The sequence below is a fragment of the Musa acuminata genome, chromosome BXJ3-1 (assembly GCF_036884655.1).
Source record: "Musa acuminata AAA Group cultivar baxijiao chromosome BXJ3-1, Cavendish_Baxijiao_AAA, whole genome shotgun sequence".
Lineage (NCBI taxonomy): Eukaryota > Viridiplantae > Streptophyta > Magnoliopsida > Zingiberales > Musaceae > Musa > Musa acuminata.
The window spans coordinates 11,771,789-11,843,877 of NC_088349.1; the positions used below are offsets into that span (position 1 = coordinate 11,771,789).

Consider the following 72,089-nt stretch of genomic DNA (forward strand, 5'->3'; position numbering starts at 1 on the left):
ATTCCTTTTAGATTTTGCGTCGATAGAGACATGTTGGGTCGATAGTGACCAACTTCTTTAACATGTTACATAAAAACTCGGATATATGTGTATGCACTAATCATAAATTTAAAGAAATATATACAAAACACAATAACTCACGGTCCCATTTGATATTGGGAATTACTATGGGCTCTATTCCCTTAAGCCTAACTTCAGAACAGAACAGTTTGATATACTCTGTAATCAATAACGATATGATCAAGTTGTAATTGTCAAGAAAATAATGCGATCCCGTAAGCGGGGACAACCAATCCGCCGCTTGCGGCCTCTGTTTCATGGAGAAAGCGATCGTCCGTCGTCGCCCTGAACAGCGAATGCAGGCAGATGATCACTGTTCCGATCATGATGGCTCCGAAGACGGTCGGTCCGACATTGGAGAAGATGAGAGCGAAGATCATGGCCACGGAGAGCACGCCGAGGATGGTCCCGTCGGTGATCGGGCGGCCGCAGAGGACGACCGGCCGGTCGCGGGTGAAGTAGAGGAAGAACCAGGCGGCGGTGAGGGCGATGAAGGCGAACAGGGAGGCAGGGTGCCAGAGGAGGGAGACGGCGAGGACGGAGAGGCAGAAGAGGGTGTAGTTGGTGCGGAAGTAGGCTCTGTTATGGCGGAGGCGGAAGCCAGCGTCGCCGGCGCTGGAGGGGCGAGCGAGGGCGGTGACGTCGAGAAGCTGCAGCCACGGGCGCTGGGCGGAGATCAGGGCCCTGCCGTGCTCCTTAAAGCTGGAGACCAGGTCGGCGGCCCCGGCGGCGGGAGAGGACGCGTTAGGCGGCGCGGGGGCCGGAGAAGGGTGAGCCTCCGAGACGGAAGGCCGCGATGGGGGCACGGGCGCTGGATCGGGGTAGGCGGAGATGGGAACGTAGGCGGGCGGCGATGTATTGTGCATCTCGGCAGCTCCTCCAACCACTGATTCCTTCTTCTGCCACCACGGTGGCAGGAGAGAGAGGGGAGATGCAGGAAGAACCCAGAGAGAGTGGCAGATGACAAATAAGCGGCCAAATAGGCAACGTGTGGTAAACGCATTCTCGCCCGATTTGGTCGAGTCACCCCGAAAAGTTGGCCAGCTGATATGGTGTCTCTCATGCGTTAGTCGGTCCCGAGGATTTTACTTTCTCAGTTGTGTTTACCAAAATTGCATGTAGTCAGTTGTTTCTGTTTTTACACCTACCAATTTAATTATTTATAAAAAGCCATTGATTGTCTCTTTTTTTTTTACTTAAGAGCCCCTATTTTCATATTTTAACTGGGTCTAGGAGTGCCCTTCTTTATTTTTATTTTGATTCATGTCTCATGCGTTAGTAACCTTATTTATTGGCAATTCAAATCAATGAGCTCCGATTTCCTAATAGGAATCATTCGTTCAACATTATTGTGAGTGGTTTAAGTCGGTAAGCCCTAATACCTTATGTATTTCATAATTCCAAAACTATCTAGTTAGGCAATTTCGTGATGTTAGAACCTTATGTATTTTATGTTTTCGATAATTTTTAGATGGATAGTTCAAGTCAACAAGCTTAAATGCCCTCATGCGCCTTATGTATCAAATGCCGTCGGACATCTTATATCCCTTATGTGACTGGCTCAAGTTGACATGTCTTGACCCTCATATGTCTCATGCGTCCAATATACCCGATGCGAGTCATTCAACTCATCAAATTTCACTATCCTCGTGTGTCTCATATGATCAACAAAACCAAAATGGGTGATTCAAATTAGTATACTTCTAATGCTCTCATGCCTCTCATACATTCAACACTCCCTATGCATGTTATTCAAGTCAACACGCTCTGATCCTAAAAGCATCACATGCATGTGACACCCACTATGGCAGTGACTCAAGATAACATACCCATATGCCATTATGTGTTTCATGTATATGACATTCCTATGTGAGCGATTCAAGTCAGCATGCTCTAATGCCTAATGTCTCATGCGTCTAGTATCCCCTATGTAAGTAGTTTGATTAGCATGTTGTAATGCCCATACGTGTCTCATGCATCTCACAAGCTCTACAATGGCTGACAAGTTGTGATGCTATCACATGTCTATGTGTCTCATGCATCTAATACCTTTTGCGAGAGCAGTTCAAGTTAGGAAGCCTTGATGCCCATGCATGATTTATGCATTTGACACCCTCTATATAGGTGATTTAAGTCATCAAGCTGTGATACCCTCATGCATCCAACATCGTCTATGTGGCAGGTCTACGTCGACATATTACAATGTCGATGCATGATTCATGTGTTTGACACCACCAACACAAGTGGTTCAGGTCAAGTCCCAACTCATATATCTAAACACTACTTATGTAGGCAATTTAAGTCAACACGCCTTGATGTCCTCATTTGTTATATAGTTAACACCCTTAGATATTTGACAACCCCTATGCGAGCAGTTCAAATCATCACACCTTGACATTCCTGTGTCTCATGTGTTCAACACCGCCAATGAGAGCGGTTTAAGTCAACAAGCCTCGTTACCCTCATGTGTTTCATGCATTCAACACCTTTACATGGGTCATTCAAGTTGGCACACTCAAATACATCAAACACCCTTTATGTGGGTTATTCAAGTCTATACATTCAACACTCTTGCATGTCTTGTGCTTTTGACACCTACTATGCAAGTGGTTAAGTAGACACACTCCAATGTCGTCATGCGTCTTGTGCATCCTATTTTACCCTTATGTGAGTGTTTTAAGTCATGCCCTATTGTTGCCGCACTCTTGTGTATCTAACCCCTTGTGTCCTCGCACATCTCATATGTTTGACACCTCATATGAGAGATATTCAAGTGGGTATGCCTAGATGCCCTTGTGTGTGTCTTATATCTTACAACCCTACTTTGGTGGTTCAAGTTAGCAAGCCTAGATACCCTCACACATCTAATCCATCTGATACACCATATATGAGCGGTTCAATTCAATAGCCACAATACCCTCATATGTCTAATTCATTTAATAACCCTCATATGAGTGATTCAAGCAGGCACATCGGTGCCCTCGCATGTTTGATATGATCGACACTTCTATGTGAGAAATTCAAGTGAGTATACTCAAATGCCCTCACAAGTATCTTGATTCCAATACCCTTATTTGGGTGCTTAAAGTTAGTAAATGTAGATGTCCTCGTGCATTCGTTTGGCATCTCCTATATGGACAGTTTAAGTCGGTAGCCATGATACTCTCACATGTCTAATCCATCTGATGCCTCATATGTGAGTGATTCAAATAAGCATGCATCGATACCCTCACATGTCTTATGTGATTGACACCTCTATGTAGGTAGTTCAAGTCAATCTGCCATCACACACTCACATGTTTTATACATCCAATACCCCTCTGCATTTAGTTCAATTGGGAATACCTCAAAACCCTTGAGTGTCTCATGCATCTAACACCACCTCTATGCAGGTGGTCGAAGTCAGCATGCCCAAAGCTCTTGCATTTCTCATATGTCTAATGCTTCTATGCAAGCGATTCAAGTCGATGCATCCAGATGCCTTCATATGTCTTATGTATTTGACACCCCATAAAGAGGATGTTCAAGTCAATATGCTACAACACCCCTCTACATCTCATTTGTCTCACACCCCCTAAATAAGTAGTTTATGACAATAAGCCCTAATGCCTTTGTATGTCTTATGTATTCGACAATCCCTATGTTAGCAATATTGGCATGCCCTCGCATGCTCATACATCTCTTGCATTTGCGCCCTATGTGGGTAGTTTAAGTCAACACATTCTAATGCCCTCATGCTTCTAATATATCTAACACTTCCTACATAAATAGTTCAATGCATGCCTTAGTGCCCTTGTGCATCTTATGTGACTAACACCCCTTTATATGGGCAGTTCAAATGGCATGCCTTGATACTCTTGTGCATCTCATGTTTATGACACCCTTATGTGAGTGATCAAAGATTGGCAAGCCCCGATGGCCTTATGTATCTTATGTATCCAAGACCCCCATATGGGCACTTTAAGTTGGTATTCATGACTCCCTCACACATCTAACGCATTTGACACCCCCTTAGGTTATTCAAGTAGCCATGCTCCTAAGGCCCTTATGTCTCTTATGTGTTTAAAACCCACTATGCAGGATATTCAAGTCTATGCTACACAATGCCCTCATGTGTCTCATGCATTCAACACCCCCTATGTTGATGATTTGAGTTCAGACATCATGATAGCCTCTCATGTCTTATGTGTCTCTAGCCCCTATACTAACAATTCAGCATACTCTGATGACCTCGTGTATCTCATGCGTCTAACACCATCTTTGTAGCCAATTTAGGTCCACATGCTTGATGCCCTTACGCCTCTCGTGTCCAACACCACCTACACGTGTGGTTCAAGTTGCACACCCCAATCTCTCGTGCATCTCATGTGATTGAGACACTCTATATACAATATTTAAGTCGACACACCAAAATGAGCTACTAGATCTAGTGCATCTAACTCCTTTGAACATTTGATGACCCTACATGAACAGTTAGAGTCAACACACCTAAATGCTCTTATGCATCTCATTTGTCTGACACCCCTAATGTAATTAATCAACTCCACACACCATAATGCCCTCGTGTATCTCTTGCATTTGACACCTACTACATAAGTGGCTTGTGTCACTTGTCATGATACCCTTACTTGTCTTATGTATCTAACAACCCCGTACACAAGCAGTTCAAGTCTACATGCAATGATACCCTCATACGTCTTATGCGTTTGAAACCTATGTAGATATAGTTCACCTTGGCATTCTAATATACTCTTGTATGTCTTATATGTTTAACACCTTCTTTGCAAGTGGTCCAAGTCACACATCATAACACCCTCAAATATTTCATATGTCTGATAGCTACTAGTAGATAGTTAAAGTCAGTATGCCTCAACAACAACATGCCTCTTATGCATTCGATACCCACTAACATCTTCATATGTCTAATGCGTCTACACATGCTACATGGGTGATTGAAGTTAGCTCGCTCTCATACTCTTGTGCATCTAACACCCTCATATGTTTGACAATCCTATACGAGTGGTTCAAGTTGGAATGCCTCAACTTTGAAGCATCTCATGCATCCAACAAACCTAACGTAGGTAGTTAATGTCAACAAGCCTCAATTCCCTCACACATCTCATGAGTTTGACACTCTTCTATGGGCAACCAAAGCGTTGTCTCCTCATTCCATAAAATGCATCCATTAGAGATTTAAAAATATATATATGTCTCATTTAATTGTTTTCTAAAATAGACAACAATAATTATGGTATTAGAGATGAATATTGTGCTATGGAATAGGATGTTTTCTTCTAATTTTGTATCAAAATGATTGCACACCTCTTATGATTTATCACGTGAGTTAATCATTTGACCATTTGATCGCTGCTATCAGACATATTTCATTCACAATTAAGTTCTAATTAGACAACCTCATAATATAGCCTTTGCTACAATGATATCTACGCAATATTGCTTTTATCATGAATAAACCATAGTATAATATAAAATTTTTTTCCTTCTAATACTAATGCAATAATTAAGATGAAATTCATGAGCATTCCCATCCTCTAAGTTAATAAAGTCTGATAGAAAATATTTTGGTAACCAATCCCCGTCGACCAACTAATCATTCTAAAAGCGCTAACATTGAAGAAAAATGTCGAATCACCCACTAGGAAATAACGTGGTGGGTGGTTATGGTTTGTTTTCTATGGATAATAATCCACGGGAGGTCATTTGGATTGGCCCTATCAACTTCTGTGGCCAATAGTTCATGAAGGTTGTTCGGGCCTGTTTATCCCTCTATCGGCCCCCATGGACAATAGTTCATAAGAGGTTGTTCGAACATATCACCTCTACAGACAAAACACCAAGGAAGATGTTGGGGCTATTATGGAGGATCTCCTTAGTTGGTCAAGTATAAAAGCCGACCCCTGGTGTCGGCCTAAGAGTCAGACCTATTTCCAAAAACCTCTCACACCCTATGTAATTTTTAGAACTAACTTGTGCGTTGGAGGAGTCGGGTCAGAAAATTCCTCCCGACGCTAACCTTTGCGCAATAACCCACCAAAAAGCCCACCTCGGCTTGACCTCAAGACCATCTCAGATAGGTCAAGGTTATGCGAAGACCACCTTAGTCGCACTAGGACCATCACAAGGGTTCCTCGGATGTCTCTACACCTTTTGGACAAGACCAAGCTGGGCTGACTCGACCGTCCATGATGCGTCCCCTCAATAATTTGGCACTAGAAGGAGGGCATTGAATATCGTAGGAATGCCCGCCTATGTGTTGGAAAATCTAGGGGTGATATCACATGCACAGTAGAAGAATATTAAAAATAAAATCCATAATTTCTCAAAATATGTGTTCATCATCGTGCGAAGATTGGTGCACAAAATTTGAGAAACTTAAAATTGTGTATATGAAATATTGTATTACCTAGGGAGATCGTATATCCTTGAATCATTGCAAATCTCTAGAAGAGGGTGAAGGAGGTCAAGTGTCGTTCTCTCTAGTAGTGATCCACACAACATGGTTGCGACGATGCTCCTTAAAACTCCAAACCTGTTATCTGAGGAGGAGAAGGTGAGGACAATAGGAGAGGCAATCAAAAAAGCCCTAGCCTATGAACCATTAGTTCCTGTCTACTTAACTCTAATGGATCCAGCTCTATTGAGTATTGGATCTCCATCTAACTATCTAAGCCTCGTAGATTAGTAGATTTCTATCCAATAATCTCTTATTGACTCTTATTGGATTTCATCCATAGGATCCAATAATTCATGAGCTTATTGGATATCCAATAAGATAGGAGCTCAAGCCGATATCTCATATCCGAACCATTACATATCGCAACACCTACCATATGTGTGTGATCCTTTAGGCCCAATATCGATCTGGTCGTGAGTCATAATTGTCAGAACTCATTTTGGCTCATTGAATTATTATCTCCATAATAATTCACTCGACTTATCGATTACGGACGTACTAGGCCACTACGTCGCAGTCCCTATATGATATAGGAGAATCCAATCCTTTGGATCTATCTATCCTTAGTTACCATGTACCTATAGTCTCTCAACCATCTACTATTCCAAAGACCATATATCGAGCATGGTACTATCATGCCCATACGGTTTCTTATCGAGTCTTGCTCTAATCGGATTCTCCCGGAGAACTCTTTCTCTCTCAATCCGAATCACCTTGGCCAAGTATTTGTTTGAGCAAGAAAATAGAATATTTCTCTCATGATACCGAGAGTGGATGATCCTCTATCGATACTCAATAACCCTTATAAGGTTGGCTGCCACTCTCAATAACCAATTATACTAGATTTGAAAATTTCAAATCTATAAGTCTAGTATCAAAGAATGGAATACTCATACGGGACATCCTTGATGTCTCAAGTCTAAGGACCATATACACTATTGGGACTACGGAATTACTGTTTGTTAAGAAGGCATCATCAACCATCCAGTATTCCGTGAGCAGATCAATTAGTGAACTCATTCTCCAATGAGCACCTGTATTGTATCCTTAATGTCCCCACATAAGTAGCTATGAGACCAGCTGACTCCATCATATGGACAAGTATACAACGCACTAGTTTGTCCGGTTATCTCAATGTCCTTCTCGAGTAACCTATGACCGGGATTATTTAGGGTCTGTTTAAAGGTGAATTAGTCTCATTATTGTAATCCTATCAGGATCTGATTCCCATTGTACAGATCCATAGAGATCATAACGTATATATGCAATAAGCAATATAAAGTAAGAAATTACCATAATAATAATAGTAAAAAAGATTGCGTGTTATGTCACACATGTCATCACTCACGTGAATGACTTGCAGGGCACCCATGACTAACACCTAGGCCACTTGTGTCCAACACCACCTATATGTGTGGTTCAAGTTGCACACCCCAATCTCTCGTGTATCTCATGTAATTGATACACCCTACATAGACTATGTAAGTCAACACACTCTAATGCGCTACTAGATCTAGTGCATCTAACTTCCGTGAACATTTGATGGCTATACATGAGCAGTTAGAGTTAACACACCTAAATGCCCTTGTGCATCTCATTTGTCTGAGATCCCTCATGTAAGCAATTAACTCTACACGCTATAATGCCCTCATATATCTCTTGCATTTGACACCCACTACATAGTTAGCTTATGTCACCTATCACGACACCCTTACTTGTCTTATGCATCAAACAACCCCATACACAAGCAGTTCAAGTCCACATGCAATGATACCCTCATAAGTCTTATGTGTTTGAAACCTTTGTAGAGGTGGTTCACCTTGGCATTCCAAGATACTCTTGTATGTCTTATATGTTTAACACTTCCTTTACAAGTGGTCCATGTCCACACATCATGACACCCTCAAATATTTCACATGTCTGATAGCTACTAGTAGATTCTTAAAGTCAATATGCCTCAACACTAACATGCCTCTCATGCATTCGACACCGATTAACACTTTCATGTCCAATGCGTCTACACATGCTACATGGGTGGTTGAAGTTAGCTCGCTCTCACATCCTTGTGCATCTAACACCCTCTCATATGTTTGACAATCCTATACGAGTGGTTCAAGTTGGAATGCCTCAACTTTGAAGCATCTCATGCATCCAACAAACCTAATGCAGGTATTTAATGTCAACAAGCCTCAATTCCCTCACATATCTCATGAGTTTGACACTCTTATTTGGGCAACCAAAGCGTTGTCTCCTCATTCCATAAAATGCATCCATTTGAGATTAAAAAAAAAAATGTCTCATTTAATTGTTTTCTAAAATAGACAACAATAATTATGGTATTAGAGATGAATATTGTGCTATGGAATAGGATGTTTTCTTCTAATTTTGTATCAAAATTATTGCACACCTCTTATGATTTATCACATGGGTTAATCATTTGACCATTTGATCGCTGCTATCAGACATATTTCATTCACAATTAAGTTCTAATATTAGACAACCTTATAATATAACCTTTGCTACATTGATATCTATGTAATATTGCTTTTATCATGAATAAACCACAGTATAAGAAATAATTTTTTCCTTCCAATACTAATGCAATAATTAAGATGAAATTCATGAGCATTCCCATCTTCTAAGTTAATAAAGTTTGATAGAACATATTTTAGTAACCAATCACCATCCACCAACTAATCATTCTAAAAGCGCTAACATTGAAGAAAAAAGTCGAATCACCCACAAGGAAATAACGTGGTGGGTGGTTATGGTTTGTCGATTTCTATGCATAATAATCCACGAGAGGCCATTTGGACTGGCCCTATCGACTTCCGTGGCCAACAATTCATGGAGGTTGTTCGGGCCTATTTATCTCTCTATCGGCCCCCATGGACAATAGTTCATAGGAGGTCGTTTGAACATATCACCCCTACAGACAAAACAAGGGAGACGTTGGGGCTATTATGGAGGATCTCCTTAGTTGGTCAGGTATAAAAGCCGACCCCTAGTGTCGGCCCAGGAGTCGGACCTTTTTCCAAAAACCTCTCACACCCTATGTAATTTTCGGAACTAACTTATGCGTTGGAGGAGTCGGGTTAGAAAATTCCTCCTGACGCTAACCTTTACATAATAACCCACCAAAAAGCCCACCTCGGCCTGACCTAAAGACCACCTCGGATAGGTCAAGGTTATGCGAAGACCACCTTAGTCGCGCTAGGACTGCCACAAGGGTTCCTCGGATGTCTCTACGCCTTTGGGACAAGACCAAGCTGGGCTGACTCGACCGTCGATGATGCATCCCCTCAATAATTTGGCACTAGATGGAGGGCATTGAATATCATAGGAATGCCCGCCTATGTGTTGGAAAATCTAGGGGCGATGTCACATGCGCAGCGAAAGAATATTAAAAACAAAATCCCTAATTTCTCAAAAGATGTGTTCATTGTCGTGCGAAGATTGATGCACAAAAATCGAGAAACTTAAAACTGTGTATATGAAAGATTATATTACCTAGGGAGATCATATATCTTTGAATCCTTGAATCCTTGAATCCTTAACAATTTGGAACTAGAAGGAGGACCTTGAATATAATAGGAATATCCGCCCATGAACCCTTTACACAAATGGGAAGCTACTTTAATAGTGCAAAGATTGAGTGCTCCAGTGAAGAAACTCTACCCCCAATCTATAGCACCTTTACACAAATGGGCAGCTACCCTCCTTTCCCCAATTGGATGCAACCACCTCCACTCAGACACTAGGGTATTACTGGCCTCTATTCAATGACTTAGAACTCTCACCTCCGAGGATGAATATGAGGCACTTGGTTGTCCCTGCAAAGGCATTATTGAACATCATGAACCAAGTGTAGGCGCTCACAAGCATAATGCAGGCAATCGCTCCGCTCTTGTCCCAACTAAGTCAACAGACTATCTTGTCATCGCAACCACGACCGATATCTCAACCATCACTAGCACCCGCACCTATCGGGGTCATAGATGCCCTACAAATCGATGACACGGTATCGACGCGCAGCGGTGCACATATCTAGTATGCATGAAGCTCTTCTGCCAACTCTACAGCTCCAAGTATGTTACGTTTCATGGACTCTACGACGTGGCATTTGTGATAAAGATGATCACCCGAGCCCCACTGCCCAACACATTGAACGACTTCTCTAATTTGGTGAGGACCATCTTTGGCCAGATTTATGATCTCAAATATATATCTCGATTTTGTGGAGGACTTCCTCAGGGAGAGATTGGTTTGGTGGGACTATCAAGGTTATTGAACTTTGAACCCGTAGGGATCCGTCACCAAGCAGCATATGACAGTCTACTAATTGGGGCACTCTTCAACAAAATGAAGCAACGAAGGCATGACATAGAGGACAACAGATCTGCATCAGTCCTCTATGGTATAGATAATAGAAGCATTGAGAACAGGACTCGAAGGATTGACTGCAGAGGTTGGCCTTACCCAAGACGGCAGCAACACCCCTTGGCTGCCATGGGGTTGGCGGTTTAATTTAGAGGGAACATGTTAATGTATTGAAGCATTTTTCATTTCTTCAATAAAGCTTCTTCACTTCTTCAATAAAGCTTCTTCAAGTTTCGCTCTTGCCTTTGGCCAACGACCAATGTCGTTGAGAAAAGACTAACGCCGCTGCAGCCACATTCCTAAGAGGCTCCACAACCAATCCTCATCTTCCTCACCGCGGTAGCCTTCGCTGTCTTCGCTGATCTGCCAACAGTCAGTGGACTTAAGGAGAACGAAGGGCGGATTTATGGAGAATGAAGGGAACGCCTGTGCCCTCACAGCAACAGCAATCGCAACAGTAGCAGTGATCTGCTCTTGCCCTACTCACGAAGTCTCTCACTTGTAAATCATTCTTTGCATCGATCCAAGATTGGTATCCTTATCAGGAGCACCATCTTGTGGGGTCATGATAGAAGATAAGATTTCCACAACTATATGAGGAAATCTCTCTATTCTGTTGAGGAAAATCCTCTATTCTGTTGAGGGAAATCCTTTCTCCTAATTTGTATGAGAGAGAACATGTTAATGTATTGAAGCATTTTCATTTCTTCAATAAAGCTAAAGCTTCTTCTCTTCTTCAATAAAGCTTCTTCAATAATTGTTCTTATCTTCTATTATTTCCATCATGGTATCAGAGCAGTGAGAAAAGTGAAGTTTCGCTCTTGCCTTTGGCCAGCGACCAACGTTGTTGAGAAAAGCGAAGCTTCGCCCTTGTTTTCGGCCAGTGACCAACGCCGCTGCAGTCACATTCCCAAGAGGCTCCACGGCCAATCCTCATCTTCCTCATCGCGGTGGCCTTTGCTATCTTCGCTGATCTGCCAACAGTCGATGGACTTAAGGGGAACGAAGGGCGGATTTAAGGAGAATGAAGGGAACGCCTGTGCCCTCACAACAACAGCAATCGCAACAGTAGCAGCGATCTGCTCTTGCCCTACTCACGAAGTCTCTCGCAAATCATTCTTTGCATCGATCCAGGGCATGATAGAAGATAAGATTTCCCCAACTATATGAGGAAATCTCTCTATTCTATTAAGGAAAATCCTTTATTCTGTTGAGGGAAATCCTTTCTTCTAATTTGTATGAGAGATAACATGTTAATGTATTGAAGCATTTTCATTTCTTCAATAAAGCTAAAGCTTTTTCTCTTTTTCAATAAAGCTTCTTCAATAATTGTTTTATCTTCTATTCTTTCCATCATGGTATCAGAGCAGTGAGAAAAGCGAAGTTTCGCTCTTGCCTTTAGTCAGCGACCAACGTTGCTGAGAAAAGCGAAGCTTCGCCCTTGTCTTCGGCCAGCGACCAACGCCACTGCAGAACGAAGGGAACGCCTGTGCCCTCATAGCAACAGCAATCGCAATAATAGCACCATCTTGCAGGGGCATGATAGAAGATAAGATTTCCCCAACTATATGAGGAAATCTCTCTATTCTGTTGAGGAAAATTCTTTCTCCTAATCTGTATAAATAGAAGAGAAAACATGTTAATGTATTGAAGCATTTTTTATTTCTTCAATAAAGCTTCTTCACTTCTTCAAAAAAGTTTCTTCAGTAATTGTTCTTATCTTCTATTCTTTTCATCAAATATATAATCATGAGTGTCAAGAAAATGTCCCTCGAAATGGACGATGGAGTCCACTTGACATTTTCTGATAGAGATCTGCAGCAATTTTCATTTGCATCCATGCCAAATCGAAGACTTAATCCACGACAAGACTCGTTCTTTTACAGTATTCAGAAAATTAAAATGAAATTGATATTCTTTTTTTAGATACTAAACGTGTGCAGTTGATGATCTTTTTTTGTGTTCATTATTTACTGAGAAAAATAAGAAAAAGTTCCTCTCTGTTTTGACTGCCCATCTGCTTGACACTTGAGCTATTTCCCCACGGATACAAGCTAGTGAATCCTATGGTTCATGATATATGTAACAAAACTTTCATACCGATTAAAACTTTCTACAAAATTTGAAATTGAAGAGAACTATTATAAAAAAAAAAATTGATACCGAGAAGAAATTAGTTTGGTAAGTCGTGAAAGTATTATATTTTGAAGATATTATACACCTAAAATGTATTACATCTGTAAGGATAAAATTTATTCAATTTGTATTTTTTATATACATTATGGCTGAATAATATCGTTACTTCTTTTTTTTCATATGATATATGATTTTCTACTATTAATTTCAGTTTAAATTGGATGTTCTATTTTTTTTTCTAAAATTTCAAACTGCAGCGTGCTAGATGATGTTGGGATTTTACTTTTTCGAATTAGCATAGATTAACACCAATGGTTTTTCTGCTACCATATGATCAAGGTTTATCAGGAAGTTTGAATCATGAGGATCTTACCCAAGTTTGAATCATTTTGAAAAATCATGAGGAGCTTCTATCATCGGAAAGAGTAAATGCAAGTAACTTGCCCAAATTAAATAGACATGAATCTATATAGACGCAACAAGTATTAAGAGTTGTATGATACAGAAACATATTTCTCAACTGTAATAGGTCAAACAAATGTGTTTTTTTGAACATATTTGACAGAATTAGGTACTACAATTGCATTTTAATTCCATAGGCTGTTCGTGTACCTGTTGCAAATACGTACAAAAAAATGTCATGTATCCTTGATCGTTCTTGTGGGCAACTTTGTTGCATGCTTCACCTCGATGAAGATTGCCCTGAGCAGTAGACCTGTAGGGCTCGTTGGTGCGTCGTCGAGTACTGTTTGTTTCCCATGCTTGCATACATCGGATACGCACGAGCACCGGTGCGCATGCATCGTTGTCGTCTCATCGACTTCTGGTGGCCGCAGCAGTAGTACGTGCTGCTGAGCACATTCTTTTAGGACATGCAGATCGTACATGTACTAAATTAAACCGCCAACCCCATGGCAGCCAAGCGGTGGTAAGGCCAACCTCTGCGGTCAATCCTTCGAGTCCTCCTGTTCTCGACGCATCTATTCTCTATACCATAGAGGACCGATGCAGATCTGTCGTCCTCTACGTTATGCCTTCGTTGCTTCATTTCGTTGAAGAGTGCCCCAATTAGTAGACTGTCATATGCTGCTTGGTGACGGATCCCTACGGGTTCAAAGTTCAATAACTTTGATAGTCCCACCAAACCAATCTCTCCCCGACGCAGTCCTCCACAAAATCGAGATATATATTTGAGATCATAAATCTGGCCGAAGATGGTCCTCACCAAATCAGAGAACTCGTTCAAGGTGTTGGGCAGTGGGGCTCGGGTGATCATCTTTATCACAAAAGCCACGTCGTAGAGTCCGTGAAATGTAACATACCTGGAGCTGTAGGGTTGGCAGAAGAGCTTCACGCATACCAGATAGGCGCACCGCCGCGCGTCGATGCCGTGTCGTCGGTATTGCTGGAAGTCGTGCCCGCTCTGTGTCAACAACTCGATGGAGTCGGGAGAGGAAGCATCCACATCGGGATCGAAATCCGAAAAATTGAACTGCCAACAGCACCCCGGCCATGGGGTGTTGCCGCCTTCGTCGAACAAGGCGACGCCCAGCTGGATCAGGTGCATGTTATCCACGTTGTGCTTCACGTCATTGTATCTTTCTTCTTCGGTGGCATTGCGAGGGGTGTCGCGAATGAACCCCGGGAACTCCGTATCGATTGCCACTATCGGGTAGGAGCCACGGAGACTGAGGATGAGCTCCAAGTGCTCCACAAGGTTTGCCTTCCCCACGTTGATGGCCATGGCAAGCTGCACCACTCTCTCTGTCGCTTTCTCTTTCTCCTTCGCTTTCTCTTTCGCTTTCGCGCTCTCTCTCTTCACTAGCAGTAGTGTATGTACTTTGGGGTCACCCTCTTTGGTGTTTATATAGACGATTTCCCGACGCATAACACAGATTTCTAACATTATTCATTGTATTCGGACGATGTTATAATTATTACTTTTTCTATTCATTTTGTATTGCCTACATTGCTAGCTCCCTTTCATCACCAAAAATTGTTTGCCTAGCAATTGGTTCTACGTTCCATATTAACCTTGCTACTTCATTAATTCCCTTCCCTTCTCTACCAAAAATATGTGTGATTCACCAACTTTCTCAGCTTATCCCTCATTTTATTCCTCACCTACCACAATGGATTAATTTTACTGCTCATCATCGTCATTAATCCTAGACCGATCAATATTAAGTTGTGCCTCCCACAATGGTTTAATTAGGGCTTTCCTATTCCACATGTATTTGACTGACATCCTTTTCCCTTCCATTCGTTCCGTGTTTTGGTTTCCTTGATGATCGAGGACAAAGGCCGCAACTTTGTCTCTCACTAGACCACATCATATTAACCCATTGCTTCAAATCCTTCCCTTCCTCGTGCAATTGCCTGCCCCTTTAACCAATTAGGGAAATACTTCTAATTCTTTGTTCACATATATTCCATATAATTTTGAAAAACATGCCATGTGGGAAAATATGATTAATAATTCCTTTTTTTTTTTCTTCAAACACAAAAAGCAGTTGCTAGTATTTTCAATACCCATATTGGTCGATCTATCTAAGATTAGGAGCAACGCTGCGATTAACTTTCAACAAAAGACCTTCACCCTTAGCATAGTAGGAAGATGTCAAACCTTTCAAGCTTATATATAAATAAATCTATTGGCTGACTTGGTAGATGCAACCCCATTCTAATCATACTTCCATTTCATGCCTAAGTATCATCACTTGGAATAAGAAAGATATCATAATTGATATAAAAAATTCACTTGAATCTAAAATTGCATTGACCAATTTCTTTAACATGTTAGAGACATGTTGGGTCGATAGTGACCAACTTCTTTAACATGTTACATAAAAACTCGGATATATGTGTATGCACTAATCATAAATTTAAAGAAATATATACAAAACACAATAACTCACGGTCCCATTTGATATTGGGAATTACTATGGGCTCTATTCCCTTAAGCCTAACTTCAGAACAGAACAGTTTGATATACTCTGTAATCAATAACGATATGATCAAGTTGTAATTGTCAAGAAAATAATGCGATCCCGTAAGCGGGGACAACCAATCCGCCGCTTGCGGCCTCTGTTTCATGGAGAAAGCGATCGTCCGTCGTCGCCCTGAACAGCGAATGCAGGCAGATGATCACTGTTCCGATCATGATGGCTCCGAAGACGGTCGGTCCGACATTGGAGAAGATGAGAGCGAAGATCGTGGCCACGGAGAGCACGCCGAGGATGGTCCCGTCGGTGATCGGGCGGTCGCAGAGGACGACCGGCCGGTCGCGGGTGAAGTAGAGGAAGAACCAGGCGGCGGTGAGGGCGATGAAGGCGAACAGGGAGGCAGGGTGCCAGAGGAGGGAGACGGCGAGGACGGAGAGGCAGAAGAGGGTGTAGTTGGTGCGGAAGTAGGCTCTGTTATGGCGGAGGCGGAAGCCAGCGTCGCCGGCGCTGGAGGGGCGAGCGAGGGCGGTGACGTCGAGAAGCTGCAGCCACGGGCGCTGGGCGGAGATCAGGGCCCTGCCGTGCTCCTTAAAGCTGGAGACCAGGTCGGCGGCCCCGGCGGCGGGAGAGGACTTGTTAGGCGGCGCGGGGGCCGGAGAAGGGTGAGCCTCCGAGACGGAAGGCCGCGATGGGGGCACGGGCGCTGGATCGGGGTAGGCGGAGATGGGAACGTAGGCGGGCGGCGATGTATTGTGCATCTCGGCAGCTCCTCCAACCACTGATTCCTTCTTCTGCCACCACGGTGGCAGGAGAGAGAGGGGAGATGCAGGAAGAACCCAGAGAGAGTGGCAGATGACAAATAAGCGGCCAAATAGGCAACGTGTGGTAAACGCATTCTCGCCCGATTTGGTCGAGTCACCCCGAAAAGTTGGCCAGCTGATATGGTGTCTCTCATGCGTTAGTCGGTCCCGAGGATTTTACTTTCTCAGTTGTGTTTACCAAAATTGCATGTAGTCAGTTGTTTCTGTTTTTACACCTACCAATTTAATTATTTATAAAAAGCCATTGATTGTCTCTCTTTTTTTTTTTTTTTACTTAAGAGCCCCTATTTTCATATTTTAACTGGGTCTAGGAGTGCCCTTCTTTATTTTTATTTTGATTCATGTCTCATGAGTTAGTAACCTTATTTATTGGTAATTCAAATCAATGAGCTCCGATTTCCTAATAGGAATAATTCGTTCAACTTTGTGAGTAGTTTAAGTCGGTAAGCTCTAATACCTTATGTATTTCATAATTCCAAAACTATCTAGGCAATTTCGTGACGTTAGAACCTTATGTGATTTATGTTTTCGATAATTTTTAGATGGATAGTTCAAGTGAACAAGCTTAAATACCCTCATGCGCCTTATGTATCAAATGTCGTCGGACATCTTATATCCCTTATGTGACTGGCTCAAGTTGACATGTCTTGACCCTCATATGTCTCATGCGTCCAATATACCCGATGCGAGTCATTCAACTCATCAAATTTCACTATCCTCGTGTGTCTCATATGATCAACAAAACGAAAATGGGTGATTCAAATTAGTATACTTCTAATGCTCTCATGCCTCTCATACATTCAACACTCCCTATGCATGTTATTCAAGTCAACACGCTCTGATCCTATAAGCATCACATGCATGTGACACCCACTATGGCAGTGACTCAAGATAATATACCCATATGCCATTATGTGTTTCATGTATCTGACATTCCTATGTGAGCGATTCAAGTCAGCATGCTCTAATGCCTAATGTCTCATGTGTCTAGTATCCCCTATGTAGGTAGTTTGATTAGCATGTTGTAATGCCCATACGTGTCTCATGCATCTCACAAGCTCTACAATGGCTGACAAGTTGTGATGCTATCACATGTCTATGTGTCTCATGCATCTAATACCTTTTGCGAGAGCAGTTCAAGTTAGGAAGCCTTGATGCCCATGCATGATTTATGCATTTGACACCCTCTATATAAGTGATTTAAGTCATCAAGCTGTGATACCCTCATGCATTCAACATTGTTTATGTGGCGGATCTACGTCGACATATTACAATGTCGATGCATGATTCATGTGTTTGACACCACCAACACAAGTGATTCAGGTCAAGTCCCAAATCATATATCTAAACACTATTTATATAGGCAATTTAAGTCAACACGCCTTGATTTCCTCATGTGTTATATAGTTAACACCCTTAGATATTTGACAACCCCTATGAGAGCAGTTCAAATCATCACACCTTGACATTCCTGTGTCTCATGTGTTCAACACCGCCAATGAGAGCGGTTTAAGTCAACAAGCCTCGTTACCCTCATGTGTCTCATGCATTCAACAACTTTACATGGGTCATTCAAGTTGGCACACTCAAATATATCCAACACCCTTTATGTGGGTTGTTCAAGTCTATACATCCAACACTCTTGCATGTCTATTGCTTTTGACACCTACTATGCAAGTGGTTAAGTAGACACACTCCAATGTCGTCATATGTCTTGTGCATCCTATTACCCCTATATGAGTATTTTAAGTCATGCCCTAGTGTTGCCGCACTCTTGTGTATCTAACCCCTTGGGCCCTCGCACATCTCATATGTTTGATACCTCATATGAGAGATATTCAAGTGGGTATGCCTAGATGCCCTTGTGTGTGTCTTATATCTTACAACCCTACTTTGGTGGTTCAGGTTGGCAAGCCTAGATACCCTCACACATCTAATCCATCTGATGCACCATATATGAGTGGTTCAATTCAATAGCCACAATACCCTCATATGTCTAATTCATTTAATAACCCTCATACGAGTGATTCAAGCAGGCACATCGGTGCCCTCGCATGTTTGATACGATCGACACTTCTATGTGAGAAATTCAAGTGAGTATACTCAAATGCTCTCACAAGTATCTTACATCTAAAACCCTTATTTGGGTGCTTAAAGTTAGTAAATGTAGATGTCCTCATGCATTTAATTCGTTTGGCATCTCCTATATGGACAGTTTAAGTCGGTAGCCATGATACTCTCACATGCCTAATCCATCTGATACCTCATATGTGAGTGATTCAAATAAGCATGCATCGATACCCTCGCATGTCTTATGTGATTGACACCTCTATGTAGGTAGTTCAAGTCAATCTGCCATCACACACTTACATGTTTTATACATCCAAAACCCCTATGCATTTAGTTCAATTGGGAATACCTCAAAACCCTTGAGTGTCTCATGCATCTAATACCACCTCTATGCAGGTGGTCGAAGTCAGCATGCCCAAAGCTCTTGCATTTCTCATATGTCTACTGCTTCTATACAAGCGATTCAAGTCGGTGCATCCATATGCCTTCATATGTCTTATGTATTCGACACCCCATAAAGAGGATGTTCAAGTCAACATGCTACAACACCCCTCTACATCTCATTTGTCTCACACCCCCTAAATAAGTAGTTTATGACAATAAGCCCTAATGCCTTTGTATGTCTTATGTATTCGACAATCCCTATGTTAGCAATGTTGGCATGCCCTCGCATGCTCATACATCTCTTGCATTTGCGCCCTACGTGGGTAGTTCAAGTCAACACATTCTAATGCCCTCATGCTTCTAATATATCTAACACTTCTTACATAAATAGTTCAATGCATGCCTTAGTGCCCTTGTGCATCTTACGTGACTAACACCCCTTTATATGGGCAATTCAAATGGCATGCCTTGATACTCTTGTGCATCTCATGTTTATGACACCTTTATGTGAGTGATCAAAGATTGGCAAGCCTCGATGGCCTTATGTATCTTATGTATCCAAGACCCCCATATGGGCACTTTAAGTTGGCATTCATGACTCCCTCACAAATCTAACGCATTTGACACACCCTTAGGTTATTCAAGTAGCCATGCTCCTAAGGCCCTTATGTCTCTTATGTGTTTAAAACCCACTATGCAGGATATTCAAGTCTATGCTACACAATGCCCTCATGTGTCTCATGCATTCAACACCCCCTATGTTGATGATTTGAGTTCAGACATCATGATAGTCTCTCATGTCTTATGTGTCTCTAGCCCCTATACTAACAATTCAGCATACTCTGAAGACCTCGTGTATCTCATGCGTCTAACACCATCTTTGTAGCCAATTTAGGTCCACATGCTTGATGCCCTTATGCCTCTCGTGTCCAACACCACCTACATGTGTGGTTCAAGTTGCACACCCCAATCTCTCGTGCATCTCATGTGATTGAGACACTCTATATACATTATTTAAGTCAACACACTCTAATGAGCTACTAGATCTAGTGCATCTAACTCCTTTGAACATTTGATGGCCCTACATGAACAGTTAGAGTCAACACACCTAAATGTTCTTGTGCATCTCATTTGTCTAACACCCCTAATGTAATTAATCAACTCCACACACCATAATGCCCTCGTGTATCTCTTGCATTTGACACCTACTACATAGGTGGCTTGTGTCACTTGTCACGATACCCTTACTTGTCTTATGTATCTAACAACCCCGTACACAAGCAGTTCAAGTCTACATGCAATGATAACCTCATGCGTCTTATGCGTTTGAAACCTATGTAGAGATAGTTCACCTTGGCATTCTAAGATATTCTTGTGTGTCTTATATGTTTAACACCTTCTTTGCAAGTGGTCCAAGTTACACATCATAACACCCTCAAATATTTCATATGTCTGATAGCTACTATTCGATAGTTAAAGTCAGTATGCCTCAACAACAACATGCCTCTTATGCATTCGACACCCACTAACACCTTCATATGTCTAATGCGTCTACACATGCTACATGGGTTGGGTGATTGAAGTTAGCTCACTCTCACACTCTTGTGCATCTAACACCCTCATATGTTTGACAATCCTATACGAGTGGTTCAAGTTGGAATGCCTCAACTTTGAAGCACCTCATGCATCCAACAAACCTAACGTAGGCAGTTAATGTCAACAAGCCTCAATTCCATCACACAGCTCATGAGTTTGACACTTTTATATGGTTAACCAAAGTGTTGTTTCCTCATTCCATAAAATGCATCCATTCGAGATTTAAAAAAATATATATGTCTCATTTAATTGTTTCCTAAAATAGACAACAATAATTAAGGTATTAGAGATGAATATTGTGCTATGGAATAGGACATTTTCTTCTAATTTTGTATCAAAATGATTGAACACCTCTTATGATTTATCACGTGAGTTAATCATTTGACCATTTGATCGCTGCTATCAGACATATTTCATTCACAATTAAGTTCTAATTAGACAACCTCATAATATAGCCTTTGCTACATTGATATCTACGTAATACCGCTTTTATCATGAATAAACCATAGTATAATATAATAATTTTTTTCTTCTAATACTAATGCAATAATTAAGATGAAATTTATGAACATTCCCATCCTCTAAGTTAATAAAGTCTAATAGAAAATATTTTGGTAACCAATCCCCGTCCACCAACTAATCATTCTAAAAGCGCTAACATTAAAGAAAAAAGTCGAATCACCCACTAGGAAATAACGTGGTGGGTGGTTATGGTTTGTTTTCTATGGATAATAATCCACGGGAGGTCATTTGGACTAGCCCTATCAACTTCTGTGGCAAATAGTTCATGAAGGTTGTTCGGGCCTATTTATCCCTCTATCGGCCCCCATGGACAATAGTTCATAGGAGGTCGTTCGAACATATCACCTCTATAGACAAAACACCAAGGGAGACATTGGGCCTATTCTGGAGGATCTCCTTAGTTGGTCAGGTATAAAAGCCGACCCCTGGTGTCAGCCTAAGAGTCAGACCTCTTTCCAAAAACATGTCACACCTTATGTAATTTTCAGAACTAACTTGTGCGTTAGAGGAGTCGGGTCAGAAAATTCCTCCCGACGCTAACCTTTGCGGAATAACGCACCAAAAATCTCACCTCGGCTTGACCTCAAGACCACCTCAGATAGGTCAAGGTTATGCGAAGACCACCTTAGTCGGACTAGGACCGCCACAAGAGTTCCTCAGATATCTCTACACCTTTGGGACAAAACCAAGCTGGGATGACTCGACCATCCATGATGCATCCCCTCAATAATTTGGCCCTAGAAGGAGGGCATTGAATATCGTAGGAATACCCGCCTCTATGTTGAAAAATCTAGGGGCGATATCACATGCGCAGCAGAAGAATATTAAAAATAAAATCCCTAATTTCTCAAAATATGTGTTCATCATCGTGTGAAGATTGGTGCATAAAAATTGAGAAACTTAAAATTGTGTATATGAAAGATTGTATTACCTAGGGAGATTGTATATCCTTGAATCCTTGCAAATCTCTAGAAGAGGGTGAAGAAGGTCAAGTGTCATTCTCTCTAACGGTGATCCACACAACATGGTTGCGATGATGCTCCTTAAAACTCCAAACCTGTTCTCTGAGGAGGAGAAGGGGAGGACAATAGGAGAGGCAATAAAAAAAGCTTTAGCCTATGAACCATTGGTTCCTTGTCTACTTAACTCTAATGGATCCAGCTCTATTGAGTATTGGATCTCCATCTAACTATCTAAGCCTCGTAAATTAGTATATCTCTATCCAATAATCTCTTATTGACTCTTATTGGATTTCATCCATAGGATCCAATAATTCATGAGCTTATTGGATATCCAATAAGATAGGAGCTCCAACCAATATCTCATATACGAACCATTACATATCGCAACACCTACCATATGTGTATGACCCTTTAGGCCCAATATCGAGCTGGTCGTGAGTCATAATTGTCAGAACTCATTCTGGCTCATTGAATTATTATCTCCATAATAATTCACTCGACTCATCGACTGCGGACGTACTAGGCCACTACGTCGCAGTCCCTAGATGGTATAGGAGAATCTAATCCTTTGGATCTATCTATCCTCAGTTACCATGTACTTATAGTCCCTCAACCATCTAATATTCTAAAGATCGTATATCGAGCATGGTACTATCATGCCCATACGGTTTCTTATCGAGTCTTACTCTAATCGGATTCTCTCAGAGGACTCTTTCTCTCTAAATCCGAATGACCTTGGCCAAGTATTTGTTTGAGCAAGAAAATAGAATATTCCTCTCATGATACCAAGAGTGGATGATCCTCTATCGACACTCAATAACCCTCATAAGGTTGGCTGCCACTCTCAATAACCGGTTGTACTAGATTTGAAAATTTTAAATCTATAAGTCTGGTATCAAAGAATGGAATATCATACAAGACATCCTTGATGTCTCAAGTCTAAGGACCATATACACTATTGGGACTACGGAATTACTGTTTGTTAATAAGGCATCATCAACCATCCCGTATTCCGTGAGCAGATCAATTAGTGAACTCATTCTCCAATGCGTACCTGTATTGTATCCTTAATGTCCCCGCACAAGTAACTATGAGACCAGCTAACTCCATCATATGGACAAGTATACAACGCACCAGTTTGTCCGGTTATCTCAATGTCCTTCTCGAGTAACCTATGACCGGGATTATTTAAGGTCTATGTTTAAAGGTGAATTAGTCTCATTATTGTAATCCTATCATGATCTGATTCCCATTGTACAGATCCATAGAGATCACAATGTATATATGCAATAAGCAATATAAAGTAAGAAATTATCATAATAATAATAGTAAAAAAGATTGCGTGTCATATCACACATGTCATCACTCACGTGAATGACTTGCAGGTCACCCATGACTAGCACCTAGGCTACTTGTGTCCAACACCACCTATATGTGTGGTTCAAGTTGCACACCCCAATCTCTCGTGTATCTCATGTGATTGATACACCCTACATAGACTATGTAAGTCAACACACTCTAATGCGCTACTAGATCTAGTGCATCTAACTTCCTTGAACATTTGATGGCTATACATGAGCAGTTAGAGTTAACACACGTAAATGCCCTTGTGCATCTCATTTGTCTGAGATCCCTCATGTAAGCAATTAACTCTACATGCCATAACGCCCTCATATATCTCTTGCATTTGACACCCACTACATAGTTAGCTTATGTCACCTATCACGACACCCTTACTTGTCTTATGCATCAAACAACCCCATACACAAGCAGTTCAAGTCCACATGCAATGATACCCTCATACGTCTTATGTGTTTGAAACCTTTGTAGAGGTAGTTCACCTTGGCATTCCAAGATACTCTTGTATGTCTTATATGTTTAACACTTCCTTTACAAGTGGTCCAAGTCCACACATCATAACACCCTCAAATATTTCACATATCCGATAGCTACTAGTAGATTCTTAAAGTCAATATGCCTCAACGCTAACATGCCTCTCATGCATTCGACACCGATTAACACTTTCATGTCTAATGCGTCTACACATGCTACATGGGTGGTTGAAGTTAGCTCACTCTCACATCCCTATGCATCTAACACCCTCTCATATGTTTGACAATCCTATATGAGTGGTTCAAGTTGGAATGCCTTAACTTTGAAGCATCTCATGCATCCAACAAACCTAATACAGGTAGTTAATTTCAACAAGCCTCAATTCCCTCACACATCTCATGAGTTTGATACTCTTATAGGGGCAACCATAGCGTTGTCTCCTTATTCCATAAAATGCATCCATTCGAAATTTAAAAAAAATATTTTGTCTCATTTAATTGTTTTCTAAAATAGACAACAATAAATAAGGTATTAGAGACGAATATTGTGCTATGGAATATGACGTTTTCTTCTAAATTTGTATCAAAATGATTGCACACCTCTTATGATTTATCATGTGAGTTAATCATTTGACCATTTTATCATTGCTATCAGACATATTTCATTCACCATTAAGTTCTAAAATTAGACAACCTTATAATCTAGCTTTTGCTACATTGATATCTATGTAATACTGCTTTTATCATGAATAAACCATAGTATAATATAATAATTTTTTCATTCTAATACTAATGCAATAATTAAGATGAAATTTGTGAGCATTCCCATCCTCAAGTTAATAACGTCCGACAGAAAATATTTTGGCAACCAATCCCCGTCCACCAACTAATCACTCTAAAAGCATTAACATTGAAGAAAAAAGTCGAATCACCCATTGGGCAAAAATGTGGTGGGTGGTTATGGTTTGTCGATCTCTATGTATAATAATCCATAGGAGATCATTTGGATTGGCCCTATCGACTTCTATGGCCAATAGTTCATAGAGGTCATTCAGACCTATCTGTCCCTCTATCGGTCCCCATGGACAATAGTCCACAGGAGGTCATTCGAGCATATCGCCCATGTAGACAAAACACTAGAGGAGATGTTGAGGCTATTACGGAGGATCACCTCACTGGTCAGGTATAAAATCCAACCCCTGGTGTCGACCTAGGAGTCGGACCTCTTTCCAAAAACCTCTCAAACCCTATGTAATTTCTAGAACTAACCTTCATGCAATAACCCACCAAAAAGCCCACCTCGGCCTTACCTCAAGACCACCTCGGATAGGTCGAGGTTATACAAAGACCACCTTAGTCGCACTAGGATTGCCATAAGGGTTCCTTAGATGTCTCTATGCCTTTGGGACAAGACCAAGCTAGGCTGACTCGACCGTCGATGATGCATCCCCTCAATAATTTGGCACTAGAAGGAGGGCATTGAATATCGTAGGAATGCCCGCCTATGTGTTGGAAAATCTAGGAACGATATCATATGCGCAGCGAAAGAATATTAAAAATAATATCCCTAATTTTTCAACAGATGTGTTCATTGTCGTGCGAAGATTGATGCACAAAAATCAAGAAATTTAAAACTGTGTATATGAAAGATTATATTACCTAGGGAGATCGTATATCTTTGAATCCTTGAATCCTTAACAATTTGGCACTAGAAGGAGGACCTTTGTCACGCCCCCCGAATTTAATTCTCATTTAGGAGGTGTGAACCTAACTCAAGATTGATAAAATTATAATTCAACAAACAATCCAGGATCCAATCACACATTTGAGGTCACTAAGAAAAATATTCAAGTCATTCACCTCTACAATCCACAATTCACAAAACCTGTGCAGTTTATAATCATACATCATGTCACTAGATGATTCTTTAAAATCCAAAAGCAACTTAACTAATCCATAACTATATCATAAATCCATAAGCGCGGCAATTAATGCAATCACAAAACCAACATGTACTACATGTTTATATCAGTACACAGTTTAAACTTAACATTTTCAAAATCCTGACGTAAGAGATACTTTTCAAATATTTACAAGATACATCAATCTAGATTTGTCATTGATATTTCATTACACCCAAAAAGAACTTATACAACATCAACCTATCAAGTACAAAATATTTGCCCCAAAATCTTCTAGTCTTCCACTGCCTCAACCCAATTTACATATTTTAGCGAGCGATAAGCTATCCTGAAAAATTTATATAGCAACGGGGTTAGCATATAAAGCTCAGCAAATGACTAACATATCCATAGCAAAGAGGACAGGTTTCAAACAAATAAGGTATCAAAATACAAAGCAGAGATACAAGATGAAACAGTAGCATGTTTTGTTTGAATGCAGAATTACAATGTCGTATCGTTCGAAGCACGTTTTATTCATACAATCGAGGAAAGATAATTGGAGTATATCATTGGCATAAGGAGCATATCAATGACATATGGTAATTTCAAGGCATAACAAAGACGTAAGGAGCATTTTGGATATCAATGGGATATGAAACAGTTTGAAATATATCAATGGTGAATGAAATGCTTCAGAACGTATCAATGGCATATGAAAATATTTCGGAAGCATAAGAAGCATTTCAGAACATATCAAAGAACAAATACGAAATATAAGCTCAAACGTCGTACTCTAGCATAGTGCATGTGAGGTTTAACTCAGTGGTGGCTCCACGCCGTGTGAGTTCTCGACTCCATCCACGGGTAGCCCTTTCCTACTCGAGCCCTCTCACCCTGCCCAAGTGCTAGGTCGGCTCTGAATTTCATATCAAATGGATAGAAGGTGAAGTGGGATCATAACATAATATGGTCCATCCATTTCTGAATGACCACCAAATATAAGTCTCCCACGTTTGGGAGCTCAATCCACCCATGTCTGAGTGAAATCATAGGGAGCCGGCAGAGCATCACAGGCTCTAAGCATAACTCCATTTACCATTTCTAGCAAAGGTTTACATTTATTCCACAAACACCGGAGTACAAAGGGACAGTATGAATAATGAAATTAGCATATATTGGAAGCACATGCGGAACAACGAAATGTACATATGCCTTTCGAGTCAATACAATACAAACATAATCTTTCACAAATGTATTCAGATTTGAAAGGAAACAAAAGCAAGAGCATACAAGGATTTCAAGAAATCATATATAGCTCAATTGAAATAAGAAAGTTAGATAAATTCAATGTCCAAAGAAATAAAACTAGAAGAGGCACATATCGAAAGCAAATGCGGAACAATGGGATGCATGTGTCGAATCATTACGATGCAAACATGATCTTTAGATGATAGCTGCAGATATACAAATAAATAAAGGACAAAAGTATACAAGAATTTAAGGTAATAATGTAAAGTTTAACTGAAGTAAGAGTTTTTTTTGCCGAAATTGATTTCCAAAGAGAAGAAACAAGGAAAGCCGAAATCGACCAAAGCTCGATTTTGGCAGAATTTGATAGGAACATTGTATGAACTATTTCAATAACCAATTATACTCCAATTTATATAAAATAGGTGTCATTAGAAAGCTTTGTCAATCTAGTTTTAGGCAAATCAAGTTTAACAAGAATTATAATTTACAACAGGGAGTTACAGATAATTTCGTAGTGAAAGGTCTGAAAATATTAGCTCTGTTTTACTAAATCCATAGCGTTGATGAAAGCAGATGTTTCAATTAGCAATTGTACTCCAAAAATTTCAAATCAGGAATACACATAAAGCATTTTGAGTCTAGCTTTGAATAAATTATACTTTGTATGAATCTGAATTCACAGCAGAAAGTTATAAGTAGTTAAGCAATAAGAGGTCAGAAATTTTAGTCCCTATTTTGCAGAATCTGTAAGGTTAATTTAAACAAAAGTCTTAGTAGGCATTTAAACTCCAAATCATTCGATCTTAGTATCAAAATAAAGATTTTTTGTCTACTTTCAAATGAAATAGGTTTTGTCTAAATCATAGTTTATTACAAAATGTTATGACCGAAACATTGCATAGAGGTCAGATTACCGAAAAATTACAGATGCATAGCTTTATATCAAAACGAAAGAAGGTCTGGTTCTCAGTTGAAATCTTTCAAATTTTGCAGAATAAAAATGGAAACAGAGATTAAGGTTACTGTGGGATGGGGTTATAACACTTACCTTAAAATTATTTGAATCCCAAATGTGGGAAAATTGATAAAAAAACCTCAAGCTCTTCTTCTTCTTCTTCTTCTTTTCTCGAACTCACGTTGGCTGCAACTCTTCAGGTTTGTTTTCTTTAACCTTTCATCTAATTATTTGGGTTTTGGCTAATGCAAAAGTTGTAAGGTGTCATGCATGCATGAAAGGGGCTAGGTGTCATCTTTAGAGCAAAGATAAGTGGTACCAACCTTAGGTTAGTTAGTGACACATGTCCTCTATATTTTTTTTTTAACTTAAATCTGAATCTTTCATAAATTATATCAAACTTATAATATTTACTCTTAGGTCCCTAGCCATAAACTTTTAATATAATATTATTTAATATAAAATAATTATTAAATAATCCTTATTTTTACAAACAAACCTTTTACTAAATTTTTAAAAATGTGGGATGTTACAACCTTGAATATAGTAGGAATATCCGCCCATGAACCCTTTACACAAATGGGAAGCTACTTTAATAGTGCAAAGATTGAGTGCTCTAGTGAAGAAACTCTACCCCAAATCTATAGCACCTTTACACAAATGGGCAGCTACCCTCCTTTCCCCAGTTGGATGCAACTACCTCCACTCAGACACTAGGGTATTACCGGCCTCTATTCAATGACTTAGAACTCTCACCTCCGAGGATGAATATGAGGAACTTGGTTGTCCCTGCAAAGGCATTATTGAACCTCATGAACCAAGTGTAGGCGCTCACAAGCATAATGCAGGCAATCGCTCCGCTTTTGTCCCAACTAAGTCAACAGACTATCTTGTCATCGCAACCACGATCGATATCTCAACCACCGCTAGCACCCGCACCTATCGAAGTCATAGATGTCCTACAAACCGATGACACGGTATCGACACGCAGCGGAGCACATATCTGGTATGCATGAAGCTCTTCTGCCAACCCTACAGCTCCAAGTATGTTACGTTTCATGGACTCTACGACGTGGCATTTGTGATAAAGATGATCACCCGAGCCCCACCGCCCAACACATCGAACGACTTCTCTGATTTGGTGAGGACCATCTTTGGCCAGATTTATGATCTCAAATATATATCTCGATTTTGTGGAGGACTTCCTCAGGGAGAGATTGGTTTGGTGGGACTATCAAGGTTATTGAACTTTGAACCCGTAGGGATCCGTCACCAAGCAGCATATGACAGTCTACTAATTGGGGCACTCTTCAACAAAATGAAGCAACGAAGGCATGACATAGAGGACGACAGATCTGCATCGGTCCTCTATGGTATAGAGAATAGAAGCGTCGAGAACAGGACTCAAAGGATTGACCGCAGAGGTTGGCCTTACCCAAGACGACAGCAACACCCCTTGGCTGCCATGGGGTTGGCGGTTTAATTTAGTACATGTACGATCTGCATGTACTAAAAGAATGTGCTCAAAGATAAGATTTCCCCAACTATATGATAGAAGAAATCTCTCTATTCTGTTGAGGGAAATCCTTTCTCCTAATCTGTATAAATAGAAGAGGGAACATGTTAATGTATTGAAGCATTTTTCATTTCTTGAATAAAGCTTCTTCACTTCTTCAATAAAGCTTCTTTAAGATTTGCTCTTGCCTTTGGCCAACGACCAACGTCATTGAGAAAAGCGAAGCTTCGCCCTTATCTAACGTCGCTGCAGCCACATTCCTAAGAGGCTCCACAACCAATCCTCATCTTCCTCACCGCGGTAGCCTTTGCTGTCTTCGCTGATCTGCCAACAGTCGATGGACTTAAGGAGAACGAAGGGCGGATTTAAGGAGAATAAAGGGAACGCCTGTGCCCTCATAGCAACAGCAATCACAACAGTAGCAGTGATCTGCTCTTGCCCTACTCATGAAGTCTCTTGCTTGTAAATCATTCTTTGCATCGATCCAAAATTGGTATCCTTATCAGGAGCACTATCTTGCGGGGGCATGATAGAATATAAGATTTTCTCAACTATATGAGGAAATCTCTCTATTCTGTTGAGGAAAATCCTCTATTCTATTGAGGGAAATCTTTTCTCCTAATTTGTATGAGAGAGAACATATAAATGTATTGAAGCATTTTCATTTCTTCAATAAAGCTAAAGCTTCTTCTCTTCTTCAATAAAGCTTCTTCAATAATTGTTCTTATCTTCTATTCTTTCCATCATGGTATCAGAGCAATGAGAAAAGCGAAGTTTCGCTCTTGCCATCTTCCTCAATAATTGTTCTCATCTTCCTCAATAATTGTTCTCATCTTCCTCACCGCGGTAGCCTTTGCTATCTTCGCTGATCTGCCAACAATCGGTGGACTTAAGGAGAACGAAGGGCGGATTTAAGGAGAATGAAGGGAACGCCTGTGCCCTCACAGCAACAGTAATCGCAATAGTAGCAGCGATCTGCTCTTGCCCTACTCAAAGTCTCTCGTTTGTAAATCATTCTTTGCATCGATCCAAGATTGGTATCCTTATCAGGAGCACCATCTTGCGGGGGCATGATAGAAGATAAGATTTCCCCAACTATATGAGGAAATTTCTCTATTCTGTTGAGGAAAATCCTCTATTCTGTTGACGCTCTTGCCTTTGGCCAGCGACCAACGTTGTTGAGAAAAGCGAAGCTTCGCTCTTGTCTTCGGCCAGCGACCAACGCCGCTGCAGTCACATTCCTAAGAGGCTCTACGGCCAATCCTCATCTTCTTTACCACGGTAGCCTTCGCTGCCTTCGCTGATCTGCCAACAGTCGGTGGACTTAAGGAGAACGAAGGGCGGACTTAAGGAGAACGAAGGGAACGCCTATGCCCTCATAGCAACAGCAATCGTAATAATAGCAGCGATCTGCTCTTACCCTACTCACGAAGTCTCTCGCTTATAAACCATTCTTTGGAGCACCATCTTGCGGGGGCATGATAGTAGATAAGTTTAAGATTTCTCCAACTATACGAGGAAATCTCTCTATTCTGTTGAGGGAAATCCTTTCTCCTAATCTGTATAAATAGAAGAGGGAACATGTTAATGTACTGAAGCATTTTTCATTTCTTCAATAAAGCTTCTTCACTTCTTAAATAAAGCTTCTTCAGTAATTGTTCTTATCTTCTATTCTTTTCATCAAATATATCATCCTGAGTGTCAAGAAAATGTCCCTCGGAATGGACGATGGAGTCAACTTGACATTTTCTGATAGAGATCTGCAGCAATTTTCATTTGCATCCGTGCCAAATCGAAGACTTAATCCACGACAAGACTCGTTCTTTTACGGTATTCAGAAAATTAAAACGAAATTGATATTCTTTCTTTCGATACTAAACGTGTTTAGTTGATGATCTTTTTTTGTGTTCATTATTTACTGAGAAAAATAAGAAAAAGTTCCTCTCTGTTTTGACTGCCTATCTGCTTGACACTTGAGCTATTTCCCCACAGATACAAGCTAGCGAATCCTATGGTTCATGATTTATGTAACAAAACTTTCATACCGATTAAAACTTTCTACAAAATTTGAAATTGAAGAGAACTATTATAAAAAAAAAAAAACTGATATCGAGAAGAAATTAGTTTGGTAAGTCGTGAAAGTATTATATTTTGAAGATATTATACACCTAAAATGTATTACATCCATAAGGATAAAATTTATTCAATTTGTATTTTTTATATACATTATGGCTGAATAATATTGATACTTCTTTTTTTTTTCATATGATATATGATTTTCTACTATTAATTTCAGTTTAAATTGGATGTTCTATTTTTTTTTCTAAAATTTCAAACTGCAGCGTGCTAGATGATGTTGGGATTTTACTTTATCGAATTAGCATAGATTAACACCAATGGACTGCTCGGTTTTTCTGCTACCATATGATCAAGGTTTATCAGGAAGTTTGAATCATGAGGATCTTACCCAAGTTTGAATCATTTTGAAAAATCATGAGGAGCTTCTATCATCGGAAAGAGTAAATGCAAGTAACTTGCCCAAATTAAATAGACATGAATCTATATAGACGCAACAAGTATTAAGAGTTGTATGATACAGAAACATATTTCTCAATTGTAATAGGTCAAACAAATGTGTTTTTTTGAACATATTTGACAGAATTAGGTACTACTATTGCATTTTAATTCCATAGGCTGTTCGTGTACCTGTTGCAAATACGTACAAAAAAATATGTCATGTATCCTTGATCGTTCTTGTAGGCAACTTTGTTGCATGCTTCACCTCGATGAAGATTGCCCTGAGCAGTAGACCTGTAGGGCTCGTTGGTGCATCGTCGAGTACTGTTTGTTTCCCATGCTTGCATACATCGGATACGTACGAGCACCGGTGCGCATGCATCGTTGTCGTCTCATCGACTTCTGGTGGCCGCAGCAGTAGTACGTGCTGCTGAGCACATTCTTTTAGGACATGCAGATCGTACATGTACTAAATTAAACCGCCAACCCCATGGCAAGCAAGCGGTTTTGCTGCCGTCTTGCGTAAGGCCAACCTCTGCGGTCAATCCTTCGAGTCCTCCTGTTCTCGACGCATCTATTCTCTATACCATAGAGGACCGATGCAGATCTGTCGTCCTCTACGTTATGCCTTCGTTGCTTCATTTCGTTGAAGAGTGCCCCAATTAGTAGACTGTCATATGCTGCTTGGTGACGGATCCCTACGGGTTCAAAGTTCAATAACCTTGATAGTCCCACCAAACCAATCTCTCCCCGACGCAGTCCTCCACAAAATCGAGATATATATTTGAGATCATAAATCTGGCCGAAGATGGTCCTCACCAAATCAGAGAACTCGTTCAAGGTGTTGGGCAGTGGGGCTCGGGTGATCATCTTTATCACAAATGCCACGTCGTAGAGTCCATGAAACGTAACATACTTGGAGCTGTAGGGTTGGCAGAAGAGCTTCACGCATACCAGATAGGCGCACCGCCGCGCGTCGATGCCGTGTCGTCGGTATTGCTGGAAGTCGTGCCCGCTCTGTGCCAACAACTCGATGGAGTCGGGAGAGGAAGCATCCACATCGGGATCGAAATCCGAAAAATTGAACTGCCAACAGCACCCCGGCCATGGGGTGTTGCCGCCTTCGTCGAACAAGGCGACGCCCAGCTGGATCAGGTGCATGTTATCCACGTTGTGCTTCACGTCATTGTATCTTTCTTCTTCGGTGGCATTGCGAGGGGTGTCGCGAATGAACCCCGGGAACTCCGTATCGATTGCCACTATCGGGTAGGAGCCACGGAGACTGAGGATGAGCTCCAAGTGCTCCACAAGGTTTGCCTTCCCCACGTTGATGGCCATGGCAAGCTGCACCACTCTCTCTGTCGCTTTCTCTTTCTCCTTCGCTTTCTCTTTCGCTTTCGCGCTCTCTCTCTTCACTAGCAGTAGTGTATGTACTTTGGGGTCACCCTCTTTGGTGTTTATATAGACGATTTCCCGACGCATAACACAGATTTCTAACATTATTCATTGTATTCGGACGATGTTATAATTATTACTTTTTCTATTCATTTTGTATTGCCTACATTGCTAGCTCCCTTTCATCACCAAAAATTGTTTGCCTAGCAATTGGTTCTACGTTCCATATTAACCTTGCTACTTCATTAATTCCCTTCCCTTCTCTACCAAAAATATGTGTGATTCACCAACTTTCTCAGCTTATCCCTCATTTTATTCCTCACCTACCACAATGGATTAATTTTACTGCTCATCATCGTCATTAATTCTAGACCGATCAATATTAAGTTGTGCCTCCCACAATGGTTTAATTAGGGCTTTCCTATTCCACATGTATTTGACATCCATTTCCCTTCCATTCGTTTCGTGTTTTGGTTTCCTTGATGATCGAGGACAAAGGCCGCAACTTTGTCTCTCACTAGACCACATCATATTAACCCATTGCTTCAAATCCTTCCCTTCCTCGTGCAATTGCCTGCCCCTTTAACCAATTAGGGAAATACTTCTAATTCTTTGTTCACATATATTCCATATAATTTTGAAAAACATGCCATGTGGGAAAATATGATTAATAATTCCTTTTTTTTCTTTCTTCAAACACAAAAAGCAGTTGCTTGTATTTTCAATACCCATATTGGTCGATCTATCTAAGATTAGGAGCAACGCTGCGATTAACTTTCAACAAAAGACCTTCACCCTTAGCATAGTAGGAAGATGTCAAACCTTTCAAGCTTATATATAAATAAATCTATTGGCTGACTTGGTAGATGCAACCCCATTCTAATCGTACTTCCATTTCATGCCTAAGTATCATCACCTGGAATAAGAAAGATATCAATTGATATCAAAAATTCATTTGAATCTAAAATTGCATTGATCAATTTCTTTAACATGTTACATAAATTTGAATTGCATGGTTGGTTGATTCCTTTTACATTTTGCGTCGATAGTGACATGTTGGGTCAGTACATGGAGCTAAAAAATTCAATGGAATTGAAATTTAAGTGATCAAATCCTCTAACATTTTTATATATAAAATATTTAAAATATCCTCAATATTTTTTTATATGATATTTTGTTATTACTATGGGCTCTATTCCCTTAAGCCTAACTTCAGAATAGAACAGTTTGATATACTCTGTAATCAATAACGATATGATCAAGTTGTAATTGTCAAGAAAATAATGCGATCCCGTAAGCGGGGACAACCAATCCGCCGCTTGCGGCCTCTGTTTCATGGAGAAAGCGATCGTCCGTCGTCGCCCTGAACAGCGAATGCAGGCAGATGATCACTGTCCCGATCAGGATGGCTCCGAAGACGGTCGGTCCGACATTGGAGAAGATGAGAGCGAAGATCGTGGCCACGGAGAGCACGCCGAGGATGGTCCCGTCGGTGATCGGGCGGCCGCAGAGGACGACCGGCCGGTCTGGGGTGAAGTAGAGGAAGAACCAGGCGGCGGTGAGGGCGATGAAGGCGAACAGGGAGGCAGGGTGCCAGAGGAGGGAGACGGCGAGGACGGAGAGGCAGAAGAGGGTGTAGTTGGTGCGGAAGTAGGCTATGTTATGGCGGAGGCGGAAGCAAGCGTCGCCGGCGCTGGCGGGGCGAGCGAGGGCGGTGACGTCGAGAAGCTGCAGCCACGGGCGCTGGGCGGAGATCAGGGCCCTGCCGTGCTCCTTAAAGCTGGAGACCGGGTCGGCGGCTCCGGCGGTGGGAGAGGACGCGTTAGGCGGCGCATTCTCGCCCGATTTGGTCGAGTCACCCTGAAAAGTTGGCCAGCTGATATGGTGTCTCTCATGCGTTAGTCGAGAAAATGCTGCTGGCATTCGGTCCCGAGGATTTTACTTTCTCAGTTGTTTTTACCAAAATTGCATGTAGTCAGTTGTTTCTGTTTTTACACCTACCAATTTAATTATTTATAAAAAGCCATTGATTGTCTTTTTTTTTTTTTACTTAAGAGCCCCTATTTTCATATTTTAACTGGGTCTAGGAGTGCCCTTCTTTATTTTTATTTTGATTCATGTCTCATGAGTTAGTAACCTTATTTATTGGCAATTCAAATCAATGAGCTCCGATTTTCTAATAGGAATCATTCGTTCAACATTGTGAGTGGTTTAAGTTGGTAAGCCCTAATACCTTATGTATTTCATAATTCCAAAACTATCTAGTTAGGTAATTTCGTGACGTTAGAACCTTATGTGTTTTATGTTTTCGATAATTTTTAGATGGATAGTTCAAGTCAACAAGCTTAAACACCCTCATGCGCCTTATGTATCAAATGCCCTCAGACATCTTATATCCCTTATGTGACTGGCTCAAGTTAACATATCTTGACCCTCATATGTCTCATACATCTAATATACCCGATGCAAGTCATTCAACTCATCAAATTTCACTATCCTCGTGTGTCTCATATGATCAACAAAACCAAAAAGGGTGATTCAAATTAGTATACTTCTAATGCTCTCATGCCTCTCATAAACACTCCCTATGCATGTTATTCAAGTCAACACGCTCTGATCTTATAAGCATCACATGCATGTGACACCCACTATGGCAGTGACTCAAGATAACATACCCAAATGCCATTATGTGTTTCATGTATCTGACATTCCTATGTGAGCGATTTAAGTCAGCATGCTCTAATGCCTAATGTCTCATGCGTCTAGTATCCCCTATGTAGGTAGTTTGATTAGCATGTTGTAATGCCCATATGTGTCTCATGCATCTCACAAGCTCTACAATGGCTGACAAGTTATGATGCTATCACATGTCTATGTGTCTCATGCATCTAATACCTTTTGCGAGAGCAGTTCAAGTTAGGAAGCCTTGATGCCCATGCATGATTTATGCATTTGACGCCCTCTATATAGGTGATTTAAGTCATCAAGTTGTGATACCCTCATGCATCCAACATTGTTTATGTGGCGGGTCTATGTCGACATATTACAATGTTGACGCATGATTCATGTGTTTGACACCACCAACACAAGTGGTTCGGGTCAAGTCCCAAATCATATATCCAAACACTATTTATATAGGCAATTTAAGTCAACATGCCTTGATTTCCTCATGTGTTATATAGTTAACACCCTTAGATATTTGACAACCCTATGAGAGCAGTTCAAATCATCACACCTTCACATTCCTGTGTCTTATGTGTTCAACACCGCCAATGAAAGCGGTTTAAGTCAACAAGTCTCGTTACCCTCATGTGTCTCATGCATTCAACACCTTTACATGGGTCATTCAAGTTGGCACACTCAAATATATCCAACACCCTTTATGTGGGTTGTTCAAGTCTATACATCCAACACTCTTGCATGTCTTCTGCTTTTGACACCTACTATGCAAGTGGTTAAGTAGACACACTCCAATGTTGTCATACGTCTTGTGCATCCTATTACCCCTATATGAGTATTTTAAGTCATGCCCTAGTGTTGCCGCACTCTTGTGTATCTAACCCCTTGGGCCCTCGCACATCTCATATGTTTGACACCTTATATGAGAGATATTCAGGTGGGTATGCCTAGATGCTCTTGTGTGTGTCTTATATCTTACAACCCTACTTTGGTGGTTCAAGTTGGCAAGCCTAGATACCCTCACACATCTAATCCATCTGATACACCATATATGAGTGGTTCAATTCAATAGCCACAATACCCTCATATGTCTAATTCATTTAATAACCCTCATACGGCCCTCATGACTCCCACAATACCCTCATCTGATACACCATATATGAGTGGCATTCATGACTCCCTCACACATCTAACGCATTTGACACCCCCTTAGGTTATTCAAGTAGCTATGCTCCTAAGGCCCTTATGTCTCTTATGTGTTTAAAACCCACTATGCAGGATATCAAGTCTATGCTACACAATGCCCTCGTTTGTCTCATGCATTCAACACCCCCTATGTTGATGATTTGAGTTCAGACATCATAATAGCCTCTCATGTCTTATGTGTCTCTAGCCCCTATACTAACAATTTAGCATACTCTGATGACCTCGTGTATCTCATGCGTCTAACACCATCTTTGTAGCCAATTTAGGTCCACATGCTTGATGCCCTTACGCCTCTCGTATCCAACACCACCTACATGTGTGGTTCAAGTTGCACACCCCAATCTCTCGTGCATCTCATGTGATTGAGACACTCTATATACAATATTTAAGTCGACACACTCTAATGAGCTACTAGATCTAGTGCATCTAACTCCTTTGAACATTTGATGGCCCTACATGAACAGTTAGAGTCAACACACCTAAATGCTCTTGTGCATCTCATTTGTCTGACAACCCTAATGTAATTAATCAACTCCACACACCATAATGCCCTCGTGTATCTCTTGCATTTGACCCCTACTACATAGGTGGTTTGTGTCACTTGTCACGATACCCTTACTTGTCTTATGTATCTAACAACCCCGTACACAAGCAGTTCAAGTCTACATGCAATGATACCCTCATACGTCTTATGCGTTTGAAACCTATGTAGAGATAGTTCACCTTGGCATTCTAAGATACTCTTGTATGTCTTATATGTTTAACACCTTCTTTGCAAGTGGTCCAAGTCACACATAATAACACCCTCAAATATTTCATATGTCTGATAGCTACTAGTAGATAGTTAAAGTCAGTATGCCTCAACAACAACATGCCTCTTATGCATTCGACACCCACTAACACCTTCATATGTCTAATGCGTCTACACATGCTACATGGGTGATTGAAGTTAGCTCGCTCTCACACTCTTGTGCATCTAACACCCTCATATGTTTGACAATCCTATACGAGTGGTTCAAGTTGGAATGCCTCAACTTTGAAGCATCTCATGCATCCAACAAACCTAACATAGGCTGTTAATGTCAACAAGCCTCAATTACCTCACACATCTCATGAGTTTGACACTCTTCTATGGGCAACCAAAGCGTTGTCTCCTCATTCCATAAAATGCATCCATTCGAGATTTAAAAATATATATATGTCTCATTTAATTGTTTTCTAAAATAGACAACAATAATTAAGGTATTAGAGATGAATATTGTGCTATGGAATAGGATGTTTTCTTCTAATTTTGTATCAAAATGATTGCACACCTCTTATGATTTATCACGTGAGTTAATCATTTGACCATTTGATCGCTGCTATCAGACATATTTCATTCACAATTAAGTTCTAATTAGACAACCTCATAATATAGCCTTTGCTACAATGATATATACGTAATACTGCTTTTATCATGAATAAACCATAGTATAATATAATAATTTTTTCCTTCTAATATTAATGCAATAATTTAGATGAAATTCATGAGCATTCCCATCCTCTAAGTTAATAAAGTCTGATAGAAAATATTTTGGTAACCAATCCCCGTCCACTAACTAATCATTCTAAAAGCGCTAACATTGAAGAAAAAAGTCGAATCACCCACTAGGAAATAACGTAGTGGGTGGTTATGGTTTGTTTTCTATGGATAATAATCCATGGGAGGTCATTTGGACTGGCCCTATCGACTTCTGTGGCCAATAGTTCATGAAGGTTGTTCAGGCCTATTTATCCCTCTATCGGCCCCCATGGACAATAGTTCATAGGAGGTCGTTCGAACATATCACCTCTACAGACAAAACACCAAGGGAGATGTTGGGGCTATTATGGAGGATCTCCTTAGTTGGTCAAGGATAAAAGCCGACCCCTGGTGTCGGCCTAAGAGTCAGACCTATTTTCAAAAACCTCTCACACCCTATGTAATTTTTAGAACTAACTTGTGCATTAGAGGAGTCGGGTCAGAAAATTCCTCCCGACGCTAACCTTTGCGCAATAACCCACCAAAAAGCCCACCTCGGCTTGACCTCAAGACCACCTCAGATAGGTCAAGGTTATGTGAAGACCACCTTAGTCGCACTAGGACCGCCATAAGGGTTCCTCGGATGTCTCTACACCTTTGGGACAAGACCAAGCTGGGTTGACTCGACCGTCCATGATGCGTCCCCTCAATAATTTGGCACTAGAAGGAGGGCATTGAATATCGTAGGAATGCCCGCCTATGTGTTGGAAAATCTAGGGGCGATATCACATGCGCAGTAGAAGAATATTAAAAATAATATCCCTAATTTCTCAAAATATGTGTTCATCATCGTGCGAAGATTGGTGCACAAAAATTGAGAAACTTAAAATTGTGTATATGAAAGATTGTATTACCTAGGGAGATCGTATATCCTTGAATCCTTGCAAATCTTTAGAAGAGGGTGAAGGAGGTCAAGTGTCCTTCTCCCTAGTAGTGATCCACACAACATGGTTGCGACGATGCTCCTTAAAACTCCAAACCTATTATCTGAGGAGCAGAAGGGGAGGACAATAGGAGAGGCAATCAAAAAGCTATAGCCTTTGAACCATTAGTTCCTTGTCTACTTAACTCTAATGGATCCAGCTCTATTGAGTATTAGATCTCCATCTAACTATCTGAGCCTCGTAGATTAGTAGATCTCTATCCAATAATCTCTTATTGACTCTTATTGGATTTCATCCATAGGATCCAATAATTCATGAGCTTATTGGATATCCAATAAGATAGGAGCTCAAGTCGATATCTCATATCCGAACCATTACATATCGCAACACCTACCATATGTGTGTGACCCTTTAGGCCAAATATCGAGCTGGTCGTGAGTCATAATTGTCAGAACTCATTCTGGCTCATTGAATTATTATCTACATAATAATTCACTCGACTCATCAACTGCGGACGTACTAGGCCACTACGTCGCAATCCCTAGATGATATAGGAGAATCCAATCCTTTGGATCTATCTATCCTTAGTTACCATGTACCTACAGTCTCTCAATCATCTACTATTCTAAAGACCATATATCGAGCATGGTACTATCATGCCCATACGGTTTCTTATCGAGTCTTGCTCTAATCGGATTCTCCTGGAGAACTCTTTCTCTCTCAATCCGAATGACCTTGGCCAAGTATTTGTTTGAGTAAGAAAATAGAATATTCCTCTCATGATACCGAGAGCGGATGATCCTCTATCGACACTCAATAACCCTCATAAGGTTGGCTGCCACTCTCAATAACCGGTTGTACTAGATTTGAAAATTTCAAATCTATAAGTCTGGTATCAAAGAATGGAATACTTATACAGGACATCCTTGATGTCTCAAGTCTAAGGACCATATACACTATTGGGACTACTGAATTACTGTTTGTTAAGAAGGCATCATCAACCATCCAGTATTTCGTGAGCAGATCAATTAGTGAACTCAGTCTCCAATGAGCATCAGTATTATATCCTTAATGTCCCTGCACAAGTAGCTATGAGACCAGCTGACTCCATCATATGGACAAGTATACAACGCACCAGTTTGTCCGGTTATCTCATAATCGGGATTATTTAGGGTCTATGTTTAAAGGTGAATTAGTTTCATTATTGTAATCCTATCATGATCTGATTCCCATTATACAGATCCATAGAGATCATAATGTACATATGCAATTAGCAATATAAAGTAAGAAATTATCATAATAATAATAGTAAAAAAGATTGTGTGTTATGTCACACATGTCATCACTCACGTGAATGACTTGCAGGGCACCCATGACTAACACCTAGGCCACTTGTGTCCAACACCACCTATATGTGTGGTTCAAGTTGCACACCCCAATCTCCCATGTATCTCATGTAATTGATACACCCTACATAGACTATGTAAGTCAACACACTCTAATGCGCTACTAGATCTAGTGCATCTAACTTCCTTGAACATTTGATGGCTATACATGAGCAGTTAGAGTTAACACACCTAAATGCCCTTGTGCATCTCATTTGTCTGAGATCCCTCATGTAAGCAATTAACTCTACACGCCATAATGCCCTCATATATCTCTTGCATTTGACACCCACTACATAGTTAGCTTATGTCACCTATCACGACACCCTTACTTGTCTTATGCATCAAACAACCCCATACACAAGCAGTTCAAGTCCACATGCAATGATACCCTCATAAGTCTTATGTGTTTGAAACCTTTGTAGAGGTGGTTCACCTTGGTATTCCAAGATACTCTTGTATGTCTTATATGTTTAACACTTCCTTTACAAGTGGTCCAAGTCCACACATCATGACACCCTCAAATATTTCACATGTCCGATAGCTACTAGTAGATTCTTAAAGTCAATATGCCTCAACACTAACATGCCTCTCATGCATTCGACATCGATTAACACTTTCATGTCCAATGCGTCTACACATGCTACATGGGTGGTTGAAGTTAGCTCGCTCTCACATCCTTGTGCATCTAACACCCTCTCATATGTTTGACAATCCTATACGTGTGGTTCAAGTTGGAATGCCTCAACTTTGAAGCATCTCATGCATCCAACAAACCTAATGCAGGTAGTTAATGTCAACAAGCCTCAATTCCCTCACACATCTCATGAGTTTGACACTCTTATATGGGCAACCAAAGCGTTGTCTCCTCATTCCATAAAATGCATCCATTTGAGATTAAAAAAAAATATATGTCTCATTTAATTGTTTTCTAAAATAGACAACAATAATTATGGTATTAGAGATGAATATTGTGTAATGGAATAGGATGTTTTCTTCTAATTTTGTATCAAAATGATTGCACACCTCTTATGATTTATCACATGGGTTAATCATTTGACCATTTGATCGCTACTATCAGACATATTTCATTCACAATTAAGTTCTAATATTAGACAACCTCATAATATAGCCTTTGCTACATTGATATCTATGTAATATTGCTTTTATCATGAATAAACCACAGTATAATAAATAATTTTTTCCTTCTAATACTAATGCAATAATTAAGATGAAATTCATGAGCATTCCCATCCTCTAAGTTAATAAAGTTTGATAGAAAATATTTTGGTAACCAATCACCATCCACCAACTAATCATTCTAAAAGCGCTAACATTGAAGAAAAAAGTCGAATCACCCACTAGGAAATAACGTGGTGGGTGGTTATGGTTTGTCGATTTCTATGCATAATAATCCACGAGAGGTTATTTGGACTGGCCCTATCGACTTCCATAGCCAACAATTCATGGAGGTTGTTCGGGCCTGTTTATCTCTCTATCGGCCCCCATGGACAATAGTTCATAGGAGGTCGTTTGAACATATCACCCCTATAGACAAAACAAGAGAGACGTTGGGGCTATTATGGAGGATCTCCTTAGTTGGTCAGGAATAAAAGCCGACCCCTAGTGTCGCCAGGAGTCGGACCTTTTTCCAAAAACCTCTCACACCCTATGTAATTTTCGGAACTAACTTATGCGTTGGAGGAGTCGGGTCAGAAAATTCCTCCTGACGCTAACCTTTGTGTAATAACCCACCAAAAAGCCCACCTCGGCCTGACCTCAAGACCACCTCGGATAGGTCAAGGTTATGCGAAGACCACCTTAGTCGCGCTAGGACTACCACAAGGGTTCCTCGGATGTCTCTATGCCTTTGGGACAAGACCAAGCTGGGCTGACTCGACCGTCGATGATGCATCCCCTCAATAATTTGGCACTAGAAGGCGGGCATTGAATATCGTAGGAATGCCCGCCTATGTGTTGGAAAATCTAGGGGCGATATCACATGCACAACGAAAGAATATTAAAAACAAAATCCCTAATTTCTCAAAAGATGTGTTCATTGTCGTGCGAAGATTGATGCACAAAAATTGAGAAACTTAAAACTGTGTATATGAAAGATTGTATTACCTAGAGAGATCGTATATCTTTGAATCCTTGAATCCTTAACAATTTGGCACTAGAAGGAGGACCTTGAATATAGTAGGAATATCCACCCATGAACCCTTTACTCAAATGGGAAGCTACTTTAATAGTGCAAAGATTGAGTGCTCCAGTGAAGAAACTTTACCCCCAATCTATAGCACCTTTACACAAATGGGCAGCTATCCTCCTTTCCCCAGTTGGATGCAACCACCTCCACTCAGACACTAGGGTATTACTGGCCTCTATTCAATGACTTAGAACTCTCACCTCCGAGGATAAATATGAGGCACTTGGTTGTCCCTGCAAAGGCATTATTGAACCTCATGAACCAAGTGTAGGCGCTCACAAGCATAATGCAGGCAATCACTCCGCTCTTGTCCCAACTAAGTCAACAGACTATCTTGTCATCGCAACCACGACCGATATCTCAACCACCGCTAGCACCCGCACCTATCGGGGTCATAGATGCCCTACAAACCGATGACATGGTATCGACGCGCAGCGGTGCACATATCTGGTATGCATGAAGCTCTTCTGCCAACCCTACAGCTCCAAGTATGTTACGTTTCATGGACTCTACGACGTGGCATTTTTGATAAAGATGATCACCCGAGCCCCACTGCCCAACACATCGAACGACTTCTCTGATTTGGTGAGGACCATCTTTGGCCAGATTTATGATCTCAAATATATATCTCGATTTTGTGGAGGACTTCCTCGGGGAGAGATTGGTTTGGTGGGACTATCAAGGTTATTGAACTTTGAACCCGTAGGGATCCGTCACCAAGCAGCATATGACAGTCTACTAATTGGGGCACTCTTCAACAAAATGAAGCAACGAAGGCATGACATAGAGGACGACAGATCTGCATCGGTCCTCTATGGTATAGAGAATAGAAGCATCGAGAATAGGACTCGAAGGATTGATCGCAGAGGTTGGCCTTACCCAAGACGGCAGCAACACCCCTTGGCTGCCATGGGCTTCTTCAAGTTTCGCTCTTGCCTTTGGCCAACGACCAATGTCGTTGAGAAAAGCAAAGCTTCGCCCTTGTCTTCGGCCAGCGACTAACGCCGCTGCAGCCATATTCCTAAGAGGCTCCACGGCCAATCCTCATCTTCCTCACCGTGGTAGCCTTCGCTGTCTTCGTTGATCTGCCAATAGTCGGTGGACTTAAGGAGAACGAAGGGCGGATTTATGGAGAATGAAGGGAACGCCTGTGCCCTCACAGCAACAGCAATCGCAACAGTAGCAGCGATCTGCTCTTGCCCTACTCAGGAAGTCTCCCGCTTATAAATCATTATTTGCATCGATCCAAGATTGATATCCTTATCAGGAGCATAATCTTGCGGGGGCATGATAGAAGATAAGGGATTTCTCCTAATTTGTATGAGAGAGAACATGTTAATGTATTGAAGCATTTTCGTTTCTTCAATAATGCTAAAGCTTCTTCTCTTCTTCAATAAAGCTTCTTCAATAATTGTTCTTATCTTCTATTCTTTCCATCATGGTATCAGAGCAGTGAGAAAAGCGAAGTTTCGCTCTTGCCTTTGGCCAGCGACCAACGTTGCTGAGAAAAGCGAAGCTTCCCCCTTGTTTTCGGCCAGTGACCAACGCTGCTACAGTCATATTCCTAAGAGGCTCCACGGCTAATCCTCATCTTCCTCACCGTGGTTGCCTTTTCTGTCTTCGCTGATCTACTAACAGTCGGTGGACTTAAGGAGAACGAAGGGCGGATTTAAGGAGAATGAAGGGAACGCCTGTGCCCTCACAGCAACAACAATCACAACAATAGCAGCGATCTGCTCTTACCCTACTTACGAAGTCTCTCACTTGTAAATCATTCTTTGCATCGATCCAAGATTGGTATCCTTATCAGAAGCACCATCTTGCAGGGGCATGATAGAAGATAAGATTTCCCCAACTATATGAGAAAATCTCTCTATTCTATTGAGGAAAATCCTTTCTCCTAATTTGTTTGAGAGAGAACATGTTAATGTATTGAAGCATTTTCATTTCTTCAATAAAGCCCTTTGGCCAGCGACCAACGTTGCTGAGAAAAGTGAAGCTCCGCCCTTGTCTTCGGCCAGCGACCAACGTCGCTGCAGTCACATTCCTAAGAGGCTCCACGACCAATCCTCATCTTCCTCACCATGGTAGCCTTCGCTGCCTTCGCTGATCTGCCAACAGTCAATGGACTTAAGGAGAACGAAGAGAACGCCTGTGCCCTCATAGCAACATCAATCGCAATAATAGCAGCGATTTGCTCTTGCCCTACTCACGAAGTCTCTCGCTTGTAAACCATTCTTTGCGATCCAAGGTTGGTATCCTTATCAGGAGCACCATCTTGCGAGGGCATGATAGAAGATAATATTTTCCAACTATATGAGGAAATCTCTTTATTCTGTTGAGGGAAATCCTTTCTCCTAATCTGTATAAATAGAAGAGGGAACATGTTAATGTATTGAAGCATTTTTCATTTCTTCAATAAAGCTTTTTCACTTCTTCAATAAAGCTTTTTTAGTAATTATTCTTATCTTCTATTCTTTTCATCAAATATGTCATCTTGAGTGTACAAAACTCGTTCTTTTACGGTATTCAGAAAATTAAAATGAAATTGATATTCTTTCTTTAGATACTAAACATGTGCAGTTGATGATCTTTTTTTGTGTTCATTATTTACTGAGAAAAATAAAAAAAAGTTCCTCTCTGTTTTGACTGCCTATCTGCTTGACACTTGAGCTATTTCCCCACAGATACAAGCTAGCGAATCCTATGGTTCATGATTTATGTAACAAAACTTTTATACTGATTAAAACTTTCTACAAAATTTGAAATTGAAGAGAACTATTATAAAAAAAAAAAACTGATATCGAGAAGAAATTAGTTTGGTAAGTCGTGAAAGTATTATATTTTGAAGATATTATACACCTAAAATGTATTACATCCATAAGGATAAAATTTATTCAATTTGTATTTTTTATATACATTATGGCTGAATAATATTGATACTTCTTTTTTTTTTCATATGATATATGATTTTCTACTATTAATTTCAGTTTAAATTGGATGTTCTATTTTTTTTTCTAAAATTTCAAACTGCAGCGTGCTAGATGATGTTGGGATTTTACTTTATCGAATTAGCATAGATTAACACCAATGGACTGCTCGGTTTTTCTGCTACCATATGATCAAGGTTTATCAGGAAGTTTGAATCATGAGGATCTTACCCAAGTTTGAATCATTTTGAAAAATCATGAGGAACTTCTATCATCGGAAAGAGTAAATGCAAGTAACTTGCCCAAATTAAATAGACATGAATCTATATAGACGCAACAAGTATTAAGAGTTGTATGATACAGAAACATATTTCTCAATTGTAATAGGTCAAACAAATGTGTTTTTTTGAACATATTTGACAGAATTAGGTACTACTATTGCATTTTAATTCCATAGGCTGTTCGTGTACCTGTTGCAAATACGTACAAAAAAATATGTCATGTATCCTTGATCGTTCTTGTAGGCAACTTTGTTGCATGCTTCACCTCGATGAAGATTGCCCTGAGCAGTAGACCTGTAGGGCTCGTTGGTGCATCGTCGAGTACTGTTTGTTTCCCTTGCTTGCATACATCGGATACGTACGAGCACCGGTGCGCATGCATCGTTGTCGTCTCATCGACTTCTGGTGGCCGCAGCAGTAGTACGTGCTGCTGAGCACATTCTTTTAGGACATGCAGATCGTACATGTACTAAATTAAACCGCCAACCCCATGGCAAGCAAGCGGTTTTGCTGCCGTCTTGCGTAAGGCCAACCTCTGCGGTCAATCCTTCGAGTCCTCCTGTTCTCGACGCATCTATTCTCTATACCATAGAGGACCGATGCAGATCTGTCGTCCTCTACGTTATGCCTTCGTTGCTTCATTTCGTTGAAGAGTGCCCCAATTAGTAGACTGTCATATGCTGCTTGGTGACGGATCCCTACGGGTTCAAAGTTCAATAACCTTGATAGTCCCACCAAACCAATCTCTCCCCGACGCAGTCCTCCACAAAATCGAGATATATATTTGAGATCATAAATCTGGCCGAAGATGGTCCTCACCAAATCAGAGAACTCGTTCAAGGTGTTGGGCAGTGGGGCTCGGGTGATCATCTTTATCACAAATGCCACGTCGTAGAGTCCATGAAACGTAACATACTTGGAGCTGTAGGGTTGGCAGAAGAGCTTCACGCATACCAGATAGGCGCACCGCCGCGCGTCGATGCCGTGTCGTCGGTATTGCTGGAAGTCGTGCCCGCTCTGTGCCAACAACTCGATGGAGTCGGGAGAGGAAGCATCCACATCGGGATCGAAATCCGAAAAATTGAACTGCCAACAGCACCCCGGCCAGGGGGTGTTGCCGCCTTCGTCGAACAAGGCGACGCCAAGCTGGATCAGGTGCATGTTATCCACGTTGTGCTTCACGTCATTGTATCTTTCTTCTTCGGTGGCATTGCGAGGGGTGTCGCGAATGAACCCCGGGAACTCCGTATCGATTGCCACTATCGGGTAGGAGCCACGGAGACTGAGGATGAGCTCCAAGTGCTCCACAAGGTTTGCCTTCCCCACGTTGATGGCCATGGCAAGCTGCACCACTCTCTCTGTCGCTGTCGCTGTCGCTTTCTCTTTCTCTTTGGCTTTCGCGCTCTCTCTTCACTAGCAGTAGTGTATGTACTTTGGGGTCACCCTCTTTGGTGTTTATATAGACGATTTCCCGACGCATAACACAGATTTCTAACATTATTCATTGTATTCAGACGATGTTATAATGATTACTTTTTCTATTCATTTTGTATTGCCTACATTGCTATCTCCCTTTCATCACCAAAAATTGTTTGCCTAGCAATTGGTTCTACGTTCCATATTAACCTTGCTACTTCATTAATTCCCTTCCCTTCCCTTCTCTACCAAAAATATGTGTGATTCACCAACTTTCTCAGCTTATCCCTCATTTTATTCCTCACCTACCACAATGGATTAATTTTACTGCTCATCATCGTCATTAATTCTAGACCGATCAATATTAAGTTGTGCCTCCCACAATGGTTTAATTAGGGCTTTCCTATTCCACATGTATTTGACATCCATTTCCCTTCCATTCGTTTCGTGTTTTGGTTTCCTTGATGATCGAGGACAAAGGCCGCAACTTTGTCTCTCACTAGACCACATCATATTAACCCATTGCTTCAAATCCTTCCCTTCCTCGTGCAATTGCCTGCCCCTTTAACCAATTAGGGAAATACTTCTAATTCTTTGTTCACATATATTCCATATAATTTTGAAAAAGATGCTATGTGGGAAAATATGATTAATAATTCCTTTTTTTTTTCTTCAAACACAAAAAGCAGTTGCTTGTATTTTCAATACCCATATTGGTCGATCTATCTAAGATTAGGAGCAACGCTGCGATTAACTTTCAACAAAAGACCTTCACCCTTAGCATAGTAGGAAGATGTCAAACCTTTCAAGCTTATATATAAATAAATCTATTGGCTGACTTGGTAGATGCAACCCCATTCTAATCGTACTTCCATTTCATGCCTAAGTATCATCACCTGGAATAAGAAAGATATCAATTGATATCAAAAATTCATTTGAATCTAAAATTGCATTGATCAATTTCTTTAACATGTTACATAAATTTGAATTTGCATGGTTGGTTGATTCCTTTTACATTTTGCGTCGATAGTGACATGTTGTTTTTACCAAAATTGCATGTAGTCAGTTGTTTCTGTTTTTACACCTACCAATTTAATTATTTATAAAAAGCCATTGATTGTCTCTTTTTTTTTTTTTACTTAAGAGCCCCTATTGTCATATTTTAACTGGGTCTAGGAGTGCCCTTCTTTATTGTTATTTGACATCCATTGAATTGATTCATGTCTCATGAGTTAGTAACCCTATTTATTAGCAATTCAAATCAATAAGCTCCAATTTCTTAATAGGAATCATTCGTTCAACACTGTAAGTGGTTTAAGTCGGTAAAACCTAATACCTTATGTATTTCATAATTTCAAAACTATCTAGTTAGGCGATTTCGTGACGTTAGAACCTCATGTGTCTTATCTTTTCGATAATTTTTAGATGATTAGTTGAAGTCAACAAACTTAAATACCCTCATGTGCCGTATGTATCATATTCCCTCGAACATCTTATACCCCTTATGTGACTGGCTCAAGTTGATATGTCTTGACTCTCATATGTCTCATGCGTCCAATATACCCGATGCGAGTCATTAAACTCATCAAATTTCACTATCCTCGTGTGTCTCATATGATCAACAAAACCAAAATGGGTGATTCAAATTAGTATACTTCTGATGCTCTCATGCCTCTCATACATTCAACACTCCCTATACATGTTACTCAAGTCAACACGCTATGATCCTATAAGCATCACATGCATGTGACACCCACTATGGCAGTGACTCAAGATAACATACCCAAATGCCATTATGTGTTTAATGTATCTGACATTCCTATGTGGGCGATTCAAGTCAGCATGCTCTAATACCTAATGTCTCATGCGTCTAGTATCCCCTATGTAGGTAGTTTGATTAGCATGTTGTAATGCCCTCACGTGTCTCATGCATCTCACATGCTCTACAATGGAACTTGAGCTGACAAGTTGTGATGCTATCACATGTCTATGTATCTCATGCATCTAATACCTTTTGAGATAACAGTTCAAGTTAGGAAGCATTGATGCCCATGCATGATTTATGCATTTGACACCCTCTATATAGGTGATTTAAGTCATCAAGCTATGATACCCTCATGCATCCAACATCGTCTATGTGGCGGGTCTACGTCGACATATTACAATGTTGATGCATGATTCATGTGTTTGACACCACCAACACAAGTGGTTCAGGTCAAGTCCCAACTCATATATCTAAACACTACTTATGTAGAAATTTTAAGTCAACACGCCTTGACGTCCTCATTTGTTATATAGTTAACACCCTTAGATATTTGACAACCCCTATGTGAGTAGTTCAAATCATCACACCTTGACATTCATGTTTCTCATGTATTCAACGCCGTCAATGAGAGCGGTTTAAGTCAACAAGCCTCATTGCCCTCATGTGTCTCATGCATTCAACAAGCTTTGGGTAGTTGGATGGAGATCCAATACCCAATAGGGCAGGATCTATTAGGGTGAAGTTGACAGGGGACCTCTATAAATAGGGAGGAACCAATGGTTCATAGGCTAGAGCATTTTTGGTTGCCACCTCCTATTCTCCTCTCCTCTTCTCCTCTTCAGATAGTAAGCCTAGAGACTTGAGGAGTATCATTGCAGCCCTACTGTGTGGATCACCACTAGAGAGGAGGACACGTGACCTCCTTCACCCTCTCCTAGATATCTGTAGCGATATACGATCTTACAAGGTAACATAATCTTTCAAATATGCAGTTTTAATTTTCGTAGATTTTACGCACCAATCTTCGCACAACGATGAATACATATTTGGGAAATTAGGGATTTTATTTTTAATGTTCTTCCACTGTGCATGTGATGTTGCCCCTAATATTTCCTAATAGTAGTATCAGAGCAATTGCTACTGCCCTCGCAACTGGCAGCTTGCTGTCATCTGTGTGCATGTAGCCACCTACAACGGTGGTCAAGCTACCATCCACGTGCGTGCAGCCACTTGCAGCGGTAGTCGTAGGCAAGCAGCATAGCACCAGCGCTGCGCTTACAGCAAGCGGCTGATGACTTGCTTACAGTAGGCTTGCGGCCGACGAGGGTTGGCAGCTCACAGGCACTGCCTGCGGCTACAGTGCAACCCGTGGGTGACTCACTTGCAGCAATGGCACTCGCCCGCGGGTGAGCTACCTAGAAGGGCGACACTTGCGGATGGCGGCGGTCGCCCTCTAGGGGCTGTGCCACCCGCGGGTGAGCCGCCCGCAACGGTGCCCGCAAAGGTGCTCTCCCACAAATCATGAATGTAAGTGTGTCCAAAAAGAAAGGAGATGAGGTGAATAGTGTATACCTATGACATTGCAAGCTAGGTCACATCCATGAGAGAATGATCGAAAAGTTGCTAAAGGATGAATATCTAGATCCATTTAATTTTGAGTCATATGCAACTTGCGAGCCTTGGCTTCTTGGAAAACTAACTAGCTCTCCTTTTAATGGAACTGGAGAGAGAGCCACTAAGATGTTAGAACTCATACACAATGATGTATGTGGACCCATGTCAACTCATTGTCACGGACTTAGCTGGTTTTGCCTAAGTCGTGCGGCACCCTTACGTGTCCGTCCGCAAAGGTCAGCCTCCTCGAAGCCTCCCATTGTCCCTTAGGACCAACAAAAGAGAGAACGGGTTAGAGAGAACACCTCACTCGGGATCCACAAGCAAACATATCCGAAAACACTTCATAGACAATGCAAATTCTAAACAGACTTTACAAGCTCTGAACAGTTGCACAATAAAGGGTAAAATGGTCCATTATAGACCAAAAATCTCTCACACATGTCCACATGACACAACCTTTATTTACAAGCCTAAAGCGACTACCAACCTAACTAAAATGGGACTATTAAGCCTTCGACCGTCCCTCTACATGCTGTACAAAGCATGAACATATCAAAAGATACGGACATACATAAGCATTACATCAAACATCCTGTTTAGAAGTTTGTCCGTAACATTCTCCCCTAGTTATTCCTTCGACGTCCTCGTCGAAGCCTTTGTGAACACTACAACTCCTCGCCTTTGCTAAGTCTTCAATCTTCCGCTCCAGCTGCAATGCGCCTCTTGGCTCCCAACTGCTCTCCACTGCTGTTTTTGAGTAGTCGAACCTTTGATCCGCCATGCTGCTTCAACTCGCCAATGACTCTGACTCTAGTATGGGGTTGGCTGAGTTATGTTGATCCTTGTTGGTTCCTATGGATCCTCCAGATGAAGGAAAAGACCATCCTTACTGCGCCAGTCTCTCAAATGCCTCATGCTGCTTGAACTGGGTGGATGCTTGTTGGAGCTTTAACGAGCATCATCTCACAAACTTCTGAAGTTTTGGGTCCTTCCTCCACAAAATTTGTCCATTGACTCTTCTTTAACTTAGTTGTCACTTCCAAGTAAGTTCGCATCACTTCCGCTTTCGATTGGCATTTTGTTGGGAAATGAAGCGGACTATCTACTCTCAATAGCACTGATCACCGTTGGTGAGGATTTGACAACTATTATCTTCCATTATCTTCGAAGGGTCTTTGAACATGTGCAGAGCTCCTCTGCTGGATAGATAAGAGAATTGGGGTACTCGGTTTCGCCCATTCTCTTAAGAGTTGAGAAGGCAAAGGTTACTTGACTTCGCCCGCCTCCTCGAGGTTGTACTCCAAGCATCGAGCTAGTTACTAGCCTTCGCTTGCTCTTTGCTCACACTTCTGAAGCACTTGAAGTGTTTGCACTCCTTGTGTTGAGTTAGCTACTGTGATTCACCTTCTCAATGCCATTAAACTTCTGGAATGCAGGAAGTTTTCACTCCAACTTGGAGTAATTCTCTAATAGATGTGGTCGCCTCTGGGATTGTACCATCTTCTCCATCAACCCTACCGCCTACTCTCCTGAGTAGCGAAGGTACAGTACCGCGTACTACCTGCTTCGTTCCTTGGTCGTGCACTCTTGCATAACCCGAAGTCCTTCACTTTTGGCTTTCTTGATGAGAAACTCATTAACATCGGTCTTACGAAGTTCCTTGGCCTCTGCCCTTCAGCCTTGTCTCGGTACTTGGAGTTTGCCTCTGCATGCTCCACCTCCTCGGCCCCTTTCACGACCAAGCACTCTCCCTCCATGAGAGCAAGGGATTAATGACTTTCACGGAAGTCCCGCCTTTGCAGTACCATGGCGCTGCCATGCCTATGGCCCTACTATCTGTTGCCTCGCATCTGCATCCCTTTTCTTCACGATCAGTAGATATGTCTCCGTGGCACTCCTCTGAGTCTACCTCCATTCTAATTGATGCTTGATTTTGGGTAGCTAAGTCCCTCTGGACTTGTCGTCGCTTCCTCGCCCCTTTCGACCCCCTGCTTCAACACCTCTGTGTTCTCCAAGCAGCTCCCTTTGGTCGATGGAAAGACAAACTGCAACTCCTATGCATGGCCTCTGCCATCGCATTATAGGGTTTGCACCGATTCTGTTCTCCTTAGCTTCCTTGGTAGCAACGTTCGCTTACTCGACCTTGTCCTCTGACATGCCGAGCTCCCATAAGTGAATATGAGCTCTAGAGCAGTCCAACTCTCTGGCTGCTTTGATCATACCTCTCTATAATTAAGTCCCTCCTATGGGACTCACTGGTACTTGCATTCGAACTTTTCCCTTGGTGGAACCTAGCCCCCATATGCTGATGACTAAGGTTTTCATCCGTTGCAAAAATTCGATGCACGCACGGAAGACCCGCCTCTACGGTACCATGACCTTCACTCCTTGAATCCACAGCCCTTCTTGCTATCGTGTTGTTCACCAAAATGGAGCTTCCAGTAGCTCCCGATCATACCTCCATATGATCTAGTCCCTCACGGGACTATGTCGTGTGTATCGTATTGCCACGAACTATTTCACCACGATCCGCTGCACCATGTCGCCTCCTGGTGAATCTCTATTGCATTCTGATCCTTATGGGATGAACTCGAATTGTGAACCCTTCATGTGTGGCCTCTGCCAATACATCACAGGGTCTCTTCCACCTTCGATTTTGTTCGCTCCTTTGGCAATCAACCTTCATCCACCCACTCTTGGGTCACACCTAGATGAAGCACCACTCTAGGACAGTCCGTCGCCTAGTAGCTCCTGAAGTCCCCCAACTTTGCTGCAATTAGTTCCCTATTGTCTGGATCCTGGGCCTCTGCCCTTACCAGCACAATCTCCGTTGCGCACCACTTCCTACCTAGCAACTTGATTTGCAATACTGTGGCATATTCTTCAAGAGTACCCGCCTCTGCGTCCTCTTGCCCCGTGCTAAGGCCTTCTGAACCCAACTTCGCCTCCGCAAATTGAGTCGCCTTAGTTCCTCCATCAAATGCTTTTCCGAGATAAGGTGCATGTGCCCAGAAGCTCCCTTCGTCTTTGGCACCATGTAAGATGAGTCCGCTCCGTTAGAATGAAGGACCCATGGAACAACATGATCCTACTCTTGCCTCTGCAAGAGTTCATGTCCTTGACCTCTGTCTATGGAAAGCACTGTGCCTCTGCTCCATGTTCAAACTTCTATGATGGCTCCCTTCATGCGGCTTAGGTACTTCGCCAAGTTACACCCAAATTGCTCCGCTCCTCGTTTTTGCATTGAGTCGATGGTGGCCCTCGCGCCCACCAATCCTCGGGTTAGCCCTCCCTTGAGTCCGATCTCTATATCAACTCCAAGTGTGCCTTCATTTAAGTTGCTTTGGGTCGCTCCCCCACTTGATCTCGCAATGCATCCACCAATGCATTCTCTCAAGTGAGATCATGCGACGACTCCTCGCCGCTTGCTTAGTCCATTGAGCTTCGTGGAGTTGTTGTTTGTTGAGGTACTCCTCCTCAACATGTGAGGTCCATCCCACATGATTCTCCCTCTGGAGAGCCGGGACTTATCCCTCCTAGATAACTGTCCCATTGGAGCAACATCTCTCTTCATTTCGGAGACCACCATCCCCTTGGACTACTCCGATCTGCTGAACAAACTATGCATTGTTCTGCCTCCTGCAAACGCACTTGCTAGATTGTGACTCCATGTCAATACAACCCCCGCTGCACCACTCAAGGCCTAGTAACATGCTGAACTCGTTGCACACTTCAGCCTCCTACGGACGTATCCTTCACATGCCGAAGAGAAAGTTTTAATGCTCCATGGCGCCGAGTTTCGATCGCCTTGGGATGGTCGTGATCATTCCATCGTCAGCATACAAGCCCATGCATGAGTACTGAATTCTTTGAGTTAGCAATTCCTCTCACCTCTGTAAGCTTTGCACAACTCTTTCGATCGCTGAGCAACTCATTCCACCTTGGATGGTCTCATCCTTTACCAAGCGCCCCGCTTGCCTTGAGCACCATCAAGTATAGTTGTCAACGTTGAGCCATAGCTTAAACTCAGCCATCCCAACCTTTGTGCGCTCCGCATTCTTCCAAGCTTGCCTATTTTCATGGTGCCTCTTACACAAAGGGTTGGCCATTCCTCTAAATGCCAATGTCAGATGCCCGCTCCTCCGAGCAACTCCTTTTTCCCTACATCTCCATGCCCGTTTTCCCTCAAACGGTCATGCGTGTGCTGACTGCCCTCAACGCAGCCCCGCTAGGTCCCCCACGTTTGCATGCTAAGTGTTTCTATAAGTGCTTGTCCCGCTCTGATACCATTTGTCACGGACTTAGCTGGTTTTTCCTAAGTCGTGCGGCACCCTTGTGTGTCCGTCCGCAAAGGTCAGCCTCCCCGAAGCCTCCTATTGTTCCTTAGGACCAACAAAAGAGAGAATGGGTTAGAGAGAATGCCTCACTCGGGATCCACAAGCAAATATCTCCAAAAATACTTCATAGATAATGCAAATTACAAACAGACTTTACAAACTCTGAACAGTTGCACAACAAAGGGTAAAAAGTCCATTACAGACCGAAAATCTCTTACACGTGTCCACATGACACAACCTTTATTTACAAGCCTAAAGCGGCTACCAACCTAACTAAAATGGGACTATTAAGCCTTCGGTCGTCCCTCTACATGCTGTACAAAGCATGAACATATCAAAAGACACGGACATACATAAGCATTACATTAAACATCCTATTTAGAAGTTTGTCCATGACATTCTCCCCCAGTTATTCCTTCAACATCCTCGTCGAAGCCTTTGTGAACACTACAACTCCTCGCCTTTGCTGAGTCTTCAATCTTCTGCTCCAGCTGCAATGTGCCTCTTGGCTCCCAGTTGCTCTCCACTACTGTTTTTGAGTAGTCGAACCTTTGATCCGCCATGCTACTTCAACTCGCCAATGACTCTGACTCTAGTATGGGGTTGGCTGAGTTGTGTTGATCCTTGTTGGTCCTAAGGGACAATGGGAGGCTTCGGGAAGGCTGACCTTTGCGGACGGACATGCAAGGGTGCCGCACGACTTAGGCAAAACCAGCTAAGTCCGTGATATCATGCCATAGGTGGTTACTCCTACTTTATTACTTTTACTGATGATTTCTCATGGTATGAACATATGAACTTGATGAAATACAAGTCTGAGGCCTTTGAGAAATTTAAAGAGTATAAGAATGAAGTAGAGAACCAGATTGGAAAGAGTATCAAGAATCTTCGATTAGATCGAGGAGGTGAGTACTTGAGTACAGAGTTCACTTAATTTCTCAAGGACCATGGGATTCTATCCCAATGGACACCTCCTTATACATCTCAACTCAATGATGTATCTAAAAGGAGGAATCGTACACTGTTAGAGATGGTGTGATCCATGATGGGTTTCGCTAACCTACCAATCTTATTCTCGGGATACGCCCTAAAAATTGTAGCTTACCTTCTGAATAGAGTTTCAACTAAGCTAGTAGTATACACCATATAAGATATGGAAAGGAAAGAAGTCCGATTTTAAGGTTGTTAAGATTTGGGGCTGCCCTGCCCACGTTAAAAGATATAACCCTAATAAGTTAAAATTAAGGATGGAGTGGTGCAAGTTTGTGGGATACCCCAAGGAAACTTGTGGGTATTATTTCTATCATCCCAAGGACCAAAAAGTCTTTGTAGCCAAGAGAGCGGTGTTCTTTGAGAAAGAACACATTCTTGGCGGAGATAGTGAGAGTATGATAGAGTTTAGCGAGGTTGGAGAACCTAGCTCAAGCACCACTCCATAGCCCGAGTATGCTCAAGTACCTAGCACACAAGTTCTGACTTCACGTAGGTCCGATAGAGTATCCAAATTTCTTGAGAGATATGTGAATTAAAGGACAGGATGTTGAGGATATTGATCCTCAGACCCACGAGGAGGCTATTATGAGTATAGACTCTGGGAAGTGGCAAGAAGCTATGAATTTTGAGATGGATTCCATGTACTCCAACAAGGTTTGGAATCTAGTTGAAGCACCCGAGGGTATTGTACCCATTGGTTGCAAGTGGATCTTCAAGAAAAAGATCGAAGTAGATGGAAAGATATAGACCTATAAAGCAAGGCTAGTGGCTAAGGGGTATCGCCAAAGGCAAGATGTTGACTATGATGAAACCTTCTCACCCATAGCCATACTAAAATTCATCCAAATTCTATTGGCTATTACAGTACACTATGATTACGAGATTTGACAAATGGACGTGAAAACTACGTTCCTCAATAGCAATCTCGAGGAGTTGTATATGATACAGCCTAAAAGATTCATGTCTAAAGACTACCCAAATAAGGTGTGTATATTTCTTAGGTCCATTTTTGGACTAAAGCAAACTTCCTGAAGTTGGAACATAAGATTTGATGAAGCAATCAGATCTTATGACTTCGTTACGAACGAAGATGAGCTTTGTGTGTACAGAAAGATAAGTGGGAGTGTTATCACCTTCTTGGTATTATATGTGGATGATATCCTGATCATTGGGAATTATATAGGAATGCTATCCAAGTAAAGACTTGGTTATCTAGATACTTCTCTATGAATGACTTAGGGGAAGCATAATATATTTTAGGGATTTAGATATATAGATATAGATCCAAGAGGATGCTTGGCTTGTCCTAGTCCAGGTATATATGCACCATTATCAAAAGGTTTGGCATAAAAAATTCTAACTGAGTTCTCGTACTGATGAGATATGAGATATCGCTTTCTAGGAGTATATCCCTAAAGACTTCTGAAGAAAGGGCAAACATGGATAGGACACTCTATGCCTCAATGATAGAGTCTATCATGTATGCTATGCTATGTACCAAGCATGATATAGTACATGCTCTGAGTGTCATGAGTAGGAATCAGGCTGATCTAGGCTTAGAGCACTAGAAAGCAGTAAAGTATATCCTTAAGTGCTTGAGAAGGACTAAGAATCTTTTATTGGTATATAGAGGTAGTAGCCTCAGGGTTGAAGGCTACATGGACTCGAGTTTCTAATCCAATGTCGATAATAGCAAGTTAAATTCGGGGTATGTGTGCACCCTAAATAAAGGAGCAGTATACTCGTAGAGTTCCAAGCAAGATATTAATGCCAACTCGACCATAGAGGCGGAGTATATTGTTGTAGTAGAGGCAGCAAAGGAGGGAGCCTAGATGAAGAAATTCATCACAAATCTGGGAGTCGTGCCAAGTAGCGAGGAGTCGATTCCCTTATATTGCGAAAACAATAGGGTGATTACTCAAGCAAGGGAACCCGGGTCTCATCAGAAGTATTCTGAGGAGGTTCCAGCTTATTAGAGCGATTGTGACCTGAGGAGATATAGCAGTAGAAAGAGTTACATCCGAAGATAACATTGCAGATCCACTAACAAAGTCGTTGTCTCATTTTTTCTTTGAACGTCACAGAGGTCTGATGGAGATTAGACATATAGGTGATTTACTTTAGGTCAAGTGGAAGATTGCTAGTCATAGGTGCCTTGCAAGCTAATAACGTGAGTGATGGCATATGTTGCTAGTTATAGGTGCCCAGCAAGCCAATCACGTGAGTGATGGCACGTGTGACTTGATACAGAATCTTTTTGCTTATTATATTTTGGCATATATCACTTTATACCTATTGCATAAATGCATATATATATTGTGATGTCCTTGGATTTATGCAATGAGAATCGGATCGTGATGAGTTCACGATAATGAGATCGATTCACCTTTAAACACATATCCTTAATAATCTCGGTCATAGGTTACTCGAGAGGGACATCGTGATAACCGGACAGATTGGTGTGCTGTATACCCGTCCATATGATGGATGCAGCTGGTCTCATAGCTGCTCGTGTAGGGACACTAGGGATACAGTACAGGTGCTCATTGGAGAATGAGTTCACTGATTAATCCGCTTACGGAATGCTGGATGGTTGATGATGCCTTATTGTCAGACAGCGATTCCGTAGTCCTAGTGGTGTATCTGGTCCTTAGACTTGAGACACCAAGGATGTCCTGTATGAGTGCTCCACTCTTTGATACCAGACTTATAGGTTTGGCTGTCCCAGATCTAGTACAGCTGGTCATTGGGAGTGGTAGTCAACCTTATGAGGGCTATTGAGTGTCGATAGAGGATCATCCACTCTCGGCGTCATGAGAGGAATATCCCATGTGTTCTTGCTCAAACAAATCCCTGGCCAAGGTCATTCAGGTTGAGAGAGAAAGAGTTCTCCGGGAGAATCCGATTAGAGCGAGACTCGAGTAGAAACCGTATGGGTCTGACAACACCATGCTCGATATACGATCTCTGGGATATTAGATGGATGAGGGACTATAGGTACACGGTAACTGAGGACAGACATGTCCAATGGATTGGATTCTCCTGTATCGTCTGGGGACTACGGCGTAGTGGCCTAGATCGTCCGTAGCGATGAGTCGAGTGAATTATTACAGAGATAATAATTCACTGAGTTAGAAGGAGTTCTGACGGGTATGACTCACGGCCAGCTCGATATTGGGCCCAGAGGGTCACACACATATGGTAGGCATTGCGATGAGTAGAGGTTCGGATATGAGATATATGACGGAGCCCTTGTCTTATTGGATGCAGATCCAATACCCACTAGGGGAGGACCCATTAGGGTTTGACAGAGGATCTCTATAAATAGGAGGGATTCAGAGCCTCATAGGCTAGAGTCTTTGCTTGCCTTTCCTATTCTCCTCTCCCTCTCCACCTCAGAGCAGGCTTGGAGTTTTGAGGAGCGCCGTCGCAACCCTGCTGTGTGGATCACCGCTAGAGAGGAGGACGCTTGACCTCCTTCACCCTCTCCTAAGGATCTACAAGGAAATAGGGATATACGATCTCCCTATGTAACACAATTTACTCTGTACGCAGTTTTAAGTTTCGCGGATTTTGCGCACCAATCTTCGCATGACGACGAACATCTCTTTGGGAATCGAGGATTTTGTTTTCTTGTTCTTCCGCTGCACATATGATGTCGCCCCCAAGATTTCCCAACACGTGTAACTTAACACGCAGTCTTTTTGCTGCCTCCAAGCAAGAAACTACAAAAATTATCTTAAAGTAAGATAATTTTTGCAGTTTCTTTTACAGTGCTTATATTTACCGTGGTGGAAGTATTGGCCTTTATCCTTTACTGGGTCTATCTTAGCAACCTTTGTTGTACCCGATTTGCCCTTGCTCTTACCCTTCTTAAGAGACTTTTTTTCATTCTTTTTCTTTTTGGTCTCACCGGTATAGAGAACTGGTTTCTCTTTCTTGATGATACTTTTTATCTCCTTCAACATATTGAGGAGCCTAGGGAGAGTCAACTCAAGCTTGTTCATATTAAAATTTATTATAAACTGTGAAAACAAATCTAGTAAGGACTGAAGTACAAGGTCTACATACAGGCCATCCTTTGGGACCATTCCTAGACTTGTGAGTTTCTTTATCCACTCAATTATCTTTAGGACATGGTTCTGAACTAGTGTCCCCTTAGTCATCCTGGCATGGAAGAGACACTTGAATATCTTATATCACTAAGTCATTTCCTATTCCTCAAATAATTTACAAAGATGCAGGAGAATAGATCTGGTATCCATGTTTTCATGCTATCTTTGTAACTCAAAACTCATAGAGCCTAACATGTAACACTAAGCAAGAGTGGAATCATTTATGTACTTCATAGAGAGAATGATCTCATCATTGCTTATCTCTTCCTTGAGCATAGGCATCATTGTATAAAGGACATGCGATTTTCTTCGTCGTGAGAAAGATTCTTAGGTTGTGGAGCCAATCGGTATAATTTGGACCAGTGAGGTAGTTGACATCAAGTATGTCATGTAAGGGATTTGAATACAATATATTTTAAAAATAAATATGTAGCATAAATAAATAATATGTAGATTTTATAAAAAAAATAAATAAATAAAGATAAGGACATCTATCTTAATCTACTCTTATTATTTTCTAGTGAATCACATAACTCCCTCTGGTATGTAAATTAGAGACCCCCAACAGATCTCTAATGGGGATCGGGATCCAATGGCGTCTTAACGTTACCTCGAATAACTCAACCAATTATGCTAAGCTCGTAAAGGTATGCAACTCTTGCCAATCACAACTTCTTTTGATTTCCGTCATGTTTGGCCTCTGAACCATAATGGCCTCAAGTGACTCGACCAACTATGGTGTTCGGTTAAGTCATCACCATCATTACAAGATGAGTCTAATTTGATAATATACCCTCGAGTGACTCGACCAAGTATACCATGTCCTTAGGTCACTGATGACATCTTTATGTCGTAGGCAAGATAACGAATCGTGAAATATATAATCATCGAGTGACCAACCAACTCAACCTCTATTGAGAATTGGTCCCGACCTATTACAATGGAAGATCACGTGAGTCAATCTAATTACCACATGTTTACCAACTTATTATTATAAAGAGAGGAGATTTTTTATTTGGTCTCCTAATATGACATGTCACACACATACATATTTCATATATATCTACATCGCATGCAAATATATATATATATATATATATAGTAGGTGTAGAAGTAATCACACATCACATAAGTAATCACACTAAATGATCATAGACCACACCCTAAAGAGATCAAGCCCGAGGTAGTGGACCTAATCACTCACATCAAGATCTATGTGTGTAGCGGTGCATCTCCATGCCCTGTGATCGTCCATCTCGTCCTCGTTGGTTCCATCGACATCTCGACGCATCTCCATACGTCGAGATCATCTATCTCGGTCTTGTGAGTCCCACTATCACTTCCATGCTCCTACTGTGCCTCTTCATGTAATTATAACTTAATTATAGGCACGTAGGCCCGACAATAAATGAGAAATAAATTAGAGGCTCGCAGGCCCCAATAATAATAATAATAATAATAATAACATGTACATACATATCATACGGTCCATGATCCCTAGCTTATAGGCCTTTAGTTCCCTCCTATTTATAGAGATACTCAGTTAACCCTAATGGATCTTGCCCTCTTAGGTACTGGATCACTATCCAATTACCCAAACATTTTAGATTAGTGGGTCTCTAATTAATAATATCTTATTACCTTTTATTGGATCACATCCATAGGATCCAATAATTCAGGGACATAAAGGGTATCTAATAAGATAGGAGCTCCAACCGATATCATATATCCAAACATCTGCTCATCGCAACACCTACCATATGTGTGTGACCCTTTAGGCCCAACATCGAGCTGGCCATGAGTCATAACTGTTAGAAATTATTCTGGCTTATTGAATTATTATCTCCATAATAATTCACTTGACTCATCGACTCCTTCTGGCCTATTGAATTTTTATTGGATCACATCCATACGATCCAAAAATTTAGGGGCATATTGGATATCTAATAAGATAGGAGCTCCAACCGATATCTCATATCTGAACCTCTACTCATTGCAACACCTACCATATGTGTGTAACCCTTTAGGCCTAATATCAAGCTGGTCGTGAGTCATAACTGTTAGAACTCCTTCTCGCTAATTGAATTATTATCTCCATAATAATTTACTCGACTCATTGATTGCGGACGTACTAGGCCACTACGCCGCAGTCCCCAGATGATATAGGAGAATCCAATCCTTTGGACCTATCTGTTCTCAGTTACCATGTACCTATAGTCTCTCAACCATCTAATATCCCATAGACCATATATCGAGTATGGTACTATCAGGCCCATACGATTTTTTCTCGAGTCTTGCTCTAATCGGATTCTCCCGGGGAACTCTTTCTCTCTCAATCCGAATGACCTTGGCCAATGATTTATCTGAGCAAGAACATAGAATATTTCTCTCATGATACTGAGGGCGGATGATCCTCTATCGACACTTAATAACCCTTATAAGGTTGGCTGCCACTCCCAATAACCGGTTGTACTAGATTTGAAATTTTTAAACTTATAAGTCTGGTATCAAAGAATGAAATACTCATACAGGACATCTTTGGTGTCTCAAGTCTAAGGACCATATACACTATTAAGACTATAGAATCATTGTTTGACAATAAGGCATCATCAACCATCCAGTATTCCGTGAGCAAATCAATTAGTGAACTCATTCTCCAATGAGCACCTGTATTGTATCCTTAGTATCGCTGCACAAGTAGCTATGAGACCAGCTGACTCCATCATATGGACAAGTATACAATGTACCAGTTTATCTGGTTATCTCGATATCCTTCTCGAGTAACCTATGATTGGGATTCTTTAGGGTCTGTGTTTAAAGGTGAATTAGTCTCATTATCGTAATCCTATCATGATCTGATTCCTATTGTACAGATCCATAGAGATCACAATGTATATATACAATAAGCAATATAAAGGAAGAAATTACCATAATAATAATAGTAAAAAAGATTGCGTGTCATGTCACACATGTCATCACTCACGTGAATGACTTGCAGGGCACCAATGACTAGCACCTAGGCCACTTGTGTCCAACACCACCTATATGTGTAGTTCAAGTTGCACACCCCAATCTCACGTGTATCTCATGTGATTAATACACCCTACATAGACTATGTAAGTCAACACACTCTAATGCGCTACTAGATCTAGTGCATCTAACTTCCTTGAACATTTGAAGGCTATACATGAGCAGTTAGAGTTAACACACCTAAATGCCCTTGTGCATCTCATTTGTCTGAGATCCCTCATGTAAGCAATTAACTCTACACGCCATAATGCCCTCATATATCTCTTGCATTTGAGACCCACTACATAGTTAGCTTGTCACCTATCACGACACCCTTACTTGTCTTATGCATCAAACAACCCCATACACAAGCAGTTCAAGTCCACATGCAATGATACCCTTATACGTCTTATGTGTTTGAAACCTTTGTAGAGGTAGTTCACCTTGGCATCCCAAGATACTCTTGTATGTCTTATATGTTTAACACTTCCTTTACAAGTGGTCCAAGTCCACACATCATGACACCCTCAAATATTTCACATGTCCGATAGCTACTAGTAGATTCTTAAAGTCAACATGCCTCAACACTAACATGCCTCTCATACATTCGACACCGATTAACACTTAAATGTCTAATGCGTCTACACATGCTACATGGGTGGTTGAAGGTAGCTCGCTCTCACATCCTTGTGTATCTAACACCCTCTCATATGTTTGACAATCGTATACAAGTGGTTCAAGTTGGAATGCCTGAATTTTGAAGTATCTCATGCATCCAACAAACCTAATGCAGGTAGTTAATGTCAACAAGCCTCAATTCCCTCACACATCTCATGAGTTTGACACTCTTATATGGGCAACCAAAGCGTCGTCTCCTCATTCCATAAAATGCATCCATTTGAGATTAAAAAAATATATATATGTCTCATTTAATTGTTTTCTAAAATAGACAACAATAATTATGGTATTAGAGATTAATATTAAGCTATGGAATAGGACGTTTTCTTCTAATTTTGTATCAAAATGATTGCACACCTCTTATGATTTATCACATGGGTTAATCATTTGACCATTTGATCGCTGCTGTCAGACATATTTCATTCACAATTAAGTTCTAATATTATACAACCTCCCTTTGCTACATTGATATCTATGTAATATTGCTTTTATCATGAATAAACCACAGTATAATAAATATTTTTTTCCTTCTAATACTAATGTAATAATTAAGATGAAATTCATGAGCATTCCCATCCTCTAAGTTAATAAAGTTTGATAGAAAATATTTTGGTAACCAATCACCATCCACCAAATAATCATTCTAAAAGCGCTAACATTGAAGAAAAAAGTCGAATCACCCACTAGGAAATAACGTGGTGGGTGGTTATGGTTTGTCGATTTCTATGGATAATAATCCATGAGAGGTCATTTGGACTGGCCTTATAGACTTTCGTTGTCAACAGTTCATGGAGGTTGTTCGGGCCTGTTTATCTCTCTATCGGCCCCCATGGACAATAGTTCATAGGAGGTCGTTTGAACAAATCAACCCTACAAACAAAACAAGGGAGACATTGGGGCTATTATGGAGGATCTCCTTATTTGGTTAGGTATAAAAGTCGACCCCTGGTGTCGGCCCAGGAGTAGGACCTCTTTCCAAAAACCTCTCATACCCTATGTAATTTTCGGAACTAACTTATGCATTGGAGGAGTTGGGTCAGAAAATTCCTCCTGACGCTAACCTTTGCGTAATAACCTACCAAAAAGCCCACCTCGGCCTGACCTCAAGACCACCTCGGATAGGTCAAGGTTATGTGAAGACCACCTTAGTTGCGCTAGGACTGCCACAAGGGTTCCACGGATGTCTCTACGCCTTTGGAATAAGACCAAGCAGGGCTGACTCGACCGTCGATGATGCATCCCCTCAATAATTTGGCGCTAGAAGGAGGGCATTGAATATCGTAGAAATTCCCGCCTATGTGTTGGAAAATCTAGAGGTGATATCACATGTGCAGCAAAAGAATATTAAAAACAAAATCCATAATTTCTCAAAAGATGTGTTCATTGTCGTGCGGAGATTGATGCACAAAAATCGAGAAACTTAAAACTGTGTATATGAAAGATTGTATTACCTAGGGAGATCGTATATCTTTGAATCCTTGAATCCTTGAATCCTTAACAATTTGGCACTAGAAGGAGGACCTTGAATATAGTAGGAATATCTGCCCATGAACCCTTTACACAAAGGGGAAGCTACTTTAATAGTGCAAAGATTGAGTGCTCCAGTGAAGAAACTCTACCCCCAATCTATAGCACCTTTACACAAATGGGCAGCCACCCTCCTTTCCCCAGCTGGATGCAACCACCTCCACTCAGACACTAGGGTATTACTAGCCTCTATTTAATGACTTAGAACTCTCACCTCCGAGGATGAATATGAGGCACTTGGTTGTCCCTGTAAAGGCATTATTGAACCTCATGAACCAAGTGTAGGCGCTCACAAGCATAATGCAGGCAATCGCTCCGCTCTTGTCCCAACTAAGTCAACAGACTATCTTGTCATCGCAACCACGATCGATATCTCAACCACCGCTAGCACCCGTACCTATCGGGGTCATAGATGCCCTACAAACCGATGACACGGTATCGGCACGCAGCGAAGCACATATATGGTATACATGAAGCTCTTCTGCCAACCCTACACCTCCAAGTATGTTACGTTTCATGGACTCTACGATGTGGCATTTGTGAAAAAGTTGATCTCCCGAGCCCCGAGCCCCACTGCCCAACACATTGAACGACTTCTCTGATTTGGTGAGGACCATCTTTGGCCAGATTTATGATCTCAAATATATATCTCGATTTTGTGGAGGACTTCCTCAGGGAGAGATTGGTTTGGTGGGACTATCAAGGTTATTGAACTTTGAACCCGTAGGGATCCGTCACCCAGCAGCATATGACAGTCTACTAATTGGGGCACTCCTCAACAAAATGAAGCAACGAAGGCATGACATAGAGGATGACAGATCTACATCGGTCCTCTATGGTATAGAGAATAGAAGCATCGAGAACATGACTCGAAGGATTGACCGCAGAGGTTGGCCTTACCCAAGACGGCAGCAACACCCCTTGGCTGCCATGGGGTTGGCGGTTTAATTTAGTACATGTACGATCTGCATGTACTAAAAGAATGTGCTCAACAACACGTACAACTACTGCGGCCACCAGAAGTCGATGAGACGGCAACGATGCGTACGCACCGGTGCTCGTACGCATCCGATGGATGATTACAACGAATCTTAATACGTCATCCTAAGTGTCAAGAAAATGTCCCTCGGAATGGACGATGGAGTCCACTTGACATTTTCTGATAGAGATCTGCAGCAATTTTCATTTGCATCCGTGCCAAATCGAAGACTTAATCCACGACAAGACTCGTTCTTTTACGGTATTCAGAAAATTAAAATGAAATTGATTTTCTTTCTTTAGATACTAAACGTGTGCAGTTGATGATCTTTTTTTGTGTTCATTATTTACTGAGAAAAATAAGAAAAAGTTCCTCTCTGTTTTGACTGCCTATCTGCTTGACACTTGAGCTATTTCCCCACAGATACAAGCTAGTGAATCCTATGGTTCATGATTTATGTAACAAAACTTTCATACCGATTAAAACTTTCTACAAAATTTGAAATTGAAGAGAACTATTATAAAAAAAACTGATACCGAGAAGAAATTAGTTTGGTAAGTCGTGAAAGTATTATATTTTGAAGATATTATACACCTAAAATGTATTACATCCATAAGGATAAAATTTATTCAATTTCTATTTTTTATATACATTATGGCTGAATAATATCGTTACTTCTTCTTTTTTTCATATGATATATGATTTTCTACTATTAATTTCAGTTTAAATTGGATGTTCTATTTTTTTTTCTAAAATTTCAAACTGCAGCGTGCTAGATGATGTTGGGATTTTACTTTATCGAATTAGCATAGATTAACACCAATGGTTTTTCTGCTACCATATGATCAAGGTTTATCAGGAAGTTTGAATCATGAGGATCTTACCCAAGTTTGAATCATTTTGAAAAATCATGAGGAGCTTCTATCATCGGAAAGAGTAAATGCAAGTAACTTGCCCAAATTAAATAGACATGAATCTATATAGACGCAACAAGTATTAAGAGTTGTATGATACAGAAACATATTTCTCAACTGTAATAGGTCAAACAAATGTGTTTTTTTGAACATATTTGACAGAATTAGGTACTACTATTGCATTTTAATTCCATAGGCTGTTCGTGTACCTGTTGCAAATACGTACAAAAAAATATGTCATGTATCCTTGATCATTCTTGTAGGCAACTTTGTTGCATGCTTCACCTCGATGAAGATTGCCCTGAGCAGTAGACCTGTAGGGCTCGTTGGTGCGTCATCGAGTACTGTTTGTTTCCCATGCTTGCATACATCGGATACGTACGAGCACCGGTGCGTATGCATCGTTGTCGTCTCATTGACTTCTGGTGGCCGCAGCAGTTGTACGTGCTGCTGAGCACATTCTTTTAGGACATGCAGGTCATACATGTACTAAATTAAACCGCCAACCCCATGGCAGCCAAGCGATGTTGCTGCCATCTTGCGTAAGGCCAACCTCTGCGGTCAATCCTTTGAGTCCTCCTGTTCTCGACGCATCTATTCTCTATACCATAGAGGACCGATGCAGATCTGTCGTCCTCTACGTTATGCCTGATGGGGATATAAAGAGGAATAATCTTTGTATATGAACAAATACTAGAAGACCATAATACGTAGCGAAATAAAATGGAAACACAATCAAATAGAACACCAAGATATACGTGGAAAACCCCTTCAATGTGAAGGGTAAAAACCACGGGGCAAACTAGAGATAATCCACTATGAGAATAATGAATATACAAATCTCAATCTCTTGCCCAAAACCCTAGCAACAACCACAAGAGAATAACTGGGATACAAGGATCACGTCACTGCCCACTGCTAGTCATAGGTGCCCAGCAAGCCAATCACGTGAGTGATGGCGCGTGTGACTTGATACAGAATCTTTTTGCTTATTATATTTTGGCGTATATCACTTTATAACTATTGCATATGTGCATATATATATATTGTGATGTCCTTGGATTTGTGCAATGGGAATCGGATCGTGATGAGATCACGATAATGAGATCGATTCACCTTTAAACACATATCCTAAATAATCCCGGTCATAGGTTACTCGAGAGGGACATCGTGATAACCGGATAGACTGGTGTGTTGTATACCCATCCATATGATGGATGCAGCTGGTCTCATAGTTGCTCGTGTAGGGACACTAGGGATACAGTACAGGTGCTCATTGGAGAATGAGTTCACTGATTGATCCGCTTACGGAATGCTGGATGGTTGATGATGCCTTATTGTCAAACAGCGATTCCGTAGTCCTAGTGGTGTATCTAGTCCTTAGACTTGAGACACCAAGGATGTCCTGTATGAGTGCTCCACTCTTTGATACCAGACTTATAGGTTTGGCTGTCCCCAGATCTAGTACAGCTGGTCATTGTGAGTGGTAGTCGACCTTACGAGGGCTATTGAGTGTCAATAGAGGATCATCCACTCTCGGCGTCATGAGAGGAATATCCTATGTGTTCTTGCTCAGACAAATCCCTGGCCAGGGTCATTCGGGTTGAGAGAGAAAGAGTTCTCCGGGAGAATCCGATTAGAGCGAGACTCGAGTAGAAACCGTATGGGTCTGACAACACCATGCTCGATATACGGTCTCTAGGATATTAGATGGATGAGGGACTATAGGTACATGGTAACTGAGGACAGACAGGTCCAATGGATTGGATTCCCCTATATCGTCTGGGGACTACGGCGTAGTGGCCTAGTACGTCCGTAGTCGATGAGTCGAGTGAATTATTACAGAGATAATTATTCACTGAGTTAGAAGGAGTTCTGACAGGTATGACTCACGGCCAGCTCGATATTGGGCCTAGAGGGTCACACATATATGGTAGGCATTGCGATGAGTAGAGGTTCGGATATGAGATATCCGACGGAGCCCTTGTCTTATTGGATGCAGATCCAATACCCACTAGGGAAGGACCCATTAGGGTTTGACACGGGATCTCTATAAATAGGAGGGATTCACAGCCTCATAGGCTAGAGTCTTTGCTTGCCTTTCCTATTCTCCTCTTCCTCTCCACCTCAGAGTAGGCCTGGAGTTTTGAGGAGCGTCGTCACAACCCTGCTGTGTGGATCACCGCTAGAGAGGAGGACACTTGACCTCCTTCACCCTCTCCTAAGGATCTGCAAGGAAACAGGGATATACGATCTCCCTAGGTAACACAATCTCTATACGCAGTTTTGTGTTTTGCGGATTTTTGCGCACCAATCTTCGCACGACGATGAACATCTTTTTGGGAATCGGGGATTTTGTTTTCTTGTTCTTCCGCTGTGCATATGATGTCGCTCCCCAATGATTTCCCAACAGTGGTATCAGAGCCAGGTTGTTCGTGCGAATGATTGGTTTTGAACTGCGTGTATTGTGTTTAGGAAGAATTTTGACGTCAAAATCGTTGACGCAAAAGCGAGGAAGGGCAGCAACAGTTGCTGCCCTCGATCTGCATGCCTGCAGCCACCTGCAGCGGCAGCCACAACCGCAGCCAGGCAGCACAGCGCCGGCGCATGCGCAAGCGCTGTGCCTGCAGCAGCCGGCCGGCGGTCTGCTTGCAGCAGGCTTGCTGCTGGCGGGGCCGGCAGCCCATTGGCAGAGGCGCCGTAGGGCAGCGGCGCTTGCCGCCGCTGCTCCCGCGGGCGAAACCCCCCCACAGGGGCGGCCGCCCAGCGGTACAGCACCGCCTGCGAAGGCAGCGGCGCCCGAAGGGGGCGCCCACCCGCAGCGGCATCGCCGCCAGCGGGCGTGCCGCCTGCAGGCGAGGGCAGTGCCCTCGCCCCGCCGCACAGGCCGCCGCCGGCAGGGTGGCGGCGGCGGCAGCAGCGAAAGGGGGAAAGGCCATTAGGGTTTTCTGGAAAAAGACAGTTTTGCCCCTCGGAATTTGAGAAATTTTAGTTTCTGTCTTTTGTCCAAATTATGAAAATACCCTTAGGAATTAAGAAATTCCCTATATATCCCTGATTTCAGAAAATATTAATTAATTAAAAGGTTTAGTTGATTATTATTTTTATTATTATCTAGTAGTCCTACATGATGATGATTATTTATACATGTGATGTATGATGTGTGGACGGATGATCATGGACCGTGTGATGTGTGTACTTGTGATTATTATTATTGAGGTCTGCGAACCTCCATTATATTTCTCGTTTATTGTCGGGCCTGCGTGCTAATGATTAAGTTGTAATCACATGAGGAGGCACAGCGGGAGCATGGATGCGATAGCAGGACCCACGAGACGGACGATCGTGATGCATGGAGATGCATCAAGATGTCGACGAAACCAACGAGGACGAGATGGACGATCACAGGGCATGGAGATTGTTAGAACCCTTGCAGATTCTAAACTTGGGGTTGATCTCTTTAGGGGATCGGCCTCCTTGGAACTCTATAGGGGTTCCTCCCTCCAAGTTGCTGCTCAAAGGCCGCAGAAAAGATTCATCTATTGCTTATGAAAAGAGAAGGAATACATGGCTATTTATAGGGCTTCTAAACCCTAACTCCTAATAGGACTCCTACTTAAGACTCTTACTTCTAACCAACTCCTAATATGACTCATACTCAAGACTCCTATTCCTTTACAACTCCTAATTCTTCTCTAAGAAAAAACCTCCTAACAGAATGTCCCTTTCAATTAGGACTCTCCTAGTTAGTCCTAACAGAGTGTCCCTTTCAATTAGGACTCTCCTAGCTAGAGTCCTAACAGAATGTCCATCTCAATTAGGACTCTCCTAGCTAGAGTCCTAACAGAATGTCACCCTCAATTAGGACTCTCCTAGCTAGAGT

At 41.5% G+C, this 72,089-nt stretch overlaps 6 protein-coding genes across 6 annotated transcripts; all 6 read right to left on the minus strand.

Annotated features, from left to right (window-relative positions):
* Positions 1–254: 254 nt before the first annotated feature.
* On the minus strand, positions 255–926 carry LOC135629174 (PRA1 family protein F3-like). Its single transcript, XM_065136364.1, has one exon. It carries the CDS (start codon positions 924–926, stop codon positions 255–257), a length of 672 nt encoding a protein of 223 aa, XP_064992436.1.
* A 13,020-nt stretch (positions 927–13,946) lies between these two features.
* LOC135629175 (probable CCR4-associated factor 1 homolog 11) lies at positions 13,947–14,795 on the minus strand. The gene has a single exon (XM_065136365.1). The coding sequence runs from the start codon at positions 14,793–14,795 to the stop codon at positions 13,947–13,949; it is 849 nt and encodes a 282-aa protein (XP_064992437.1).
* A 1,287-nt stretch (positions 14,796–16,082) lies between these two features.
* LOC135629177 (PRA1 family protein F3-like) lies at positions 16,083–16,754 on the minus strand. The gene has a single exon (XM_065136366.1). It carries the CDS (start codon positions 16,752–16,754, stop codon positions 16,083–16,085), a length of 672 nt encoding a protein of 223 aa, XP_064992438.1.
* A 16,046-nt stretch (positions 16,755–32,800) lies between these two features.
* Positions 32,801–33,664, minus strand: LOC135629178 (probable CCR4-associated factor 1 homolog 11). Its single transcript, XM_065136367.1, has one exon. It carries the CDS (start codon positions 33,662–33,664, stop codon positions 32,801–32,803), a length of 864 nt encoding a protein of 287 aa, XP_064992439.1.
* A 1,329-nt stretch (positions 33,665–34,993) lies between these two features.
* On the minus strand, positions 34,994–35,644 carry LOC135629179 (PRA1 family protein E-like). Its single transcript, XM_065136368.1, has one exon. The coding sequence runs from the start codon at positions 35,642–35,644 to the stop codon at positions 34,994–34,996; it is 651 nt and encodes a 216-aa protein (XP_064992440.1).
* Positions 35,645–44,643: 8,999 nt separating this feature from the next.
* Positions 44,644–48,194, minus strand: LOC135629180 (probable CCR4-associated factor 1 homolog 11). Its single transcript, XM_065136370.1, has 2 exons — positions 47,390–48,194; positions 44,644–44,846 (listed from the first exon to the last, which is right to left on the minus strand). Exons 1-2 carry the CDS (start codon positions 48,192–48,194, stop codon positions 44,644–44,646), a joined length of 1,008 nt encoding a protein of 335 aa, XP_064992442.1.
* Between the last annotated feature and the right edge of the window lie 23,895 nt (positions 48,195–72,089).

Bases quoted from the DNA above. Each gene is read 5' to 3' on its own strand.
- LOC135629177 (XM_065136366.1), bottom strand. From the start codon at position 16,754: ATGCACAATACATCGCCGCCCGCCTACGTTCCCATCTCCGCCTACCCC.
- LOC135629178 (XM_065136367.1), bottom strand. From the start codon at position 33,664: ATGGCCATCAACGTGGGGAAGGCAAACCTTGTGGAGCACTTGGAGCTC.
- LOC135629180 (XM_065136370.1), bottom strand. From the start codon at position 48,194: ATGGCCATCAACGTGGGGAAGGCAAACCTTGTGGAGCACTTGGAGCTC. The intron at 44,847-47,389 runs GTTGGCCTTACG...CTTCCTGAGTAG, and splicing joins TCGAAGGATTGACCGCAGAG to GGCAAGAGCAGATCGCTGCT.
- LOC135629179 (XM_065136368.1), bottom strand. From the start codon at position 35,644: ATGCCAGCAGCATTTTCTCGACTAACGCATGAGAGACACCATATCAGC.
- LOC135629174 (XM_065136364.1), bottom strand. From the start codon at position 926: ATGCACAATACATCGCCGCCCGCCTACGTTCCCATCTCCGCCTACCCC.
- LOC135629175 (XM_065136365.1), bottom strand. From the start codon at position 14,795: ATGGCCATCAACGTGGGGAAGGCAAACCTTGTGGAGCACTTGGAGCTC.